This window comes from Papaver somniferum, unplaced genomic scaffold, assembly GCF_003573695.1.
Source record: "Papaver somniferum cultivar HN1 unplaced genomic scaffold, ASM357369v1 unplaced-scaffold_139, whole genome shotgun sequence".
Lineage (NCBI taxonomy): Eukaryota > Viridiplantae > Streptophyta > Magnoliopsida > Ranunculales > Papaveraceae > Papaver > Papaver somniferum.
The window spans coordinates 67,155-139,243 of NW_020623156.1; the positions used below are offsets into that span (position 1 = coordinate 67,155).

Sequence of the window (72,089 nt, forward strand, 5' to 3'; positions counted from 1 at the left end):
CGGAGAAATGTACCGTAGGCACCCCATAAATGCACCGGAAGCGTCCCAGAAATGTCCCGGAGGAACCCAGAAAAATTACTATTTTCACCCCAATTGATATTCGCACCCCAGCACTCTGGATAAGGGGCACCTTCTTCAACAATTTGAATTTGTGTTTTTGGCGGGAAATGAAGTTTTCAACTGGCATAATTTTGATTGTCAAAATGAATGGGTTAGAGTGCGATTCAATCGCTGAAAATTGGCAGAAAGATGTGATTTGGCTTAAGGAACAAAGTTTGGGTAGTGGTTTCGATCAAATTTGGCTGGAATACGTGTTTTGATTCTCGAGTTCAAAACAGGGCAAACATGGACTGCAGGATGATAATCACGCGTCATGGAGAGTTATGGACGTGTTCTGATGATGTGGAATGGCTCGAGCATCACTTTGGGTCGTGAAGAATCGATTTGGAGCGTGGAGGGAGGAAGTTTACGCAAGAAATTCCAAGTTTGGTAAGAAAATATTCGGAAAATATTGTTATTCACTGCCCGCATAATGAAGAATTATATTGGAGTTATTGGCGAGATTTGGAGCTGTTGTTGGGTATAAATAGGCTCTTTGGGTCTACTAGAGAGGGGGTGGAGAGTTGGGAGGAGAAGAGAGGAAGCTGCAGAGGAAGAATCACGAATTCTCTCTGCTGCTGCTGCTGTTCCTGATGAAGATGAAGAACATGAAGAACGGACTTGCAAGAACCGTCGTTTATTGACAAGTCGTAGTTACAACACTGGGGCGATGGAGGAAGCCTTATTTCACACTTGGGTAATTATATTTAATTCCTTTCGTGACTTTTGCATTAATTTTAATTGAAATTATGATTTAAATTAATTAGTTGTGATTTGATTTGCTGGGTCATGCTTAGCTTAGATGATTTGATGTCCCATGCTTAACATTTACACCTAATATTTTGAGAATCTATCTTGGCAATAAATTAGAGTCGATATATTTAATATATTTTTCGAGCTATTGTTGATAAAAGAATTATTATTTGAACCTTAAGAAATGAATTTGGCGGAATCCTAGTCCCAGCACCTCTCTACCAATTTGTCAATATTTTTGTATATAATTTTTATAAATCTAAAAATCCTTCACCTTCACAAGTCTTAGAGTTCGAACCATCCTTACCACTACTACTACAACCCCCATTAAATCAAAAATTATTTTGGCACCGCCGACGCGGATTTGTGCTTAGGTAGAATTTTTAGGTTTTTATTATTTTTTTTACTATTATTTGTTCCTTTTTACGTTTCTTTTTGTGTCTTTGATTTACAGGTTCGAAGTGGAATACTAAGGACTTGGGAACAAAAAGCTTAAAGCTAAAAGAGAAGAAAAAAAAAAAGACATAATTTTTTTTTAGGATTTGTAAATAGGCTTTATTTTTCATAATTTTTGTAATTTTTGGACTTTTTATTTGGACTTTATTCTGGACAATTGGACTTTATTCTTTTTTTAACCCTACGGAAGGGTATTATTAAAAAAAAAAAAAATTATATAAACTGTGTGCAGGGAAGGACGACGATTACTATATCGTCTCGGCCGCTCGGGTTCGTACATGACATAGGAGTCGTGGCCCGAGTCGACTTCAACGGTTCATCCCCCGTCTGGTACGGGAGGTAAGTCCATCGAAACACTCGCGAATCTCCTGTCAGCGGGTTTACTGTATTCCTTAAGGTGATTCATTGATTGAGGACTAATTTGGACTGTTTTTAAATTCCTAGTAAAGGGCAAGGCCTGGCCAATACAAGATAAGGGTTCGGATTTCATCACCGCTCCCTTCTTGCCCGCCTTAGGAAAACGAAACCTAACGCGAACCCAAGCTTTTAAATTTGGAATAGAACGAGACCGATAGGGTAACGAGCTTAATAGGAAACTCGTTCGAAAAATATTGATTGCTCTTTAAGCACACTTCAAAGTTCATGATGGTTTCTGTGAGTTGAATGCGTGACTGCGCCGCCTTCTAATGCGGTGAGGCCTTGGGTATCAAAGCTCTACTAAGGTTTCCTCGCCTCGATTCAACTTACATTAGCTCGGATTGATTCCATAGGGGTGTGCTCAAATTGTAACGAATTCCTTTTCGAAGGAATAAAAGCTGGTATAGAAAACAATCTAAGTGAAACCATCATGCTTTTTGTTTGCTAGAAATCTTTAGGTTTGTTTTGGTAGAGTCGAGTCGGACTTGTTTTTGGTTGTGCAGAATTCCCTTGCAATTAAGAATGTCGAACTGGTATGATAGAAGCCAATACAATGAGTATCGACCTGAATTTGAATATGGACATCATCAGTTTTATGACCATAGTGGGAATAGTAGTTGGGAACGCCAACCTTTTCAAGGTTATGGTTCATACCATAGTGAGCCCAATTACTATCCACACACGAATTGGTCTTACGAGCAAGAAAATCAGGAATATTATAGTACTAGTCATGTGTTTTTGGAAAATTACTTAAAAACTAGTCCTGATTATGACATTTCTAAACCTGTTCAATCTCTAGAAGAAACCTACCAACAAGTTCGAAGGGAGTATGAACGTGCAGTTAGTTCAAGAGAATAGAGTACACAACGGTCTAAGATATTCAATGAGACTTGTGAACGTATAAGTGTTACGCTTAGTGAAATTCAGGCACGTCTAGAGGCAGAAAATGAACAATTGGCTAATGCTGCTCGAAATAATCTAAATTTCCAAAATAGGGTTTCTAATTCTACCCTTGATATCAATAGTGAATATTTGCCTAATTTAGAGGACGAGGTTAGAATTGGTAACGTTACTTGATTTGATAAGGTTTGATCATTTTCATGTTATTATAGTGATGATTATGATGAGGATAGTATTGATGAAGAACATGAAATATGTAGGCATAGTGATCAGGAATTTGTTACTCCGATTGAGCTTTATAATGATAGTGTTGTTTCTAATACAAATCCAAATAATTTTAATAATTATTCACCTATTCAAAAGGATGTGGATGTGACTAGAGATACCACCGTTTTAGATGATGTAGTTCATGATCCTTTAGCCTTCAGTATGTTGGATAATCCATTATTTGATGTGCCTATCAGTGAATCAGAGAAGGTAACTATGATTAAAACCTTAGTTTATGAGCCTTTCTCTGGTAATCCTTTATATGATTGTGATGATGGTTTAGAGGAAAGATTTTACCCTGAGAATACTGTTTTAGAATCTAGCGATCTAGTAACACTAGTCTTAGAAGATGATAAACTCGTAGAAATGAGTGAGGATGAACCCAACTTAGAAGAATCTATTGACCATTTCCAGGAATCTGATGACCTAGAAATTAGGGAAGTTGTGACTAGTCAGTCTAGAGACACGTAGGACAGCTGAGATGAATAACTTAGTTTATGACGAAAGAAAACTTTCTATAGATGAATCCCTCAAGATGATATCTGAGACGAACGAAAGAATTGCTCGGAAAAATCTTAATTTCCAATACAGTGTTTCCAATAATACCCTTGAAAATGAGGATAGTTATTTGCATAATAAAGATGACGAGGATAAAATTGGTAACACTACTTTAGATAAGGTTCAACCATTTTCATGTTATTATAATGATGATTATGATGAGGATAATGTTGAAGAAGAATCAGACACATATAGGCATCGTGGTCAGGAATTTGTTGCTCCAATTGAGATTTACAATGATAATATTATTTATAGTTCAAATCCAAATAATTTTAATAAATATTCACCTATTTAAAAGGACGAGGATTTGACTAGAGATGCCCCCATTTTAGACGATGTAGTATTTCCTTTTGATTATGAAGCTAATAATGGTTTAGAGAAACGAGTTTCTTCTAAGAATATTGTTTTAGAGTCTAGCGATTTAGAAACATTAGTCTTAGACAAAGAAAATGAACTCGTAGAGATGAGTGAGGATGAACCTTACTTAGAAGAATCAATTGACCATTTTCAGTAATCTGATGACCTTGAAATTAGGGAAGTTGTGACCAGTCTTTCTAGAGACACGGAAAACTATAAGTTTGGGGGTGATTATCATTCTCCGTGTGCTTTAACTCTTAGAAAGTACCCTCCTGTAGGACTTGACATTTGTGCCTCAACCATCTTACAAGATTATCTTCATACACGTTTTCCCGAACCTAATGATGTCCAGAAAAGAAGCTCAGTTGTTAGAAACTCATCCTCTGGTTGATGTGGTTAACCCAGGATATGATACCAAGATTGACTTTGTTTTCCCACCAAAAACTTTTCAACCAATTGTGGGAACTTTCGATTTTAAGATGTGTCGGTTATTAAGTTTTGAGACTAAACCTAGTCACTTTAGGATATTAGGGTCGACACATTTTCTTAAGGAAGACCACCTCTTTCACTGTGGTCAACTATGTAAGTCATATCTGATTGAATTAGAGGATCCGTAATTATTTAGGTTATTACTTCGTGATTCTAAGTTCGTATTTGAGTTTTTACAGACTCTAAGACCTAGTGATTCGGATCCCATCTATGAAGAAATGCAGCCAATGAAAATATTCTATTTAGACCCTTTCATAGAACCTGAACCGCAATTAGCGATAGTTTTCAGGAAACTAGGTAAGGGCATGCTTTTCTTGTCCATTTTCTTGGTTCACTGCAGTTTCCTATGGTCAGCTCTATTTGGTTTTGAAGACCCACAGTTATTTCGACTGTTACTTTATGGTTCGAGTTGACCAATCCTTTTCTAAGTCTGGCTGAAGACTTTAAACTTAGCACTTCTTGGGAGGTAACCCAATCTCATGCAACACGGTAATATCCTTCCTTAACTCTTTTGCTTCAAATAGTAACCGTTTCTCCTTGTTCATGCTTTTAATTTCATCTTTAGACATTGAGGACAATGTTAGATTTAAGTTTGGGGGTATGGGAGAAACTTTTTAGTTGCAATTAGTAAACTCCAGAGCCTAGAAATTTATGCCTATTAAGGTTTGCACTAACCAATCTAAGTGGATGGGAACATCTTGGTTATAGGAGTTGAGGAACCAATCTGATTAGATGGAAACATCGAAAGAGTCTATTCATAAAAGCACAGAGCTCAGGTGTTAGAAATAACATGATAGTTGCACCATATCTCGTTGAGTCCTTTTCATTTTTTTTTTCATTTTAAACTATGTTTCTCTAAGTGATTAGGTGGGGCACACGATTCAAGTTGTTACCACTGCTAGGGTGAATTAGAGTGACTGAGTTACTAAAAAAAAAAAAAAGACCGGACCAGTTAGACCAATCGGAATATGTATTAACACTTGGATAGCAATATGCGTGTGTTCTCCATGTTTCCGTCGCCTAAGCAAGCGTGGAATGCAGGATCCATGGGAACTATCGTGTAATCTGCTGACAAGAAGCATGCGCTTGGATCAAAAAGATCTATTCATGCCGTTAAGTTAAAAAAAAAAAATTGGTTATTGTTCTGTGTAGTCAACTGCTGGTTCCCTTGTATTTGCCAGTTTTTTGATCTAGATTTAAGTTATTGACCACTGGTTCCCTTGTATATGCCAGTTGTGTTGATATTAGTCAGACCGGTATCGCAGTCCATTAGGATAGGTTCATTCTGGCAGTGGCCTTCAGACAGATATGTGAAACATCGATCATTTGGTTAACATCAAAACCATCTACATTTTTCTATTTCCATCTCCTTTTTTTCTATCCATATGATTAGTTTGACTCCGAATATGATGTCCATAGTGCAACTATCTGAGTAGAGCTCTATCACTTTATATGAATTTTAGTATGCTTGAGTGTAAACTCGTGTACAACAATTGGAATTTCGCATCAGGGTACTTCCTCCTGTAGTCAGTGATTGTAATCCAACCAAGGAGATTCTTTAGTGCCTTCCAAGGTTCTGCGTAGATAGCTAGGGTCTGGAGTAAAGGTTTTGTGGGTACACCTCTGGTAAACCCTCCGGAGACAACACTCCGCCACTAGGGCCACCTAGGGGTTCAAATGATTTTCCTTTCTAGAATAAATTTGCTCGAGGACTAGCAAATAATAAGTTTGGGGGTATTTGATAGACGCATTTATGTGTCTATTTTGTTCTCAATGTTCTGTATTGTTAGACTCGATTAAGTATTTATTGTGTTATTTTGTGTTCTTGTAGGAAATTTTAGAGAAATAAGCCCTTGCGGCGAAATGGGCTCAAAAAGCAGTGTTTTACACCCCGGAGAAATGTACCGTAGGCACCCCAGAAATACACCGGAAGCGTCCCAGAAATGTCCCGGAGGAACCCAGAAAAATTACTATTTCCACCCCAATTGATATTCGCACCCCAGCACTCTGGATAAGGGGCACCTTCTTCAACAATTTGAATTTGTGTTTTTGGCGGGAAATGAAGTTTTCAACTGGCAGAATTTTGATTGTCAAAATGAATGGGTTAGAGTGCGATTCAATCGCTGAAAATTGGCAGAAAGTTTTGATTTGGCTTAAGGAACAAAGTTTGGGTGGTGGTTTCGATCAAATTTGGCTGGAATACGTGTTTTGATTCTCGAGTTCAAAACAGGGCAAACATGGACTGGAGGATGATAATCACGCATCATGGAGAGTTATGGACGTGTTCTGATGATGTGGAATGGCTCGAGCATCACTTTGGGTCATGAAGAATCGATTTGGAGCGTGGAGGGAGGAAGTTTACGCAAGAAATTCCAAGTTTGGTAAGAAAATATTCGGAAAATATTGTTATTCACTGCCCGCATAATGAAGAATTATATTGGAGTTATTGGCGATATTTGGAGCTGTTGTTGGGTATAAATAGGCTCTTTGGGTCTACTAGAGAGGGGGTGGAGAGTTGGGAGGAGAAGAGAGGAAGCTGCAGAGGAAGAATCACGAATTCTCTCTGCTGCTGCTGCTGTTCCTGATGAAGATGAAGAACATGAAGAACGGACTTGCAAGAACCGTCGTTTATTGACAAGTCATAGTTACAACGCGCGACAACGACACTTCAGCTTTTTATCGTTCCTTTTGTAACGGTTGAACAACGCCTTTGCAACAGTTATTTCTGTTGCGATTTTTCTATTCAATTGTTTTACTCCCTTTAATCAACTTTTGAGCTTTATACATGTATTTTGAGATTATGATTAATATGAGGAGCTAAACCCCAACACTGGGGCGATGGAGGAAGCCTTATTTCACACTTGGGTAATTATATTTAATTCTTTTCATGACTTTTGCATTAATTTTAATTGAAATTATGATTTAAATTAATTAGTTGTGATTTGATTTGATGGGTCATGCTTAGCTTAGATGATTTGACGTCCCATGCTTAACATTTACACCTAATATTTTGAGAATCTATCTTGGCAATAAATTAGAGTCGATATATTTAATATATTTTTCAAGCTATTATTGATAAAAGAATTATTATTTGAACCTTAAGAAATGAATTTGGCGGAATCCTAGTCCCAGCACCTCTCTACCAATTTGTCAATATTTTTGTATATAATTTTTATAAATCTAAAAATCCTTCACCTTCACAAGTCTTAGAGTTCGAACCATCCTTACCACTACTACTACAACCCCCATTAAATCAAAAATCAATAAACTCCTTGATGAATGCATTTAGCCTCAGCTTTATTATTGCATCTAAACAAGTTGATATGTACTTTTCTTTGGTCTTGAAGTGTCTTCGTGGAAATTTCATTAGGATCCCGTTTTCGTACCTTTGCCAATTTTATTGACAAAAAGGGGGAGAATTAATGTGTAGTTCACACTACAAATACATATGATTTAGTGCTTTACGGGTCATTATGTAAGGGGGAGTGGTTTTCATGTTGATACGAAAGTATTGATTAAGGGGAAGTGATACATAACACCATAGTATTGTTGTCGAAGTTGTGATATGAGAATTTTGATGATGTGTGATAATACTATGACACTATATAACAATGATCAAGAGCTTTTTTTTCTCATTGTTATGGCTACGGAACTTGAACAACTATGATGCTGAATTGAACATCTATGGAATCATGGGAGTACTTGGAAAAGACGAAGTTTTCAAGTAATGTTGAAGCACTAAGGAGATCAAGCATGTGGACGAGAAGCTACAAAGTTTTATTTATTTTGTAATCCATATATATTGATAGTTTTGTCACTAAAATTGACAAAGGGGGAGATTGTTAGAGCATTGCTCGGTCGAACTCGCATGCGTTTCTATCTCAAGCATGTTTGTCAATATTAGTGATCAAAACTATATGTCTTGATTTCTAGTATACTTATGACTAAGTCTCGGTCTATGATAGTTAGGAATAGTTGAGCTCCAGACTCCATGGAGATTATCTTTCAAAGACGAAGAACTACTCAAGGAACCAGTGGAACTTCATCCGACCAAAAGGTATGTGGAGACTTGAACTTATCTTGTCACTAAAAAGTCTATCTACTATATCTTCTACTCTTGAGACAAAAGTCGTATAAGTATGATAATTTTCATACATACGCATTCGTTATTTCGAGCCGAGTTTACTCGCCTATCTTTTTCTCGAAATACGTGTTGGTAAGATTTTGCTTTAACCATCTTCATCTTTACCCGTGACGAAAGTCATGATGATGTTTCAATCTTGAAAATAGCTTTGATGACGATAGTCGATTCTTTATGTCTGATGACTGTTATAACATTATAGAAGAATGTTTCAACGATTGAAATGTAGAGTTGAGAATATGTAACCACCTATGGATGTAAGCATATAGTGTGTTCGCACATTAGTGTATAAATCCATGTGCCGGAAACCAAGTGCGTGCATATGTGTGCATGCGGTATTGGTGAAGGAGACAGGTTGGGAACGCGTTCCCGTACGCGTACTGGCGGAAATTCACGTACATGAAATTCTGTTGAGTTTGAGGTTTACGAACTCAAAAACCAGTCACCCTGTACGCGTACCCGTACGCGTACTGGCGGAACTTTTTCACCCGAAAAAGTCTGCTGAGTTTGGAAACTAAAACCAACTCAAAATCCGGTAGCTAAAGTACGCATAACCGTACACGTACCCAAGCTAGTTATTTCTCAAATCGATAGTTTATGGACTTAAAACAATAAATTATAAGGAATGCAATCTTTGCAAACCGTGGGTATATTGTTCATGAATTGATTCAAATGAATCAAACCGATTTTGTTTCATTTATGTCTATGTATAAAGACCTAAGCAATGAACAACTATTGAACTAGTTCTTATGAGTCATTTGAACTAGTTATGAGAAAGATGAATACGGTTAATATGAAAGCACTCGTATGGCTAACCATTGGTCAACCATTTGTGAATCAACCAATGTACACGTTTAGGTACGGTTACTCAAACCTAAATGAATACATTTCATTTGTGTGTGACAAGCTAAGTTTCGATCTAACGGTTGAAAGATATTAGCTTGGATAAATCAGGGTTTCATCTAATGGTGATAATTGAATGCTTTGTTACCAAGGTAACTTAGATTGCAAACCCTGATTTGAAAACTACATAAGGAGACATCTAGCAACTGTTCAAAACTAATCCCCACACCTCCTGTATGATACTAGTTGGTTTGCTTGATCGATTCTCCTTTAATCGTAGGTTTCTTCTCGAGACCCTGTCGATTAACGACTAAATGACTTCATTGGGATTGTGAAGCCAGACGAAACTACTTCTCTTATAGTTGAGCAATCTGATCTTGCCATTTTCTATCGTACGAGTTCAATTGAATAATTGACTTGAGATTATATCTCCGATAGGGCAAGATAAAAATAAATCACAAACATCTTCGTCTCATTGTTTGTGATTCCACAATATCTAGTTTCGCTACCATACGATTTAGATTATTGTGAGGTGACTGATAATACTAGGATGTTCTTCGAGAATATAATTCCGGTTTATCAATTGGTTCTTGTTCACCTTGATTTTTATAAAAAGGCAGAACAAAACTTTTAGGTTTATCTGTGGGAGACACATTTATCTATCCTTGTATACTTTTCTGTGTGATACAGATTGTTTACTGAACTCTTCGACTTTGGGTCGTAGCAACTCTTGGTTGTGGGTGAGATCAGCTAAGGGAATCAAGTGCGTAGTATCCTATTGGGATCAGAGACATAAGGAGCGCAACTGTACCTTGAATCAGTGTGAGATTGATTAGGGTTCAATTACAGTCCAGGCCGAAGTTACTTTGTAGTAGGCTAGTGTCTGTAGCGGCTTAATGCAGTGTGGTGTTCAATCTGGACTAGGTCCCGAGGTTTTTCTGCATTTGCGGTTTCCTCGTGAACAGAATTTCTGGTGTCTGTGTTATTTCTATTCCGCAGTATATTTTGTTATATAATTGAAATACCACAGGTTGTGCGTTGTATCGATCAATAGTGAAATCCAACCTTTGTTTGTTGATTGGATATTGATTGATCCTTGGTTATTGGTTTTTGGTACCATCCAAGTTTATCTCTCTTATATTTAATCGAGACTCGCATATTACTTGAGTAAGATTTAAATCAAGAGATAGAGATATTAACTCCTTGATATACTTTTTATTAAGATTGATTCTGACTGTCTAGTTGATTCTATTAAAAGTATATATTAGAGTTAGTCCATACAGATTGCTAATCGAAATATTGGGTGAGGTTGTTAAACCCCCGCATTGTCAGGTGGAAGACCTAACAGTGGAGGTTATCAAGGAATAAAACAAGTTGATAAAGCAAAGCTTCAGTGTTACAATTGTGGAGATTTTGGAAACTTTACTGTTGATTGTTCGAAACCTAGAAAGACAACTTTTAACAACTACAAGGCAAACTTTAGAGCAAATGTAGCAGAAACTCAAGAGGAAGAAGAAGAAGAAAAGAAAGCTGAAAATATGTTGTTGGCTTTCCATACACCAGAAGAACAACCTCAATATAAGTGTTATTTAGATACAGGGTGCAGTAATCATACGCGTGGAAGAAAAGAGTTGTTTGACAGTCTTGAAGAATCAGTAAGATGAATAGTGAAGTTTGGAAATATTCTACAATTCCAGTTACGGGAAAAGGTAGAATAGGAATAGTTCTGAAGAATGGTACTAAAACATATATATGTGTTTTATGTACCAGGTTTACATTAAAATTTATTAAGCATGGGTCAATTATCAGAAAGGGGTTATTCTATGAACATTTTTAATGGTATTTGTTCAATTCATGATTGTTTTAAAAGACTTATTACAAGAGTACATATGACCAAGAATATATTGTTTCCTTTGAATATTCAGTATCAAAAGGAAAGGTGTTATAGCAGCTGTGTTCATAATGATTCTTGGTTATGGCACTAGACAATGGGACATGTGAACTTTAACAGTTTGCAAACTTTAGAAAAGAAGGAGATGATGTTAGGTTTACCCTTTTTTGAGCTTCCAGAATCAAGATGTGAGAATTGTATTTTTGGAAAGCAGCACAGAGATCCATTTCCAGTCAACAAAGCCATAAGAGTTGATCAATAATTGGAGATTATACATAGTGATTTGCATGGTCCTATTGAAGTAACTTCACATGGAGGTAATAATTATTTTATAACTTTCCTTGATGATTACAGTAAAAAGGCATGGGTTTATTTGCTTAGACAAAAGAGTGATGCTTTTCAAGCTTTTAGAAGTTTCAAAGCTTATGCTGAGAAACAGATTGGTAAGAGCATCAAGATTTTGAGGATTGATTGAAGAGAAGAGTATACTGTGATTGATAGTTTCATGGCAAAACATGGTATTCAACATCAGTTAACAGCTAGATATACACCACAACAAAATGGTGTTGCTGAGAGAAATAATAGAACAATAATGGAGATGGAAAGAACTATAAGAAGAACAAAAGATTTACCAAAGAATTTCTGGGGTTATGCAGTAGATACAATAGTATACTTATCGAACAGATGTCCTACAAATAGTTTGAATAATATGACACCAGAAGAATCTTGGAGAGGTGTAAGACCAAGTGTAAGACATCTGAGAATTTTTGGGTTTATTGCATATGCAGATGTACCTAAAGAACTAAGAAAGAAGTTGGATGATAAGAGTGAGAAGTGTATTCTTGTTGGTTATAGTTCAGTAACCAAAGGATATAAGTTATACAATCCAAAAGCAAGAAAATTGTTTACAAGTAGAGATGTGATATTTGATGAAGAATCATAATGGAATTGGAATACTGGGTCGATAAAAAATATTGATCCAAATTCTGGGTCAACAAGAAATGTTGATCCACATACTGGATCAACAAGAAATGTTGATCCATCTACTGCTGTCAGAACAGTTCCAATAATAGATGAAGAAGAAGTGCAAACTCAAGACAATGTTGAAGAACATCATGAAGAAGCAAGAACAAAAGTAATACCATAAAAAGAAACTACAAGACCAAGAAGAAAATATATCATACCTGCTAGGTTGAATGATTATGTTTTATCAAAAGATAATGAAGATACCGATAATGATGTAGTGAACTTTTCATTATTTGGAGATTGTGATCTTGTAGCTTATGAAGAAGCTTTTAAATAACAAGGTTGGATTCAAGCTTTGAATGAACAATTGAAGTCTATTGAGAAGAATAATACATGAGATCTTACAGAACTTCCACCAGGAAAGAAACCCATTGGTGTTAAGTGGGTTTACAAAACAAAATACAAGTCAAATTGTGAAGTAGATAGATTGAAAGCAAGGTTAGTTGCTAAGGGATATAAATAAAAGCAATGAGTAGATTACTCAGAAGTATTTGCACCGGTTGCAAGACTTGATACAATAAGAATGATAATTGCTTTAGCTGCACAAAAGCATTGGAAAATTTTTCAGATGGATGTGAAGTCAGCATTCTTGAATGGTGTGTTAGAAGAAGAGGTTTATGTTGAGAAACCAACAGGTTACATTATGGAGGGGAAGGAGAAGGAAGTATACAAGCTAAATAAAGCTTTGTATGATTTGAAACAAGCACCACGTGATTGGTATACAAGAATATATTCTTATTTCATTAAGTAAGGGTTCAAAAGATGTCCACATGAACATACTTTATATTTGAAAGCTGATACTTATGGAAATCATATTATAGTATGTTTGTACGTGGATGATATTATTTTTACTGGAAATAGTTCTGAGATGATCAAGGAATTCAGGGAGGATATGGTGAAGGAGTTTGAGATGATATATTTTGGTTTAAATGTCATATTTTCTTGGTATTGAAGTACAACAAACTGAAAGAAGAATTTTTATTAATCACAGAGGTATGCAGAAGAAATATTAAAACGTTTCAAGCAGGATAATTGTAATCCAATTTTAACACCAGTAGAAAACAGACTGAAGTTAACATAGGATGGAACAGGAGAGCTAGTGAATTCAACATACTTTAAATGTCTTGTTGGATGTCTCAGATATCTGACTGCTACAAGACCTGACATTATGTATGCAGTTGGATTGGTTAGTAGATTTATGGAATCACCTAGAAAATCACATTTGCAAGCTGCAAAACGTATTCTGAGATATGTTAAAGGAACAACTAGTTTAGGAATCTTTTATACTATTTCAGAAGATCCAAAGTTGGTTGGTTTTGCTGTAGTGATTGGGCTGGAGATACAGAAGGAAGAAAGAGTACATCAGGTTATGGTTTTCAATTGGGAACTGGTTTTTTCTCTTGGTCATCTAAGAAGCAACAAGTTGTTGCATTATCTACAACAGAAGCTGAATAAATAACTGCTAGCAACTGTGCTACACAAGCTGTGTAGTTGAGAATGATGTTGAAGTCATTGTTTCACGAACAGAAGACACCTACAACAATAGTTTGTGATAATAAGTGTACAATTTCACTAACTAAGAATCATGTGCTTCATGGAAGGAGTAAGCACATTGATATTAAGTTTCATTACATCAGAGAACTTGTCAGTAACAAGGAGATAGCTGTGGAGTTTTGTGAAAGTGAAGAGCAAGTGGCTGATATTTTCACCAAGTCTTTGAAGTCTAGCAATTTCATTTACTTGCGTGGAAAGCTATCACTACACCAAATTTTGGGATTAGAAACAGAATCCGTTACGAATCGGGGTTGTAACGACCGATGCCTGTTTCACACAATTTTTTCGCAACGGCAATGGAGCCTTTAAGAATTTTGGGTGTAATGGCATTAGTAACAGCTGCAAGCCGTTACGAATTGACACGTGGTAACAGCTCAGGGCGGTTAAGAATTTCTTTTGTAACAACGTGGTCGTAACATCTTCAAGCTGTTACTACGTGGAAAATTAGTAACAAAGCAGGAGTCGTTACTACGTGGAAATTTGAAACAGCTTCCAACCGTTACGAAGTTTTCAGTAACAACAAAAAAATTACTGCCAGTCAACATTGACCGGCAGTTCATTGCCTGCCGGAAATACAAGCCGGAATTCCAAATAACCTGCCTACACTTCCATTCCTCCCCTCCAAATTCAACAATAGTTTCTCAGTCGATTCATATTAACATTCAATCAATTCACATCAAAAAAGAAAACAAATTTTTCAAGTACCAAATGGAATACGTAGACCAAGTTCAGTTCATTTTGACTAAAAACATTATAAGTTCAGCTCAAATACTACAAAGAAACTTACTCAAAACTTGCAGATACTTCCCAAACACTAATTTCCAAGCATTCTTCATCAAGTTCTCCATAATCCCTGGCTTTAAGTTCATAATTCCAAACCCATACTACATGAAACAAACCAAAAATATCTATAAGTACGGCTAGGGCAAACATCATGGTAAGAAGTAAACAGTGTGTGATGAGATTGGTGTAGTCTCTGAGAGATGAAGAAAATTCACTTAGAGAATAAAAACATTACCTGCTTGTGGTAACTGATTTGGCTCCATGAATATGTCTGTAGTGGAAATCGCTGAGGTTGCAATTGTAACTGGAGCTTCTGTTGCTGTGGTATTAGATTCTGTTGTTATTGCTGCAGTGCAAGAATTTGCTGTTGCTCCTTGTTCAGGCACATAACACAACGTACTATTCAAAAACGTCCTAGCAACCGAGGCATATGCAATTTCCTTTATTGAGAATCTTTGCCCAAATCGTCTTCACCCAATCCTTTAGTCAGAAAGTCGATGCAGAGGTCGCCATTCGATATTGTTGTCATAACACCATACTGGAGTCAAAAGTTCACGTGAACATAATTATTAGAGTAACATGTAAGAAAACAGACAAATGAGATATGGGAAAAAGAAAATGATGTGCTGAACACTTAACAGAGTTCAGGGAAACTTCTAATCCAAATGTCTGCACGAACCAGACCTTTGATGCACCAAAACCCTCAGAGGTGCCCAGGTAAGGAGTGCCTATCATGGCCGACCAAGCATGTACAGGTCTACAAGATGCAAATAGTTTTTAGAAAATCAGGTGCCAGGCAAAAGAAAGAGAAAACAAAACTGTTCCTAGACACTAAAGAGACTATACCTAATTTCAATTCAGATTAGAATACAACAAAAGATATGCGTAGCGCTTCCACAAGGAAGAAAACTACTGCGGAGAACTACAAAATTAAACAAGTCGATATAGTAGAACAGGCAGCTCAAAGAATTAAGTCTGCCATCTCAGATTTCACTGCAACAACCTGGCTTAGAAGCCTGAACTAACTGACATTAGAAGGGCAAGCAGACATACAAATAATCTCATAAGGTTAAGGACAAAAGACACAAGGACGAGAATACCTTGGGAACCTTGTCCACGCTTTTTCTAACCAACGCTTCATAGAGACAACTTTTCTTTTGGTAACTTCGACATGGGTTTCATTTCTAGCCTACCCCAACTTGTTTAAGTCTAACGGCTTGGTTGTTGTTGTTGCTTCATAGAGCAGATTTTAAAACTGGAAGTCCACCGTGTGTGCACTGAATTGATGTGTTGTCAAGGACGCTACAAGGGATAGCAAGGAAACCCTCCATTTCTCAGTTCCTTGTCAAGGACGCTAAACTGTAGAGTAATCAATCAAAAGACTCAACGAATATAATAAAAAAAAGAAAGTGAAATATAGGATGGGGTAACACCTAAAAGGTTAGAACTTATTGGGACAGCTACTCAAATGGAAATCTCCATCCAGTAAGTTACTCAAATCAAAATCCCATTAGCAGCATCTAGAACTGTGAATTTCACAGATACCTACTCTTAAATTTTTAGAAGACCAATTTCTTGGTAAAGAAGACAGAAAAATAAACGTTCTCTATTGTTTGCTGGTTCACAAATATACATAACTGCTGTAATGGCTTCTAGATGTATTCTGTTTTTGTATGACTTTAGTATGCCAGATTATATACCAATCACATTTGCAAATCATGATTGCCGAAGCATAACTCTCAAGCAGAAGATATTAACAGAATAGAGTAAATCACAAGCAGACACTTACAGAGGGAAAAAATTATCAGCCCATTAACGAAGCCAATCTGTAGGTATCCATAAGTAAGGTTCTTCAAATGAAGGAACAAGAGGTTAGAAAATTATATCTCACTTCTTGTGTTTGTTCTGTAGTTCCCACTGTCGCTATCTTCTTTTTCTGCTTGGAATTTTGGCAAGTAGTGACATACAATTGATTTAATACCTTTATCTCTACAGCTCAAAGAGATGAAGTGGGAGAGACTTATTGTCGTGTTGAGGCACTGGCTCACTACTTCTTACTATATCTCTAAAGGCTTTTTTGTTGCTTCCTACGGTGATTTGACAATGATGCATCAGCTGATGAAAAGGTCTTTGCATGACAATCAGTATTAGAAGCTGAAGATGGTAACTCATACTCAATATACAACACCTGCCCAAAAAGAAGTGAAAGAGTTATCAGTAATCCTACATACTTGGGTTTCAATACAGCGATGCAACATCACAAGTTAATTAAGAGCCATTACGGATACCCAGAATAAATATTCAGAGCATCCCACATATATGTTGAAGAAGCCTTTCACAAACTCAAATTATACAAGACAGAAATACGGAGCATACAGGTCAATTTACAGTCACGAATACTTTTTTTTTTTCTTTCTTGTATTCTTGATTTTGTCACTCAAATTAAAGAAAGTTTACCTGAAACCATATTCCTAGAATGAATTAGTTGATCTTGATTCCTTGTTTTGCCTCAATTGAACTTCTGAATCATCACTTTAAACCCCAACCATCAAATTCATCTTCAATCACCAACATCTGTACTCATAACCTGAAAATAATTCCCAATTCCTTCTTCTCTCTAATCAAAGTTCAAAACATCGATTCACTTCTCAAACTACCAAACCCAGTCTTTGATTTCTTCTTACCTGCCACTAAATTGAACCTTAAATCTATTTCCAAACCTTAACTTCTTCTCACAGATTCACCCTATCCTTTACAATCCGAGTTAATACAACTCCACTATCTTCTACTTCTGTTATTCAACCCACCAATTCAATACTAACTCCAGAAACCCTAATTTTATTTCTTACTGATTCGTTGTTCTTCAATCAATAAGATCCCTAACTAAAATCAAATTCACAACCTCAGAAACGCCTTCCTGATCCATTTACTTCTCCAGATTTCTTCTTAATTGATATGAACGATTTCTCAGTTCATGCTTCTGAGAATAAAATAAACAAAGAACAGAGAAGAAGAAGAAGAAAGAACAAGAAAGAAGAAGAAGAATAAGAGAAATGAGATTCTAGGGTTTTAATTTGGAACTGCTGAGTATCTGTTTCTTCTTTCTGGGTAGAGAGATGAAGAGAGGAAGAGGGACGATGAGGCGGAGAGAAAGAGAAATAAAACGAGAAAGAGATAGAGATAGAGATAGAGATAGAGAAATGTGTGAATAAGATCAAAGCTTTTCTGATTCAGATGCATCTCGAGAATAGAATGAAGGGTAGAGATATTAGTTTAGGAATACACGGTGTAGATGAAACACAATAGCACGCATGTGAATGGCACAGCACAAACCGCAAGTGTGACCAAGCGTGCGAGTGGCACGCTTAAAAAACATTCGTAACGGTTAGCATTTGTTACGAATTATTGAAAGATTCGTAACGGCTTTTGTCTGTTACAACTATTTCGTAACGGCCATTTGTGACAGAAAATTCGTAGCGGACAGTAAGCCGTTATGAATTTTAGTTACTAATCTGAAAATTTGGTGTAGTGTCGGAATGATTGGCAAAGAGTATCTTGGTTTAAGGGAGGATGTTGAAGGTTAAACCAAGATAATGTGAAGATTACAGTAAGAATCAACAAGATTGTTGATACAGTTGACAGGGATCAACTATGAGAGTTGACAGAGTTTGAGTGGTTCAACAAGTGTAGTTGACACAGTGCATGGATCAACTAGTTTGGTTGACACGATGGTACGGTATTTAGAAGTAAACTTGGGTTGAAAGTTTTACTGGTTTTAGTGTTTGTTTACGTGAGAATTTTCTAGAATAGCATTTGTTAGACTTTGATTACGTTAGGAAAGTTTATTGCTTGAGAGTCAAGTTTGTTAAACATATAAATAGGCTGTTGAGCCATGACTCGAATTACATTAATTAAGAGAATTGTTTTGAGTAAAGTTTGTGTTAAGTTTTTCATTAAGTCTTTGACATCAGATTTTCTACAACTTCTAATATTTTTGAACTTCTACCATTTCATATCCTGTCACTTTGTATTAGGGGCACAGCCAATAATGTAATAATATTAGAAGAGAAGAATCTACACAGATGCTACCAGAAGTAGCAAAAGAAAAGAAAGCAAAACAAAGCTAAATTCCGTACACAATTAGTTCAGTGTTCTTGACGTTTTGCGGAATTCCGTACACAGCCGAGGTTGATGATGCATTCTTTAATAAAGCAAAGAAGAAAAACAGGTCAGGCTTCTGTTGATCATACTACGCATGCTAATAACTCATCAATTGTAGCTTATAATTTTGATATCTTAACACTGATTCTAGTACTTGTACCATTACAAACACTACCCGTACTCAAATTAGTATCGAAACACTGGTTGTCAGTAATCTCTCATCCCAACTTTGTTTACAAGTACTTTCTCAAAAACCCTAGTCATTCTGTCAGAGGATTATTTTGCAGGCAACGTATTTCTTGGTGTAGGTCTGCAACCCAATACGATTTTATCTTTCTTGATGGAAATATCAGTAGCTCTGTACCTTTTAAAACCCTAACTTTGGGACTAGAGAAATCAGGTATAGAGATTGTTCAATCTTGTAATGGTCTTCTCCTTTGTTGCAATGTCATAGCTGAAGCGAATGATTATGATACTTACTACGTGTTTAATCCATTCACGAAGCAATACAGATTAATACCGCGTTCATTGTTGAAGAAATCTCAGTTCAAGTATGTGTTATGTCTTAGTTTAGCTTTTGATCCATTCAAATCTCCGTATTATGAAATTATAGCTATATGGAGTAACAAAGTATATGGTAGCCGTAAATATATGATTGAAATATATTCTTCAGAAACTCGTAGTTGGAGGTTATGCAAAGATGAATTTACCATTGAAGAATTCTCAATACCAGGAGTTTCTGCTATGTATTGGAACGGTTCGTTAAACTGGAATGCAGGTGACGGGACTGTGATCTATTTTGATATTGATCGAGAATTTATGGGAGTAGTTCCAAGGCCTACAAGAGAAGTAGTGTACTACGTAAGCAATACTGGTGTTTGTGAGTATCAAGGCCATTTGTACTTTATTGCAAAACGTGATAAGGAAGGTCGTTGTTTTGACATATTTGAGATGGATACTGGTCACGCTGGCTGGGCACTCAAATGTTGTAGTGTCAATGTAAAAGCATCAAGAAGACGTGAACTGCTTAATTTGTCTCCTCCTGATCAGATCATATTCATTGCAGAAGAAGGCAAATCATTGAAGCTTGTTTTCCTGGCAAATCATGGTAATGTTATCTCCTATGATACTAAAGAATTGAGCTTCAACAAAATATGTGATATTTTACCACCACCCGTACCTGGGAATTTCTTCCTTTCTTATCCGTACATTCAATCGCTCGCTTGTGTTTAAATTTCACCAAATTAGGGTATAATTTGGTTTGATGGTTCTAGAGGACTGAAAAGATGAACGCATTGGCCGTAAAAGGGAAAGATCAATGTTTTTGTTTGTGTTGTTGTTGTTGTTAGTCAAATAAACATAAGTGAAAATTAAATTTTGGATAATTGGATAATATGTTCCTTCTTTCGGTAGGCCGGATTTGGTGATCTAGTATTAGCTGGCGGAGCTGTTTGTTTCGCAGCAATTTCTGTGGTTTTTTCATCTCGTGACTAGAGGCATATGTTTTCTTACATTGTATTTTTTTTTTCAAGACAGTCTTTGTTTCATGAATTTCAAGTTGTAGTTTTGTTTTTTGTTTTTTGTCTGAAGCATAAGTTATAACTTCTTATGGATTTGCATTTCTGTATGGATTTTCATTGTTATCAATGAAATTTATTTGTGAACAAAAAATATTAGTAAAAAAAAAATAAAAGAAAGAAACTGTTCAAGTCTTGCTGGTGATCTCCATGCATCTCATGATACGTTTTCCAGGCCAGGTGTGTCTTTTGGAATGGCTCATTGCATAGCACCAGCGTTGGAGAGTTTTGTAAGAGGATTAGTAAAAGTAACTCTTTTGTTTATTTTGATATCGAGCAAGGACTCGTAAAAACACATGATTTGCCGCCTAGTCTTCTCGTGCAGGAATCGATCAATATGCCTGGTTCGACCGCTCATCAATACATCGAGTCGCTGGCTTTTGTTCAGCAACTCATTTTCCAATCAAAGCAAGGGATGAAATATGTAAATTTTTTATTCTGACTGCCTTCTCAAATTAACCTTGGACCCTTAAAACTATCAAATTGTGCTCTTTGTAGGTCATGGTCTGGATCATCACCTGAATTGTTTAAACTTGTTAGAGCTCTCTCTGGCTTGGCATCAAAATCTTTTTGTTACAATCAAAATATAAAGCTCACCGTTAATGTCATAGGTAATATCAAGAGATGTCGGAATAATGCACCTGACTTAGTAGACAACTTCTTTCTTCAGTACCAACTTCTTACTTCGTAATATATCAAGAAATCTTTTCAGGACAACCCTTTGGTTCATGAATTTTAAGTTGTAGTTATTTTTTTATTTTATTTTTTTTATCGAGCATAAGTTGTAGATTCTGTATGCATTTTCATTATAATCAATGAAATTTATTTGCTCCCCTCAATGCATCTTATGATACGTTTTCCAGGCTAGGTGTCGCTGGGAATGGCTCATATATTATTGCATCGGCCTTTAATTGAACCAGCGTACGAGAGTTCTCTAAGAGAATTAGCGTAAGTAACTCATTATTTATTTTTTTTATTTCGATATCTAGCAAGAACTAGTAATTAGCAATAATTACCAGATAACAATGATCGGCTTTTAAGGAATATAGGTTATTTTTGCGAGTACGAGGGTCATTTCCATCATGTACCAATTTAAAATCAGTACTCCACATGTTTCGGGATATTGGGAACGGACATTGATTAAAATACCTGGTCTATACATGGTAGTCTGGTAGAATATAAAATACCTGGTCGATATGCAAAGTCTCTATGATATCGGATGATGATGAAAGACTAACCTAAATGGAAATAACCCTAGCATCCCCCAATTAATGCAAACATCCCCCGATCCCCAAAATTAATGCTAACATCTCACCAGCAATGGTTCTATCCCTCCTCCTCCTCAATTATTTATGTTTTTGTTTTCCACAAAAATCTTTATAAATCAGGATTGCGAACAATTTTTTTACTCGGCTCTATACTCTTGATGTTTTGCTGATTTCCTTGTTTTCAGTACACAAATGAGCTTGAAGATGCATTCATCGATGAAGCGAAGTAGCAAAACAGCTTAGACTTCTGTCGATCATACTCCTCATACTCAAAACCCATCAATTATAGCTTACCATTTCGAAGTAGTTACTACTACTAGTATACTACATATTGCTACTAGTATACTACTAGTAGTATACTAGTTACTACTAGTATAGTATATTAGTAAATTAGTATATATATTACTAGTAGTATAGTAAAGTACGTAGTTACCTAATTTACTAGTAACATATTTTTGTTATTACTAGTACAATACATATCAATATGTAGTATCACCGTATTGATACTACTAGTATGTAATAACATAATACTAGTAATATTTATATATGTGTTGATACTAATTAGATCTGGAAGGGTGTTTTAGACATTTAGAAAACATACTTTATAATCTTCAAAAAAATTTTGGACTAGCGAGTAAATAATCTAGTCCAAAAACATCCCCCGATCCCCCAAATTAATGCAAACATCCCCTGGTCCCACAAATTAATGCAAACATCCACCAAAAATGGATATATCCTCCTCATCAAATACTTTTTGCTTTCCATAAAAATATTTATAAATCAGGATTGAGAACAATAATCTTACTGGGCTGTATGTTCTTGATGTTTTACTGGATTTCTTTGTTTCCAGTACACAACTGAGCTTGAAGATGCATTCTTTGATGAAGCTACGAAGAAAAACAGGTCAGAGTCGTCAGACTTCTGCCGATCATACTCCTGGTACTAGTAACCCATCATTTATAGCGTATCACCAGTATGTGAATAGATTATTGCTGTAGCTGTTTTGAGGACAAGTCAAGATTATAACACCAGTATGTGAATAGATTACACTACAAAGTGATGAGCAACTTGTTTAGACTGCCTCGGAGCAAATGGATTATATCGCCACCAAAACTAATACTTAAAACACAGGATATGGTTGAATACCTTCCACACTTTATTTGTGGAGATAGAGGAGATATTTATATTAAGAAGTGCGGTAAATAAGGTTACAGAATTATTCAAAAAACTGTTAATCTAAAACAGATTCTTCCCTGATCTACAGCTAACAATACAATACATAATAGCCTATGGACTAGTTGCCGTTGCAGACTGACGTAGTTGAGAGTCTTGAGGAAGAATCTCAACAGTATGCCTAACACCTCCCCTCAAGTTGTACCGGAGTTGACGTATGTGCAACTTGGTTCGAATATAGTGAAACCTTGGAGAAGATAGTCCTTTATTGAAAATATCCGCAAGATGGTCGTTAGAGCTTATGAACCACACTTGTAGCTTCTCATCAGCAACCCTTTCACGAAAAAAATGGTGGTCAATATCGATGTGTTTCGTTCGAGCATGGAAAATAGGGTTTGCAGTAAGATATGTTTCCCCTAGGTTATCACACCACAAAATAGGATTCGGAGTAGAAATACCAAGTTCCTTTAGCAGTGACTGAATCCATATTACTTCTTAAGTGGCAATAGCAACTCCTTTATATTCAGCTTCAGTAGAAGACTTAGAAACAGTCTTTTGTTTTCTTGCACTCCACGAGATCAAATTGCCACCAAAGTATATGCAATGTCCACTTGTAGACCGGTGATCGTCTAGACTGCCAGCCCAGTCCGCATCCGAATATGCTTGTACATATAAGTCCCTTGACGAGTTGAGATGTAAACCATAATCCACTGTATGCTTCAAATATCGAATTATCCGCTTCACTAGCTCCCAATGCTCCACATACGGCTCATGCATGTATTGACAGACCTTGTTTACTGCAACTGAAATGTCTGGCCACATCAGATGCAAGTATTGTAGTGCACCAACAACACTACGATATAAAGTTGGGTCTGCAAACTTTTCAGAACCAATCTTCTGAATTTTGACATTTATTGCCAACGGTGTTTGCATTGGTTTGACTCCATCCATCTTGGTGCGTCTTAAAAGGCAGTTACATATTTTTGCTGTGTCAAAACAACTTCTGAACCTTGCCTGAGAACTTCTACACCCAAAAACTAAGACAGATCACCCATGTCCTTGATAGCAAAGGCCTTACCAAGATCAGTTACAAGCTTCGAAAGCAAAGCTGGATCGGATCCTGTCACAATAATGTTATCTACATACACTAATACATATATAGTGTAAGAATCAGAAAACAAAACAAAAAGAGAGTTGTCCGCAACTGAATCCTTAAATCCAAGATGTAATAAGTAACCTCTTAGCTTTGAAAACCAAGCTTGAGGAGCTTGTTTTAGCCCATACAGCGATTTGTGCAACTTGCATACCTGGTTGGGATAATTAGGATCGACATATCCAGGCGGCTGCTGCATGTAGACGTCCTCCTCCAATTGTCCATGCAGAAATGCATTTTCTACGTCTAATTGCTTCAGCTGCCACCCATTCATTACAACAAGAGATAACACGAGGCGAATGGTGCAAGGTTTAATGGCGAGACTGAATGTTTCACCGTAATCGATCCCCTCCTGCTGAGTGAAACCCTTTGCCACCAGACGTGCTTTATGACGATCGATACTTCCATCTAGGTTTTGTTTCAGTCGAAAAACCCACTTCGATCCAACAACCTTCATACCAGGCTCGTATTTTACCAGAGAATATATTCCATTTTGAAGCAGAGCATTTATCTGAACATTCATTGCACGTCTCCATTTTGGGTTCTTGTTCGCAGTTGAAAAACAAGTCGGCTCCATGAAGTCAGACTGTGGGAGTTGATGTTTTGTAGCTGTCAAACACAACTTCTGAATAGGTTTCGAGATTCCTGCTTTTCCTCTTGTAACCATGGGGTGATTGGCAACATCACCCTGTGTTGGTTGTTTCACTTCCTGATGTGGCTGTTGAACAGTTGTTGTAGAAGAACTATTGGACTCTGCCGGAGTTGCATCTGGTGACCCTATATTCTGAGATGAATGTTGATTGCTCGAGGTTTTTGGTGTTGGAGAACCAGTTGACAATGCTGGTGATGACACAGTTGCTGAGTTGGTTCGAAGAGGTGATTGTAGATTACCATCTGCCTGTCTTACTGACAAGTTACTGTGTCTAAACGGATGTGAAAATAACACACTAGTGCAAGAGGGTTTAATACCTGGACAAGATGGAGGTTGTTGTTGTTGCTGGAGAGGCATGAATGGGAATGATGCTTCTTCGAAACGAACATGACGAGTGATATAAACCCTATTTGTTTCTCTGTGAAGACACATATACCCCTTGTGTGCACTGCTATACCCTATAAAAGACAGGGAAGAGACCGTGGCTCTAGTTTATGTTTATTGTTTTTCCTAAGGAAAGGATAAGCTAAGAAGCCAAAAACCTTTAGAAAGGAGTAATCAGGTTGTTTGTTAAACAATAATTCAAGTGGATTTTTGGATTCTGACTTGTTTTTAGGAAGCCTGTTGATGAGGTAGCAGGCAGTGCTGAATGCATGATCCCAAAAGGATTGAGGCATGGGTGCATGAAATAAAAGAGCCAAACCAGATTCAGTCACATGGAGAATACGACGTTTAGCAATTCTATTTTAGGGAGATGTATGTGGGCAAGAAAACATATGTTGTATGCCAGAGTTATTAAGGTAAGCCATGAATTTTTTGTATTCAAGAGCATTATTTGATTGGAACACCTTAATTTTATGATCTGTAAGGTTTTGTACTTGTTTACGGAAAAGAATGAATGTATTTAAAGCATCAGATCGTTGAACAAGTGGAAAAATCCATGTGAAATGAGAATAAACATCCATTAAGAGTAAATAGTAACTAAAACCAAGTCTAGACAATTGAGGTGAAACCTAAATATCTGAAACAATCAAGCTTAATGGCTTGTCATAAATAGTTTTGCAAAGAGTAAAAGGGAGTTTTTTGCTTTTACCGACATGACAGGAATGACAAAACTCATAGCTATTATTCAAGACAGAAATTGAATTTTGATGACAAATTTTTGAAACCGTACGCAACATTGGATGACCCAAACGTTGGTGCCAAAGTGGGAGTGTAGAGGAGCCATCTGCTTGCGGCTTTATTGATGGAGCCATCATGTCTATCCCAGCAAAGATGTAGAGACCATTCCTATTCAGCCCTCGCAGCAGCGTTGCCCCCGATTGCTTGTCCTTTACAACAAAGAAAGATGTGTGAAATTCAAAATATACATCATTGTCTTTACAAAATTGAGAAACTGACAGTAAGTTGGTTTTTATTTGCGGAACATGATAAATATTGTTCAAAAGAAAAGATCTTGACTTATAAGTGAATGATGCATTACCAACATTGGAAATGTTGAGTGCATTACCATTACCAACATGTACTTGTTTAGTACCATCATACTCATGAGGGATGGTTAAATTTCTGATGTCTGCAGTGAGGTGATGTGTAGCACCGATGGCTGTCACCCAATTATTATCAGCATGTCCGCCAGCTGGTGCTATGTAAGCTGCAGGCTGACGCTGATTGTTATTGCTCTTCTCATATCGAAACCAACACCTGTCAGCTGTGTCATTCCTTTTCTTACAAATTTGACAAAGGTGATCTCCCTGAAAGCCTCTGTTGTGTTGTTGTTGTTTGATGTTGTTTCTCGGATTAGGGTTGTTGTTCCTCCTGTTGTTCTGATTGTTGTTGTTTTGATATTGATTCCCTTGATTGTTGAAACGCCTCTGATCAGACCTGCTACTTGAAGCTGCAATGTTACTTGTGACGGCTACATTAGCTAGTGGTTGCTGCAACAAGGATAATTGTTGTTCTAACCGCATATCAAAGGTTAGTAAATGAGTATATAAAGTATCTATAGTCAGATTTTCGGCAGTGCTCAATGATGTGACAATGGAATCATAATCTTGGTTTAGACCATTACTAATGGCCTGTTTCTTCTCATCATCTGAAACTATGCATCCAGATGCAGTAAGTTGCTCAAACAAACTCTTAGCTTCTTGCAAAAATTGTTTAAGAGGTTTGTTATCTTTTTGTAGTGAATGGAGTTTCTTTTCAGATTCACCTAATGTGCAAGAGTTTTTAGTGTAAAATGGCTTTCTAGCTTATCCTAGACTTGCTTTGGCGTATCCAATCCACTAACTTCAGCGAGTACCTCAGGTGTAAGAGTGGAGTTTAGCCATCCAACCAACAGTGAATCGCATGCCTCATGTTTTGTAAAATCTGGGTTGATATCATCACTATCAGGTAGGGTTCTAGAAGGTTTTACCTTGGTTCCATCAATGAAACCAGTGAGACCATATCCCTTTAGGATTGGTTTGAACTGCGTCTTCGAGAGAAGATGGTTTGTTTCTGTGTGTTTGAGAGTTACCAGGTGGTGGATCTGGATTTGACGAAGGCTAGTTGTTGTAGCCATTAATGGTGTTTAGGTTTCTGATTTTGTTGGTTGTAGGGTTTTTTTTTGTGGTTTTTTTTTTTTGGGTTTGTGCGGAAGCGTTGGATCGACAAGCTGATACCAACTTAGAACACAAGATATGGGTGAATATCTTCCACACTTTAATTGTGGAGATAGAGGAGATATTTATATTAAGAAGTGTGGTAAATAAGGTTACAAAATTATTCAAAAAACTGTTAATCTAAAACAGATTCTTCCTTGATCTACAGCTAACAATACGACCAACATAATAGCCTATGGACTAGTTACTGTTGCAGACTAACGTAGTTGAGAGTCTTGAGGAAGACTCTCAACAGTATGCCTAACAATACGACCAACATAATAGACTATGGACTAGTTGTTGTTGCAGACTAACGTAGTTGAGAGTCTTCGCATGTCTGGTGTACTAAGCCAACTGTTGTATTTGAATACGAAATTCGAAATTCACACCATATTTAGGGTCTAAATGAGAAACTGCTGGTTTGATGATAGAACCCAGTTTTGTTTTTCCGGTTGTATTTCATGAAATTCAAAATATAACTCAGCACGATATAACCAACCTTCAGGATCAGTACCTTCAAACCGCGGAAAAATCACCTTCCCATCATTCTTAGGTGTATTACGAGCTCCGTTGTATGTTGCTGCTTCTTTCTCCAACAACTTCTTGTTCCGTCAATCGGTGGCTTGATGTAGCCATCGCAGTAACCTGAGCTGTTAATTGTTCCATGAGTTTTTTCTTTTGTGCACGGGTTTTGGTCATACAAGGAGCGAAACCTCTTTGATACCAATGATAAGAACTGAGTTCTTATCACGGCCAGCAGGAAGGATTTCTTTTGCAGACAAGAGAAACAAGGTAATAAACAAGATGTCTATTGAATATTCGATATACCATTACAGGACCTGACAGACTCTATATATAGACTCAAGAGAAAGACTGATTCCTAATATAACTCCTAAACTTACTCCTCAAAGGAATTCTACCTTCCAAGGAATTCTACCTCAAATAAAAGACTGAAATATAAAATACTGAAACATAAAAGTTACTAGACCTTTAATACCGCCAACTTGTAGTGTTGCTGCGACGAAACTAAACCCTGACAGAACTGGGTTCTATCATTTGATGTTTCCATAGGACTATTAGTTTAAAAGGGAAGAACGCAATCCATGATTAAGGCTTTAAAAGGGAAAGATGTTTTTGTAGTCAAAACTAAACATAAAAGAAAATTAATTTTTGGATAATCGGGCAATATGATGCCATATATCCTCTGATCAGTTGCATCGGTTAAAATTTTGTCATTTCCTTGAGCAGGCTGGATTTGGTGATTGGAGGTATAAAGTAATGGAGCATGGCTTGTGTGCCGTGTGAAAATCACTAGCTCTTTGTATAATGAATGATAATGTAATGAGGTTCACCCACAAAATCAGAATTATGTTAGCATCCGCTTAAGATGCCGCCCCGTAAATCTCTTTCTTCCTAAAGACAAATTTAGTGTCACTTACGATTTTAAGAAAATTTCGTACATCTTCTTGGCATGGATGGCCTGTCTCAAATAACAGAAAGTCAGATGTGACGAAAGTTTTTCCTGTAGTAATAATATCTCCGGGATGTGGCTTTCTGACAGAAACCAAATGGCATTCTGCCACAAGACTGCTAATACTAGTGTTCAGGTGATCAGAACTCAAGAATCAAAGATGTGCACGCCTCCTGTTTGCAAAACAAATCCTTTTTTCCTTTGGAAACTACCAACAAGTGAATAGTACAGGTGGCCTATAGAAAAGTACAACCGAAGAATAGAAAGAATCGTGAAAAACCATATTCCCACTGGAGGAAGAAATAATCGATGCAGAAAAGCAAAAAGAGATGGTTCATCGAATCATCTAGGAACCCATTTAGGATATGCAAGAGAAGATATGGTGATGAGACAATTTAGTGATCATCATGCACGTTCAGTCATGACAATAAGTTCAAGCTAGGAACCAGAGATGTGATCACAACAACTTCTTGGAATAATATCCCATGAAGGATTGTTCATTGACCATCCTTAAATAGCTTTGATTGGTCAAGATTTCCTCATTTGAGTTTTTTTTTTCTTCTTTCTTTTGTTTGATAGGAAGGAGATTTTATTGATGCACAAAGTTTTTAGAGGAAGTAAATAACTAGTACACAAATAAAATATATATATAAAAAAAACGAAAAAAATAAACTACAGTATCCTACAAAGAACAGAAAAAGAAAAAAAAACACAAGTTCAAGATCGAAAATGCGCATAAGCTTAAGCGGGTAGTGCCCTAATTCAGCTTCAAGCTTGGATTTACCCAGGATCGTACCAATGCCACTCCCACTTACCAGTAACACTGCAAATCCCATAACCGATAAGCCATGAAGCAAATCCCAAAATGAACAGTAATCATTACTCTTGTAGCTACCTTCACTTGAGCTTTTGACTATATAAAAAGTACAGCAGTAGTAGATACCATGAAAGACAATAATTGACTGCAAAAAGAAACAAGAGAAAACACAAAACACAAACACTGAGGCTGCCGATCCGTCTGAAGACAAACTAACCAATAAGAGCAAAGCATATTGACCATACAGATTGTGTGTTATCTTCAAAAACTGAAACCTATCCACATTCCCACGTCACCTTACTTCTAAACCGCCTTGGCCACGTTTCAGTTTAAAAAACTGCTAATATGAATACCATTAAGAGCATCTCCAACGAGAGGATGTTAGGTTCCCTTTTTTACGGATTTTGCTACTTTTTCCCAAAAACCATCTCCAACGGGAACTTGAAGAGCAGATGTGAAGATTACGTGGCCGACGGTTAGGCTTAAATCCTCTAGCCCATCCTCTGGTTTCATAGGTTTTCCTAGAGGATTTAATCGTTCCATGTCATCAATAATATAAATTCAAATTTGTTTTAAACAGATGTGTTTATGAAATTTTTTCTGTTCTCCAAACAAGCCAAATTCGAGTTTGCAATTCTCTGTAAGTAAATCTCGTATATGGGTTTACACAACGAGAGCACCACATGGAGAAGATGAGTAGTAGAAGAAGAAGGGTTTCTATGCCATATCAATCAAAATCAGTATCTGAAATTGTGTTATAATCTAGGATAGTATAAGCCAATTCAAGATACCCGATGTTCATGCAATGTAAGTTTCTCGATTTCCCTAATATTTGCAATATTTTGTTACTAGATTGTTTTGTTGAATTGGTGAATGATGACTTTCAATTTTTTACCCAATTGTGTGCGATTCTTCCCAAATCAACGATACATTAAGAAAAGGTTTAATTTGGATGGGATTCCTTTATGCTGTATTCTTAATGTTGTAAGGAATTTATCTGTTGTGGCTGCTGATCCATTGTGATTAAGTTTGGAACGGATTCACTAAGTCTTACTTCTAATTGTTTGATAAAATGCTTGATAAACCTTTATACAAACTTGTGGTAGAATGTTTCAATTCATTAATTGACCATGTTAGTAGGTGTTTTACTTGGAAAAATTCCTGGTCCATGCCAATGTAAATCTCAGATTCATAAAACATGACCAATAAAATTCTGTTAGTTTGTTAGATAGAAGGGAGTTAATTTTTAAGAGTTTGAGATACTATATATGCATAAACATTAATCCCTGTTAACTAAATCTTCCAAATCCAATATCTTTTGGTCTTGTTTTGCAGTTCTATTTTCAAACCATGTATTCAGATTCTGATGGGTCATCATCCAAAGATGAAGAATCATCATCATCCAGCGATGAAGAGTCGTCTACCTACCAAAGATTATTGAAAGCACGACGTGAGGATGATATGTTATCATCAGCTAGAGTAATAAAGAGACTGACTGACACATTCACAAGTTATATGCCAGCTATTGTAGCAATGTCGATGTTCAAGAGACCTCATGGGGGATCTGTTCCAGGAAGACGACAAATTCCTCGTGACACAATGCCTCGTCATGAGGTAATTGTTAGAGACTATTTTAGTGGGGGAAACTCAAAATACCCATCGGAGCATTTTTGTCGTCGCTTTAGGATGCATACTCATCTCTTTAACCGCATCTTATGTGGCATTGCAAGGTATGATGATTTCTTTACACCTAAACCAGATGCAACTAATAAGTTTGTTAGCCCTTTACAAAAGATGGGAGCAGCAGTAAGAATGCTTGCATATGGTTGTTGTGCTGATTTTCTTGACGAATATTTTCAAATGGGTGAAAGTACCATCATATTAAGCCTAAAAAAATTCTGTGAGGCTGTTATCAGTGTTTTTGAAGAACAACATTTGAGGAAAACTAATGAAGATGATATTTCACGGTTACTCGAAGAAGGGGAAGAGCGGGGATTTCCGGGTATGTTAGGCAGCCTTGACTGTATGCATTGGCATTGGAAAAATTGCCCGACGGCATGGCATGGAACACACACTAATGGTTTCAAACGAGTCCCCACTCTTATCTTAGAGGCATTCGCATCGAAAAATTTGTGGATTTGGCATGCATTTTTTGGAATGGCTGGTACAAATAATGATATTACAGTATTAGATCGGTCTCCATTATTTGACGATCTTGTAAATGAAGTTGCTCCACCATGTCAATGCACGGTAAATGGCAATATTTATGATATATGATATTACTTGTCAGATGGAATTTATCCTCCTTATGCTACACTAATGCAAACTATTTATGATGGAACCACTCGTAAGGAAAGATTCTTTGCTAAACGTCAAGAAGCCGTGCGAAAAGATGTCGAAAGAGCGTTTGGAGTGTTGCAATCAAGGTGGCACATTATCGAAGGACCAGCGCGTATGTGGCGAGTTAAAGACCTTGGAAACATCATGAAGACTTGCATAATTTTACACAATATGATCATTGAGAATGAGCAGGAACAAGGAATTGACCCAGAACGTTATGAGCCGTACCAAAAGGTTGACAATGTTACGGTGGAGCATGACTCTTCACTACTTGTCGCCAAAATGATTAGTCGTTTAAGACAAATTCGAGATAAGGAGGTTCACAATCAACTAAAACTTGATCTCATTGATCATATGTGGGACTTTTGTGGGGGCGAAGAAGTTTAGTGTACAGTAATTTAACCAGGCTTGTTGTTTCTGTTTTTTTTTTTTTTGCTTTCTTTGATTAAGGGCAGTAGTAAATTTCATTAATAAAAGAATTGCATTTTGCTTTTGTTTTTGTTTTTCTCGTATGCCTAAATTCTTTGTTTGACCTGTGCGTTTATTTAGAAATTGCAGTACTTGTAGAAAAGACGTAGAAATTGCAGCAAATTATCTGGAATCTCTTTGGTGACCTGTGCAAATATCCTGGAGTCTATAATTATCTGTTTTATTTCCCTGTTCATATAAACCTTGATGTGTGTCAGCAGGTATCATGTTTTATTTCCCTCTTCCCAGCACTTGCATTTTTGAGTAAGAAAAAATTCTTTAGAGGAACATGTCAGAAGCAAATAATTATAAATTAGTCCATTACCAGAAGGAAACTATTATGCCAAATTACAACCACAAAGTTTAGCTACTACATTAAAAGACAACAACAACATCTCAAATACTATGCTGAGTGACAACCCAAAAGAAAACAACAACATTTCAGCTGTAATGTTGAATGACAACCTAATAAAAACCAACAATTAACATTAGTAGAACCGAGAAACAACTCAAAGACTATCGTCGCTGCTCTCAGAATCATTCCCCAATGTCCCATCTTCTTTCCACTTCTTCAGTATACGAGCCTGGATTATTTTGTAAGCTTTTCTCAGAACTGGTTGCATTTTATCAAGGTCCTTATTCAGGATGCGTTCTTCTTCAATGCGTTCTGCTATCATCTCTTTCTTCTTTCGAGCTTCTTCCTTTAGCTCGTAAGCCTTTTTTTCAGAGCCAAATCCTCTTTCATAAGTTCAAATTATTTTCTCTCTTTCTCAATCTTCAGCTCCAACTCTTTTTGGCTAAACACATTTTGTTTCTCTATGGTGGACTGGTAGCTGGTCAAAAATCCAATCACTCCCTTATGTTCATGGGCTTTCTTAGCATTCTCCTTACTCAACTTTCTTCCTTCATCTGGGCGAGGAACACCCTCACTTTTGTTGTCCTCACTTCCTTTAGTTGATGTAATTGGTTGCTTTAGAGTGTCGAGATTGATGACATCTACTGGTTTATCTTTATTTGAGGAGCCAGGCTTTGTAAGCTGCTGAGAACACCATTTCGGATTTTTTCTCATAACCTCCCAACAATGCTCAAACCTGAATGTGGTTCCCTCCAACGTTTTGTACATTTTTAAAGCTTGACTTTTCTGTAAAGATTGGAAATGAGTTAGATGAAACACTAACAAAAAACTCCATCATTCATTCTACTCCATGTCGTATACAAATACATTCTACTCCCTGCCGTATACTAATACCAAAAGAAAAGAGAAATCTATATGTTTAACATAAACAACATTCACATTTTAACATGTGGCTACACATATAAAATGTCACTATAAACATCATGACCAGTAATGAGCAATAATTGTGACAACAGTATTAAAAAAGGTTTAAGGAATCAAACCATAAGTTCGATTGAAGTTCCGCTTTTCGGATTTTTGTTGAGTGACTCATAATGTCCATGAAACTTGTTAACTGCAGCTTGTATGATACCCCATCGGCACGATAGAGCATTAGAATTTCGGTCCTCATCATAAGTTCCCATATTTTCTCTCCAAACTTTCAAGATTTGATTCCACATTGTGCCACCTGACTGGTCCCTTCTTATTATTGCATCAAAACTAATGTACAGATATGCCTTCACTAGTGAAGTGTCTTCTTCAGTTGTCCAAATCCGCCGAGGAGGATTGGCTGATTGAGTTGTTGAAGGATTACTTTTTCGTTTCTTTTTGGACTGATTGCCAACGTCCGGTACTTGTGAAGGGGAAACAGGAGTCTGTGTTTGCGGAGGAGGAAAGCTTTGTGGTTGTGTCGAAGAAACAGCAGCACTCATCATACTTTGGAACCCATAGCCAGGTCCTAAATTACCATGAATATTGTGAGGGAAATGGGACGGAAACTGAAATTGGGTTGGATTGATGAATTGATTTTGGTGGGACATATAGGGACTAGGAGCAAACGAAGTAGCAGTAGCACTATAGTCCTCAGCCGCGGCATTTTCAGATTCAAACCTGTTCTGTTCACTTGCAGGATCCATGTCTTAAAATCTTTCAACAATATATCTATAACATACCAAAAGTAAAACTCATCAGAACTCCATACAAACAAAATCACAAGTATATGGTGTGTACTTAAATCAAAACAATCTGATTGATATAGAAAGAACAACGACACAAGGAGACTACATCTGGTAACAAATATACTACAACAACACCAATTAAAAAGAAGAAGAAACTTACCAAAACCTAAACTTGCAGTTCGTGGTGAATGGAGAAGAAGAAAAGAACCACCCTGATTTATAGAGAAGATCACAATCTGGCGGGACTGAATTTTATTTTACCCGCGAAAGAAAATAAAAACTACCCATCCTATCAATGTAAGATAACTGTAACACCACTTCCTCATAAACTTTCGCGGTTGGAGATGGTTTTCTTGAACTTCCTATATATAAGCAAAGTTCGAATACAGATCAGCAAAGGATGTTTATTTTTTCCATCCGTATATATAAGACAAGGATGTGGCGTTGGAGATGCTCTAAGTACTGCCTCTACCATGCACAAGATATTAGAAACCCCCAATTTCCCTTCTCTGCCTTTCCGTTTCCAAATTCTCAGATCTCCTCTTCATTCCATCAATGGCTCGGACTAAACAGACTGCTCGTAAGTCTACCGGTGGTAAAGCTCCCAGGAAGCAACTCGCTGCCAAGGCTGCAAGGAAATCAACACCAACAACTGGAGGAGTTAAGAAGCCACATCGCTATCGTCCAGGAACAGTTGCTCTTCGTGAAATCAGGAAATACTGGAAGAGTACCGAACTTTTGATCAGGAAGTTGCCTTTCCAGAGATTAGTTCGTGAAATTGCTCAAGATTTCAAAACAGATCTTCGATTCCAGAGTCATGCTGTTCTTGCTCTTCAAGAGGCTGCTGAAGCTTATTTAGTAGGATTGTTTGAAGACACTAACTTGTGTGCAATTCATGCTAAGAGAGTCACGATCATGCCTAAAGACATTCAATTAGCAAAGCGCATTCGCGGTGAAAGGGCTTAGGTTCTTTAGTTATGTTTTCTTAGGCTTAATGTTTAGGGTAATGGAGAATTTTTACTTTTTCAAGACAATCTTTGTTTCATGAAGTTGTAATTTCTTTCCTTTTTTCTTTGTTGACCCATGAGTGGTAGTTTCTGTATGGGTTTTCGTTATGTAAGTTGTAGTTTCTTTATGGATTTTCATCAATGAAGTTTATTTGTTAACAAAAAATATAAAAAAAACATAAGAATTAAACTGTTCGAATCTTTCTGGTTATCCCCTCCATGCATCTTTTGATACGTTTTCCAGGCCAGGTGTCTTTTGGAATGGCTCATTGAATAGGACCAGCGTTGGAGAGTTTGGTAAGAGGATTGGTACAAGAAACTCTTTTGCTTAATTCGATATTCGAGCAAGAACTATTAAAAACACATGATTTGCCAGCAAGTACGATATGCTTGGCTCGACACTCATCAATACACCGAGTCACTTGCTTTTGTTTAGCAACTCATTTTGCAATCAAATCAGGTGATGAAATATGTAAATCTTTTATTTCTGATTGCCTTCTCAAATTAACCTTGCGTCATTAATACTATCAAATTATACTCTTTGTAGTGCAATCTCTCACAGTTGTTGGAAAAGAAATTCAGAAGTGGATCTATTCTAGTGCGCATGTGTTGGGCTGTGCGGAAAGAAAGAAATGCAAGAACGTAATAAATGTGAAAATGTTCGATCAAAAGGTGCCAGACTTAATTGCAGTCACCAAGACTTATTTTTTCAGGTGTCAATATATATGTCAGATAATATTTCATCCTCACAGAAACTGATGAGAAACCCCCAGATTGTTTTCCGAATCTTTTCCGGTCTATCTATGATCATGGCTTTCATGTAATACTGATCCACTCCCATGTCCTCCCTTCCGCTTTTAACATCTCAAGGTAATCAACCAAATCTTACTGGTCTTTGACACTACATTGAGGATAAAAATGGTGCGTAACATTGGGCGCTTGATTCTAAAAACAAAATCAAGCTTTACTTCTACTGTTTTTCAAAGGATACCATAGTAGAGGCAAATCAAGCTCCATCTACACTTTGTATTAGAGGCAAAGGCAATAACGTACTTTAAAATAATAAATGGTATCATAGTCTTCTTCTGCCCCTAGGATACTACCCTAAATCGTGATTCTTGTAGCCCCCGATTAATCCAATCAAGATTTTCTGCCTCCATTCTGCATTTAACTCTATCCATTCATCTGCACCGAGCGACATGTTCTTGACGTTTTGCTGGATTCCGTAAACAGCCGAGCTTGGTGATGCATTAAAGCAAATTAGAAAAACAGGTCAGACTTCTGTCGACCATACTATGCATACTAAAAATTCATCAATTAGCGCTTATAATTTCAATATCTTACACTCATTCCAATGCACCATTAGAAACTCTGCCAGTACTCAGAATTAGTATCAAAATACTGGTTGTCAGTAATCTCTCATCCCAACTTTGTGCACAAATATTTCCTCCAAAACCCTTGCCTCTGTCGAAGGATTATTCTGCATGCAAGAGTCTTTTTAGTTGTAGTATTTTTGTGATACCAACTCCTAACTAAACTAGTTTTCCTTATTTAGTTTACTTTATTTAAATCAGTTTCTTTATTGCATACAAACTCTTATTTTGGTATTATTATTGCTTGATCAACAAGCTTAAGTAGATTATAAATATGTAACTTGAGTTGTAATCGATCAATCAATCAATAACAATTCAGTTTATTTAATCTTTCTTTCTCAGAGCTGGTGGCTAACCCCCAATTCAAAGGGTTTATCCGGCTCTTTCTTCTTCTTTGTTAGAATATAATCCTGTGAAGACTATCTTCACAACTTAATTTCTCTTGTGAAGACTATCTTCACAACTTTTCCAGTGTTAAAAGGTATAGAACCCTAACACCTGGTATCAGAGCAGGTTAAAATAAATCTCCAAAAAAATCGACCAAATTTTTTTTAGGGTTCTATCTTTTCTCATAATGTCTTACACAGAAAATTTGAAGAACGTGCATGAAGGTATTGAAGTCTTAGCAGACAAGATGGACAATCTTGTTGAGACTATTACTAACCTTCATGTTCTTGATGAAGAGACTCAAAAGAAGAAGATGGCAGATAAGTTGCTGCTACGTGAACAAGAACGTACTGCTCTCGCCACACAGCTTGCCACATCCATGGAAACCTCTTTCCGCAACGTATTTAGAAAATTTTTACCTCTGCTACAACATCGTCCTGGTGATGCAAATCCCCCTCCACCACCTCCACCACAAAATCATGGTCAACCACAACAGCTGCGCCCTAATATGAAATTTCCAACCTTTGCTGGTGAAGACCCTGATGGCTGGATTTTCAATGCAGACCAATACTTTAGTGTTTACAATACATCTGATGCTCTTAAAATTATTGTTGCCTCTGCTCATCTTAAAGGCGAGGCCAACCAATGGTTTCGATGGGGAAGAACCAAAACTGCAGTCAATTCGTGGGAACAGTTTTGTACCTTAGTCCGTGAAAGATTTGCTCCGGAGAAATCTGTTGATGCTCGATTGTCTATTAGCACCATTAATCATAAGGGTACAGTACGTGAACATATATATCTGAATTTGAGCATCTTTTAAACTTTGTTGACTTCCCTGAGGATTATCTAATCAGTTGCTTCATTCGTTCTTTAAAACCTCATATTGGTACTACAATTAAGTTGTTGGCACGCGCAAACATTACCCGAGCCTTTTATTAAACCACTGCATCAAGAAGAATCCTATACAACTGTTATTGAGGCTGTCATACGACAACCTTATCGTCCTCCTCCATTTCAGCCTGCTGCTGCGGTACAACCAACTCCATACAATAAGTCATACATTCCACCAGGAGCTAGACATTTGTCACCAGCTGAAAAAAAGAAAGAAAAGAACAAGGCATTTGCTTTCACTGTGATCTACTCTTCACGCTTACTCATGTTTGTGTGAATCCTATATTAACTATCTTGGACACTGCTGAAGAGATTAATGAAGGTTCTACATCTCCATATGAGGCTCTACCTCTTTCCTCTACTGAAGATACGCATATTGCTTTTAAGGTTATGGACTCAGTTGACACTGAGCCTAAAATTTCTTGCAATTCATTGATGGGTTCTACCTTTCCTAGAACTATGCGCATTACTGGTTCTACTAAGACTCAATCTATTATAGTTTTGCTTGATTCAGGCTCCACCCATAATTTTTTGCATCCGTCTGTGGCTAAAAGATGTGGTTATGCGATTCTCTCTACAAAATCTCCGTTAAGTGTTACGGTTGGTGATGGTGGGAAGTTGGATACTATAAGTTATTGTGTAGATGTTCCTATACAGCTTCAGCAATATGAGTTCACCACTGGTTTCCATTTGATTGATATTAGTGGCTGTGACGCAGTTTTGGGTGTCCAATGGTTAAGAACATTGAGTCCAATTAAGTGGGATTTTTCTAACTTAACCATGTAGTTTCACATTAATAACGCCGTTGTTTCATTAATGGGTAACAACCAATCATCGGTCATGCTTTTAGAAGCACAATCAATGCAGCGTTTATTACGTAGTGAAAACCATGGGATTTTTTTTCAATTATCTGCATTAAATGCTTCCATGCATACTTCTTCAGTTATTCCTACAGCAGTGCAACAATTACTCGCTGAGTTTGCTGATGTATTTCATTTACCAACCACTCTTCCACCTGAACGAGCCCATGATCACCGTATTCCGTTATTGCCAGATTCTTCTCCTGTTAATGTGCGTCCATATAAATATCCTCATTTTCAGAAGGATGAGATAGAGAATATAATTGTTGAGCTCCTACAAGCTGGGTTTACGTTCGGGGTATTATCAGATTCTACTTTATCAACCTGATATTCCAAAAACTGCTTTCAGGACACATGATGGTCATTTCGAATTTTTGGTTATGCCTTTTGGTTTATCGAATGCACCTGCAACTTTTCAGAGTCCAATGAATCATATCTCCAGGCCTCATTTACGGAGGTTTGTACTTGTCTTCTTTGATGACATTTTAGTCTATAACAAGAATATGACTGATCACTTGGAACATTTATCTATTGTGTTTAATATTTTACGCGCTAATAAGCTATTTGTCAAAGATACCAAGTGCACCTTTGCACAACCATCTGTTGGATATTTGGGCCATATAATCTCTTCTGCAGGAGTTTCAGTTGAGAATGATAAGATTGAATCTATATTGTCTTGGACACTTCCATCTACTGTTAAAGAGTTACGTGGCTTTCTTGGGTTAGCCGGTTACTATCGTAAATTTGTGAAGAATTTTGGAGTCATAAGTGCACCTCGAACTCAATTACTCAAGAAAGATTCTTTTCATTGGACAGAACAAGCTACTACTGCATTTAAATTGTTACAACAAGATTTTATTACAACTCCAACTCTTGCGCTTCCATATTTTACAAAAGAATTTGCATTGGAAAGCGATGCTTCTGGCAACGGTATTGGGGTTGTTTTAATGCAAGAACAACAACCCATTGCGTTCTTTAGTAAACCTCTTTTAGGAAAGAACTTAAACCTCTCTATTTATGACAAAGAGATGTTAGTTGTTGTTTCTGCAGTCCAAAAATGACGTTCATACTTGCTTGGAAGACACTTTAAGATATACATGGATCATCATAGTCTTAAGTTTTTTTTTTTATCAGAAATTATCTTCCATGGAACAACAGAAATGGTTGTCCAAGTTGTTAGGTTATGATTATGAGATTATCTTTCGTCGTGGAAAGGAGAACATTGCAGAAGATGCTTTATCAAGATGCACTCACTCATATTTTCATAGATCTACACCTATTTTTTCTGGGGTTGATGACATTAGTCAAGAATGTCATAATGATATAAATTTGGGAGCCTTAATTCAACGTTTACAACAAGATGCAAGTTTTAAGAAACATTTCTCTTATGCTGATGGTCTATTACGTTACAAAAATCGTATAATTGTGCCTTCAACTTATACATGGTGCGTCAAGCTTCTTGAAGAGTTTCATTCTCAACCTATTGGTGGTCATTCTGGGTATTTGAGGACTTATAAGAGACTCCAAAAAAACTTTTACTGGAAGGGAATGAATAAATCCATAAAAGATTTTATTTCCAAGTGTGATACTTGTTAGCGGAATAAGTCAGAATCAATATCTCCACCAGGTCTTTTGAATCCCCTTCCTATTCCTACTGATATATGGTTAGATATTTCAATGGATTTTGTGGATGGATTTCCAACTTCCAACCAAAAAAATTCGATTCTGGTGGTAGTGGATAGGCTATCTAAGTATGTACAATTTATACCTCTTACACATCCATATACTGCAAGTTCAGTGGCTGAGATTTTTGTGCGAGAGATTGTACGTCTTCATGGTATGCCCAAGAGAATTGTTAGTGATTGAGATCCAATATTTATCAGTAATTTTTGGGAAGCATTCTTTGCTTTACAAAATACCAAGTTGTGTCGCAATTCTGCATATCACCCACAATCTGATGGGCAAATTGAGGTCACAAATCGGACTTTGGAATGTTACCTACGATGTTTTGATGGAAATAAGCCGAGTGATTGGTCAAAATGGCTCCCATGGGAAGAGTGGTGGTATAATACCAGTTTTAATACTGCTATTCAGATGACCCCAGTTTTGAAGACAAGAGATTACACTCTCAAACTTTTACAATCACATCTAAAAGTTGCTCAAGAGAGAATAAAGAAATAAGCTGATACAAATCGTACTGAGCGCAGCTTTGCTGTTGATGATTTCTATTTTCTGCGTCTACAACCTTATAGACAAAGCAGTGTCTCTACTCAAGCATATTCTAAACTTTCTCCCAAATTTTATGGTCCCTTTAGAGTTCTAGAAAAGATTGGATCTGTAGCTTATAAGTTGGACTTACCTGTTACAAGTCGCATTCATCCAATATTTCATGTGTCACAATTGAAGTTGAAACTGGGTTCCGACAATGTTGTTGATACTAACATACCAGTTATAGTTGATTACGCTTATTGGGAACCTGAGATCATTTTAGAACGCGGAATGTTCAAGAAAGGAAATCATGCAGGAACCAAATGGTTGGTTAAGTGGAAGGATCATCCAGTTGAGGAATCTATCTGGGAAGATGCTGTTGCGTTTTCCAGAATTTGATGCTTGAGGACAAGCATATTTTTCCAGCAGGGAAGGATGTTGTGATACCAACTCCTAACTAAACTAGTTTTCCTTATTTAGTTTACTTTATTTAGGTCAGTTTCCTTATTGTATGCAAACTCTTATTTTGGCATTATTATTGTTTGATCAACAAGCCTAAGTAGATTATAAATATGTAACTTGAGTTCTAATCGATCGATCAATCAATAAGAGTTTAGTTTATTTAATCTTTCCTTCTCAGAGTTGGTGGCTAATCCCCAATTCAAAGAGTATATCCGTCTCTTTCTTCTTCTTTGTTAGAATATAATCCTGTGAACACTATCTTCACAACTTAATTTCTCTTGTGATGAATATCTTCATAACTTTTCCAGTGTTAAAAGATCTAGAACCCCAACAAGTATATCAGTAGCTTCGTACATTTTAAAAGACTTTAGGACCAGAGAGATCGGGTATAGAGATTATTTAATCGTATGTTGACCGTTCACTATCTCTAATTACGTTTTTGAAGAGATATTGTAATAAAGAAGAGATGATCAAGTGCACATCTAGGGCGAATTAGAGAGAGGGAGAGAATGCAGTTTTGATGCTGTTATTATTGTAATTAAGTACGTTTGACGTCCATTGAGCCTGTAAATTTTGATTCTGACAATGAAAAAATATAAGCGAAAGACGACTTGGTAAACTATTAACTAGATGACCGCTATCATGGTGGGGAGGGTCGACCGAAGAAAAAAGGAAACACAACTATAATTGGACTGTAAAAGAAAATTTGTGCCTAAAGACAAAATATCATTTTTCCTGAAACGGAGGTAGTACATCGTTTTATTAATTGCAATGGAAAATTAGTTGATCCATAAATTAAAAAATGACTACATAATGTGTTATGCAACCTTTGTGGTGATTTGCATAATGGTTGTGAAATCAATTTTTTAAAATTGTGCCTAAAATGAAAAACACCTCCGAATTTTTCGTAAAAACTTTAAATTTGATATTGTTGTTTATACTCATTCTGTAGATCACTTTAAAATCTTTCTAACGAGATAAAATTTGTAAAATTCTATGGTACAAATTTTTAGATATGTTATATTCTAGTTTACTTGCCAACTATAATCCTGAAAAAATATGATAAATAACGAATTATAATACAATTTGACTATAATACCTATTTTCCCTTCCTCTTTGGTTTATTTACGAAAATGTCTAATGGGACACCAAAATTTGGTAACCAATGATGGGATTCTGGGAGAACCCTATATGTAATAACCGCAATCGCACGGCGTCTACAATGTAGACAACGGCAAGTACGGGTCGTTCCCACAAAGAGGGTGGAAATACTGTAATCAATAATTCTGATCGACTAACCAGAGATGTTGCTTTGGATTTTTCTAAAAGAATAAAAACGAAGAAAATAAATCAAACAAATTAAACGAATCCAAAGGAAAAGTCGGTAACCAGGGTTTATAGTATCCACCACAACTTCTATTCAATTATTGAAATGAAACATAATCCAAGAATTATTTATTGTCCGTTCTATCGACATCACCTATTATACGTATTAGAATCGCAAATATCACTGGGACACCCTAAGCATGGCATATCAAAAGATTAACCCAAAGCATGCACCATCAAATTGCGTTAGCGAGAAAGTTATACGAAACTAATTATATGTTCACAAATAATACCCGGCTATTCTAAGCGTATCCCATCAAAAGATTTAACCCAGCATGAAATATCAAATAAGTAGACGAATATATTTGCAATCATAAAAATTAAGCACATGGGTTATTGTACTGTACAGAACCGGTGAAGCAACAACTAATTTCATCGTTGAATCAATATATAAAATCATGGAATTAATTTATTCAAATCCTCATAGTCTTTACTGAATATTATTCAATTGAAAATAGCCTAATACTCTAAGTGGTTTCAACATAAATCCTAGTTACAAAGATTTAGCTAGACATGACTTTCTCAAAAGCCATAAACATATGAAGAATCACAAGCTAATCCAAAAATAAATCAGAACAATAAACTTCAAACCGTAATCCTCTTAATCGCCGTCGATGCTGCCAAAGCTCTTCTCGCCTCTGGTTTTCGCTTGCAGCCGCAACCTGCCAAACTGAACTCCCCCTGCCTCTCTTTCAATGTCTGATAATAAATATAGGTGCTACTGCGACACCTAAACAAGACCTACCCATCTGCCAAGACCCGGTCCAGTTAATAATCTCAACTCTGCCTTTGCAGTCAGCACCAACTCCTTCCGCTCCTAAATCTCGTCACCAGCTAGGCATGCATACTCAAGTCCCTGTAGGCTGTTAATCACCACTGCCGCCGGTTGCAAAAGCTTATGAACCCTTGAAAACTCCATCTCGCTGCTGCAATTCAATCACCTGCTTCCCACCATCGAGAACCACCAGCACCACTGCCTCTTTGCTCCAACAGCAACTCCATCGAGTAGAATATCGACGCCATCTCTGGTATCGTACACATCCACAACCAACACCATCCCCCAAAGTCCGGTCACATTGCCAGTTCTCACTTCCTCATTCTCCATTACACTACAGAAGTGACTAACCACAACAACAGCACCACGGCACCACCGTTCTGCTTTCTGGCCATCTAAATGTCGTCTTCATTTAGTTTGCAAAGCAAACCATCTAACCCAACAATATTTCTTTTGCGACCTTTGTTGAACTGAACTCGAATCCCATGACCTTCCTCCACAGGAAGGAAACTCAACTAATAATCACATAAAACCATCTGGGCATGTGCATCTCCACATCCGTTTGTTTCATTCATTTCTTAACTCAGCAGAACTACGCCATGGGAGTTCTTAACTCAGCAGAACTACACCATGTCCCATGGCTTTCTTTTGATTTCTGTAGCTACCTAACAACACTTCCCCACTTGGCCTTAACTTACATAATCACACTGAATAGCCGGGTCCACTCTGCAGAACTCAAAAAAGTAATGGCTCTCAAAACCACTTTGAATACATGAGATGAAAAACAGATGTTGTTGACAACCAAGGAAGTCCACAATTGGTTAAGCTGTCTCTTTCTAGTGTCATGCCTCACAAATGCCATTTTTGGGCATTTATTCTTCCGGTAACCGAATTCATTTGTACTTTCTACAAAAGCACTAAAATAATATTGTTAGACAAATAACAAGTCCTAGCTAATATAAATATGGGTATAAAATGTAGCACTGATGTGCTTATCAACATTATTACACTTATACTTTGCTAGTCCTCGAGCAAAACAAATAATTGACCCGCTACACAGCTGGTCATATCATAAGAGAGAGTTAGACCCGCTACACAGCTGGTCATAAAATGAAAATTTAAAATACCACACGCAAGACCCGCCACACAGCTGGTCATGACAAATACCATATACAAGACCCGCTACACAGCTGGTCGTAACCCTAAAAATCATAATAATAATAATTTTTCAAGACCCGCTACACAGCTGATCTTATTTTTTTTCTTTTTTTTCTTTAATTAATATTGTTATTAGACCCACTATACAGCTGATCATCTTTTTTTATTTTTATGTAGACCCGCTAAATAGCTGGTCATAACATGCAAGAATTAAAAAAAAAGACCCGCTACACAGCTGGTCATAACATGCAAGAAAAAAAAAAAGAAAAGACCCGCTACACAGCTGGTCATAACCCTAATAATAATAATAAATATTTTTTATAGACCCGCTACACAGCTGATCATTCATTTTTTTTAAGACCCGCTCCACAGCTGGTCATAATATACTTACAAACCTACAATAGACCCGCTCAACAGCTGGTCATGAATTGCAAGAAAATTCCTGAAAACAAAAGTAACAAGTTAACCACTCCCCCACACTTAAACATTACATTGTCCTCAATGTAATTGAGTCATCCAACGTTGAAGTTAAGATGGTAAATTCAAGCAAACAAATAAAAGATAGAGGAAAAAAAACATATCTTATTATGGGTTGACTCCCATGAAGCGAGATCGTATGGGTTCACTCCCATAAAGCATAATCTTTGTATCCATGTTTGCGCACATAAAGAACCTCAAACAAGGTGAGGTTGCACCAAAATAAGCAGCAAAGCGTATATATAAAGTCTGAAAAGTTGGGGATCAATCCAACAAATCAGGTCAGCTACGAATATGAACCTGCAAGCACTATAAACCTCCAAAAAGAAGTGTAAATTCATTCCCAATAGAAAATAGTCCTTAGTCGAGATAAATAAATCACTCACATGGACAACAAACATATAATGTATATTATTTTTTATTTTGCAAGCATACTATAAATCAGGTTCTAATACGCTGAAATACATTCGCTCGACACATTATCTTCACTAGAAATCAGAGGAGGTAACGAATCGACATTTTCAAAAGGCAAAGAATCATCAAACTCAGCACAATGACCTAAGTATGCATATTGTGGTTCAAGTTTATCAAAATCAGTATCTCTTAAATATGGTGCTAAGTCTGCGGAAATAACTTCCGTTGTTGAGTTACCTTCATTAACTATTGGAGGTCGCAGTGCATTGATAATATCAATAATCATAGGATCATCGAAATCAGAAAAGTGGGATAAACAAACAGATAAAGGCCCAAAATCATCGACACAAGTTATCTGACCAATATCAATATGTTCAACATTCACATCAGCATTTAGAAAATCACTAGATGGATCAGAAAAAGAAGAGCACAATGGAGCAACAATATCATGAATAATCGCCTCATCACTATCTGCAACTAAGTGACTTATAGGAAACTCATTATTTGAATGATTAGAAAATATCTCATTATGCACGTATAATGTCTCTAAGTCATCAAACTCAACAATAGTATCTTCTGTATAAATATGTTCTTCTGAATCATCATTATCTGAGTAAATGGCGTCTCTAACACAACTCTCGTCCTTTTGAATAGACAAATAATCAGTAAAATGATCATGAGTTGGATAAGATACAATAGACTCAGATATTATATCGATATCATAATTCCTAAAATCACTTCTAATGTCAAGTTCATTTTCACCCTCATGGTATTGGGGTTGATACTCATCTGAATAAACACCCATAGCGAAATTATGTGAATTCCAAGTTCCATACCTGAGACGATTATAAGTAAGAACTTCCTTATACCGTGACCCATACATGTATTCACCAAGCGTCATTTGAGATGAAGTCTCCTGAGGATGTGAACTTCTACGCATATATTCTCCAAGTGTCATCTTAGATGACGTCTCCTGAGAAGCACTCAACATCCTCAAAAAGGTACCTGAAATAAAATTCTAACACACAAAACAAGTCAAAAGGAAAAAAGAACTCCTAATATAAATAAAATAAAATAAATAATGTATAAAAATATAAATAAACACTTAAATATTTACAAAATCAAAAATACTAATTCCAATATTCCACAACCGCTCTTCGGCAGCGGCGCCAAAAATTGATGGGATTCTGGGAGAACCCTATATGTAATAACAGCAATCGCACGTCGTCTACAATGTAGACAACGGCAAGTACGAGTCGTTCCCACAAGGAGGGTGGAAATATTGTAATCAATAATTCTGATCGACTAATCCAAAGGAAAAGTCGGTAACCAGGGTTTATAGTATCCACCACAACTTCTATTCAATTATTGAAATGAAACATAATCCATGAATTATTTATTGTCCGTTCTATCGACATCACCTATTATACGTATTAGAATCGCAAATATCACTGAGACACCCTAAGCATGGCACATCAAAAGATTAAACCAAAGCATGCACCATCAAATTGCGTTAGCGAGAAAGTTATACGAAACTAATTATATGTTCACAATTAATACCAGACTATTCTAAGCATATCCCATCAAAAGATTTAACCCAGCATGAAATATCAAATAAGTAGACGAATATATTTGCAATCATAAAAATTAAGCACATGGGTTACTGTATTGTACATAACCGGTGAAGCAACAACTAATTTCATCGTTGAATCAATATATAAAATCATGGAATTAATTTATTCAAATCATCATAGTCTTTACTGAATATTATTCAATTGAAAATAGCCTAATACTCTAAGTGGGTTCAACATAAACCCTAGTTACAAATATTTAGCTAGACATGGCTTTCTCAAAAGCCATAAACATATGAAGAATCACAAGCTAATCCAAAAATAAATCAGAACAATAAACTTCAAACCGTAATCCTCTTAATCGCCGTCGACGCTGCCAAAGCTCTTCTCGCCTCTGGTTTTGGCTTGCAGCTGTAGTTGCAGGAAATCCTACACTACACTCTTCATGTGATTTCATTATTAATCAACTCATTTTAGGTTTATATTCTTAATTTTATTGGTTAATCTTTGGATGTTCTTACAAGAAAAGATAAAGGACTCAAGAATGATCTCTACTCTAAACTTTCTCTCTCATATTTACTTGTTTCTTACGCAAAAAAGATCTCTCTTCTCTTTACCACTCGAATGACTATTTATAAGGAAATACATAGTGGATGACAGCTAATCTGTCCCTTATTTTCAGGTATGGTTTGCGACATTCTCGCAACCGTACGGATGTTAATTTCGCAAACTCTCTAATTTTCGCAGGATTATCATATCTTTCTCGTGATCTTAGCTGACGTCATTTATTTTATCATTTCTGAAATTGTTCTGCGACGCTGTTGTATTGTGTCACTGATAATTTCGCTGAAACATTGTTATTGCGAGATTCTCTTTACCGCAGCTTTTCATATTCTACATTTATCACACGTACTCTCTCTTCCATTTATTTCTTGACACGTCTTCTGTAACCGCTACTTTTCAACCGCTCACGTCTTTTCGTCTTAATGGTGTTTATTTCTTCGAGTAAAAAATCTCCTTTATATACTCTTCTTACCCCCTTTTTCCACTTTTCTTTTTACTTTCTCTTCTATTTTTATTCTCTCATCTCTGCAACTCTGTTATCCTTCTGCAAATTCTGATGCTGTAATTTTTTCTTCTTTCAATACTTTTACTTTACATACATTCCCATACTGTATATTAAAACATGGCTCCAAGTGGTCATAGATATGAGAAGAATTTACAAGATGTCCAAAAAGATCTTGTTGATAAAGGTTTCACACTCTCCACCATTCCTGGTGAGAATGCCAAATCAATTCTTTCTGTCAAGCTTTTCTGTGATCAATATTGTGATGATCAATCAATCATAATTTCGCTAGGTCAGATTCTCGCAGGTCTCCCTATTCCTCTATATAACCCAGATATTCGTTTATTTTATGAAATTCTCGCTCATTCGGGATTTTCGCGAGCCATCTTCCAACTGAGTGGGGATTGCATCCGTCTGATGCTAGAGTTCGCTAATCGTGGTGCTGGTAGAGGATCTTTGTACTCCAAAGAACTTAGGGATCCTAAATTCGCAAACCTAGAGATAGTTGCTGAGAAATATACAGTGGCGAATTTCTTTGAGAACTATGAACTTACCTCCATGAAGAAAGAGAATACTCGCTGGGGTATTCGCTTAAAAAGGAAAGATAACATTGTTGAAGCCAAAATTCTTATGCAAGATATTGATTGGCATTCTGGTAAAAACACAACTCCTTGCCAATCCAAAGATGATAAATGGTGTGTTTTTCCTTTAATGCTAAAAGGACCCTACATTGCTGGGTCGAATATTCTTCCTGCGAATCTCGCTGCTTATCAACCTTGGGTTTTCTCTTGGCCTGAGAAGGAGAAAGAGGTATGTTTTTCCCCTTTAACTCATTTTACATTTCTTTATTGATTTTTTCTATTCTGTTCGTTAAATCTTGCGACATTCCGCAGATACAAAAACTGAAAGATAGTTGTAACAGGACTGGGAAATCTAGTACTCTGTTAGCTCTTCGCTCATACACAGATGAGGTAAGAAATTTTCTCTTATGATTTTAAATAGTACTGTTACTTCCATGCTTCCATTTCTTATTTCTATCTGTGTGTGAAGATTATTGCTGAAGTAGAAGAATCTGCTGATGTTGCGAAGATTGGTGATAACGGGAAAGATGCTCTTCGCAAGGAAAAATCAACTGGTCCTCCTCCAAAGAAAAGGAAAGTTCGTTCTTCTTCCCCTTCAAATAAAATTCCTCCTCACGAAAATTCTGAATGTGATAAGGGTGATGAGGACAACGATGATATTGCTGCAAGTGAAGATTCTCCACCTAAATCTTCTATGGCTAAGTTATTTAGCCTCTTTTCTGATTCTCTACAAGGAATGGGAGATAGCCAATTCGCAGATGCCTGCAAAGCTCTCGCTACCCTTTGCGATGTTCCTTTACTGGATGGTGATAGCTCTCTTCGTGGAGTTTTTAGATCAGTGACTTCCGATTTTTTGCATTCTCTCAATAGTCTGGTATATTTTTATCCTTTTACTTCTTCATTGTTATAATATTTATATTAATATTTTCTTTCTAAATTAATATTTTTTATATTTTTCGCAGGCTGGAAAAGCTTCTTTTGCTGTTGCCTTAGATCTAGAGAGAATACGTGAAAATCTTGAAAAGAAGAATCTTCAATTTCGCAAAAAGAATGAAGAATTGGAAGCTGAAGTTAAAGGTATTCGCGAGAAAAATAGACAATTAGAAATTGATTCTTCCTCGTATAAGAACAAAATTTCTAGTCTTCAGCAAGCTGATAATCAGCTTTACGGTATGTTACTTTTCTCTTTTCTCTTTATTCATTCATCCCGTTGTTTTATCTTATTTAAACAATCCTTTTTGTAGACATCTATGGTCTTTCTGATGAAGCTACCCTTCTTCGTCCATTTCCTAATGCCTTGGATAATAATAATTTCTTCTCAAATGATAGAATTTCTTCTTTTTCTCTAAATGATCTTAGATCTAAATTTCGCCTCTTAGAAATTGATCATAGATCTAGTTTAGGCTTAGCCAATCGATTTAAGCGTCTCCTTCTTGATTCTAAAGAGAAAACCAATGAGTTAAGAACCAAACTTAGTGGTCTCATAGATGATAAGGATCGCATCTCTGATCAAGGTGCCAAGGCTCTGGCGAGGTTCCAAGAGGCTCTTCTTGAAGTTCAACTTGAATGAGATGAAGCTAACCGCAAGAATGTCGAACTCTACAAAAGGGAAAATCAAATTCGTTCTCGTCTTCTTATAAGTGGTGAGGATGAATTTGTTTGGGCTGCGAAAATCTTAGATGATGCTAGAAAAGACTTAGGTGTAAACGTTAGTCTTCAAGTTGAGCATACAGCCTTGATTAGAGATATGATTTCTGACAGAGAAGGTTACTAACTGCTCTTCTTTATTAATTTTTTGTTTCTTATGAATTCTCATCAAGTTAATAATTGATTGTCTTTTGCTCGCAGATTCTGAAAATAGATATTGTGAAAAGATTAAAGAACTCGAAGCTAAAAATGAGGAACTTGCAAAGAATCTTTCTTCTCGCAATGACAAGTATTCTAGATTAAAAAATCAAATCAAGATCACTGTTGCGAATTTTAAGAATGATGCTATGCATTTTCGCAATAAGACTATCCAAATGGTTTGTGATGATCATAATATCCCACATTCTGATTATCCTTGTCTTTTGGAAGAAATCCCACAGAATACTCCCAGTTTGATTATCTCTGATAGCGAAGCTGACGATGAAGAATCTGATAGTGCTCGAAGTTCTGATGGTGATGAAGATTCTGACACAGACGAAGAAGGGAATAAGTCTAATGAAGATAATGAAGGATCAACCAAGAAGTAGTCTTTATTTCTTTATTTGATTCTTTGTAATACTTGTACATTTATTTCTTCTTTCTGTATATTTGTGTTTCTTTCATTTTGACCTGCATTAAAACAATTCTTCCTTGCAATACAGTTAATCAATATAATCATTAATTCTTGAATCTTTGAGTAAATCTATCACATGGAAGCAAATAACATTTTCTAATTTCATACATTCCCATACTTGCCTCTGTTATTTGAATCCAAATGAGAGATTTCATAAAAAAAAATTTATTGTATAACTTCGAAATCTTGTGCGAAGTAAATTTTGTTTCTTTTCAAAATCTCATTCCTGTGTGGTCTTATTTTGCCTTCCTAATTAAAGGTATTATTATGCCACCTCTTGTCATTGCGACAAAATGGCAGGACGTCTTTGCACATTCATGCAAAAACCCATTGATCCTGCCTTAACTTTCTCTTTTGTATTATGGCCTCTTCAGGAATGTTGCGACAATATGTCAGGCCTAAATATTCTTGCGAAAATAAAGCCCCATGACATTGCCGTCTTGCGACGAAATTGCAGGACGTCTTCGCACTTTCATGCGAAAACCCATTGATCTCGTCTTATCTTTTTCTTTTGTATTATTGCCTCTTCAGGATTGTTGCACAAATATGACAAGCCTTAATACCCTTGCGAATAAAAAGCCTCATGACATTTGCGTCTTAAGACACTTATCATCTCCCTAATGGAGGGTGCCGCCCTTATCTCCCCCCTGGTTGCCCCTTCAAGGAGGCGTACTTCTACCATACAAGGTTAGCTCCTCCCATCCAGTCTTAACAACAACCAGTTGTTTTCGCAGCCTCTTATCCCTTTTACCTATATGGCTTATGGTTACAAGACTGCACCGTAAGTGGGGTTTTCTTCAGGCCGAGTACAGTATAATCCAAGACTTGTCAAGAATGGCAAGGTACGCTTCAAACGTCCCTGGAACTCTTGACTCAACCGTGTACCTCTGGCGCCTTGATCAGATCTGCACTCCTTGGGAGAGTCCTTATTACCTTAGTCGCCCAACCCAAGTCATATGCTTAAGCTGAGAATCCAAGGTGCCTCTTCCGGATGGGCTTTATTGACCCCAAATCTCCATGACTCAGGTTCTGGGGGTGGTGTAGCCTTTCCGTGAGCCATGCAACAGGTACCTCCTTATATGACGTACTTTAGGTATTACATTTGCCTCTTGCAAAATTTTATTCGCGAACTAGGGTGTACGTCATAAAGGTTCGCCTCTTTCTCTTTTGTCATTCTTCTCTGATTATTTTCTGTAAAATTCATTATCTCTGCGAGAGTCTCGCAAATCATTATATTGTATTTGAATTTCGCAATCTCAATTTTGTTGTTCAATCAAATGTATTTTTGAGAATTTTACTTATTGCGAGAGTATCGCAACAACTTAATCATTCATACATTTCTTGTTTTTATTACCTTTGCCATCCTCTGCTTCTTTATTATTTTCTTCTACTGCTTCCTTGGTAGTGGTAAATTCATCATTTTTATTCTGAGCTAACATTAATTTCGCAACATCTCTTCTCCTTTCCTTTAGATTGTGTCCACCATCAACCTCTCACTTCTTTGTACATTTTTGATTTTGTGTCACCAGTTTTCCTTCTTGTTTGCTCTTCCTTCGCAAGATTATATCTCAGTTTCGTAACATCTCTTTCCTTCGACCCAATCTCCCTTTATGATTCCTACACCATTGGGGTGAGGGAATTTGATGCACTGGTGGAAAATTGAAGCTACACCTAGAATCCCATGTAGCCAAGGTCGACCAATTAACGCATTGTAAGGTAATTCTACATCAACGAAACAGAATGAGATTTCAGAAGATATTCCCTTCAATGGAATTCGCATAGTAACCTCCCCTTTAGTCTTGTTAGCAGTACCATTAAAACCATATATATTATATGTTGATGTTATAAGATCATCATCTCTTCCACCCATAGTTTTATAAGTATGATAAAATAAGATGTTCACAGAGCTTCCAGTATCGTCTAGAATTCTATTGATTGCCCATGAATCTTCAGCTTCATCATCCTCATCTTCTTTTGGTTTTGGATTAATTTCTAATTTTATTACCAATGGATTGTCATGCACCTCTTCTCCTTCGGGAATTTCTTCTGCAGTAAAAGAAATGATTTGTTTCTGCCATTCCTCCAGTGGCGAGATTTTCACAATATTCATAATTTCTCTTCCGTCATTATCTCTTGCGAACACTCTACTCAAAACATTAGCATGAAAATCTTCAATTGTCTTATATGAATGTACGATAGAGTGACAAAATAGATTTTTTGCTTTTGCACCAACTTCTATGAAGAATGTTTCTTTCTTTTTCATCGTATTCACTTTGTGATGTTCTGGTGGTGGTGGTAATGGTTGAGATTGCGGATTCCCTACCAGAAAGTCGTTTAGTTTTCCTTGATCTATCATTCTCAAAATAATTCTTTTTACATTTCTGCAATCATTTGTGGTATGTCCATGAAAATGATGATAAGAGCAAAATTCATGACTTCTGTCGTTTGGAGGTGGTTCCGTTCCCATGTTCCACGGTGTTGGTATATTTTCCATCAAGATTATAGCTTCCAATATCTTCTCCACCCTTGCATTTAGAGGTGGCATCTTGATTTCTTCCCATATTACCTTGTGATTTCCTTGTCCTTTATTATAGTTTTGTCTTTGACCTCCATAAGTTTCTTGCGGTTGATCGAGCCTTTGAATCTTGTTACTTCCTCCACGATTTTAGAAATTTCTTTCTCTTTCATACTCTTCTTGATCTCGGCTCCCCATAGCTTCCAATTTCTGCTGATTGTTACTTGTCACTTTCTCTTGTTGTACTTGCGAAGTATTCGCCACTGTGTTTATTAGCTTGGGTAATAAGCTTGCATTCGTTGTTTGTGAGCTGGTGTTCGCAACTGGATATGATTCCATTTCATTTTTCCTTTCCTCTAGAGCAATGTATTCTTATTGAAGTTCTCGCAATTCAGTCATTGTAATGGTATTCTTGACTCTGAATACCATTACAATGAGATATCTCTAATCTACACGGCCAGCCATTTCGCTACACATAGTTCTCCATATTTTAGTCAAGTGTTTCAAACTTTCGCCGATCCTTTGTTTTAATCCAGACACATCTTCTATACCAGGTCGTGAGGAATTATTACTTATATATGCTCCAAAGAATGTAGTCCAAACACATCTTCGCTCTCAATCTTTCACGTTCGCAGATTAAACGTGCTTGTTCAGCATAATGTCTTTCAATTTCTTCTTCAATTGTCTGTTGATTTCTTTGAGTTTCTATTACATGTAAAATTCTTCTTCCTTCCTCTTAATTTCCTTCGCCATCTTGGTTATTTTGTCCCTGATTTTTCCCGTTCTCTTGATTTCCTCCAATTTGCCCCTCATCAAAAGTTTCATTTTGTGGAACGTAACGATCATAAATTCTTTCTCTATTTTCGCGATATTGTTCATTAGGATTTGATATTTCTTCTTGAATGTTGTTTCCAGCATTGATTGTGGGTGAATTTCGCCTCATTTCTCTTCTAGTCGATCTTGAATATGATTTTGTAACACTTCTCGATCTTCTATTCTGTAGTCTTATATTCTCCATCCTTAATTCGTGATTTTTCCTTGTTATATTTGCACGCTCTTCTGCTTCAGCTCTTCTTTCTTCATGTATTCTTCGTCTCAATGTTTCTAACGCCCCAATTTCCTCACCTCCATGAATTATTCCTTCATCTGCTTCTTGATTTCTCTATACTTGTCTATTATTTCTGTTTTGTTGATCTTCTTCTATTTCTTCTGCTGAATTTGATCGCCAAGTGTGTATGCTCACCCTGTCATAATCTGTATTCCTCTCTTGGACTAGTGTTTGTTGAATTGGCGGTTGAATTTGATTTTCTCTATTATTTATCATTCTAGTAGATTCTCCCATTTCACTTCTTTCTCTTCCAGCAATTCTTTTGCTTTTTCTAATAGTAGTCGGTTGTTCGGATGTATTTCTTCTTCTAGCCATTTCTTCAATGTTAACAGTATTGCAAGAAATTATGAAAAATTCTTAATCAATCACTTTAAATTTTCACAAATCTCAATATCAGTCTTTAGCTTTTTCTAGAATAATCTTCAACTCCTCCCTGTTTCTAGCGCCATTATGTAGTTGCAGAAAATCCTACACTACACTCTTCATGTGATTTCATTATTAATCAACTCATTTTAGGTTTATATTCTTAATTTTATTGATTAATCTTTGGATGTTCTTACAAGAAAAGATAAAGGACTCAAGAATGATCTCTACTCTAAACTTTCTCTCTCCTATTTACTTGTTTCTTACCCAAAAAAGATCTCTCTTCTCTTTACCACTCGAATGACTATTTATAAGGAAATACATAGTGGATGACAACTAATCTGTCCCTTATTTTCGGGTATGGTTTGCGACATTCTCGTAACCTTACAGATGTTAATTTCGCAAACTCTCTAATTTTCGCAGGATTATCATGTCTTTCTCGTGATCTTAGCTGACGTCATTTATTTTATTATTTCTGAAATTGTTCTGCGACGCTGTTGTATTGTGTCACTGATAATTTCGCTGAAACATTGTCATTGCGAGATTCTGATCCTACAGCAGCCGCAACCTGCCAAACTGAACTCCCCCCTGCCTCTCTTTCAATGTCTTATAATAAATATAGGTGCTACTGCGACACCTAAACAAGACCTACCCATCTGCCAAGGCCCGGTCCAGTTAATAATCTCAACTCTGCCTTTGCAGTTAGCACCAACTCCTTCCGCTCCTAAATCTCGTCACCAGCTAGGCATGCATACTCAAGTCCATGTAGGCTGTTAATCACCACTGCCGCCGGTTGAAAAGCTTATGAACCCTTGAAAACTTCATCTCCCTGCTGCAATTCAATCACCTGCTTCCCACCATCGAGAACCACCAGCACCACTGCCTCTTTTCTCCAACAGCAACTCCATCGAGTAGAATATCGACGCCGTCTCCGGTCTCGTACACATCCACAACCAACACCATCCCCCAAAGTCCGGTCACATTGCCAGTTCTCACTTCCTCTCATTCTCCATTAGACTACAGAAGTGACTAACCACAACAACAGCACCACGGCACCACCGTTCTGCTTTCTGGCCATCTAAATGTCGTCTCAGTTAGTTTGCAAAGCAAACCATCTAACCCAACAATATTTCTTTTGCGACCTTTGTTGAACTGAACTCGAATCCCATGACCTTCCTCCACAGGAAGGAAACTCAACTAATAATCACATAAAACCATCTGGCATGTGCATCTCACTTCCGTTTGTTTCATTCATTTCTTAGCTCAGCAGAACTACGCCATGGGAGTTCTTAACTCAGCAGAACTACACCATGTCCCATGGCTTTCTTTTGATTTCTGTAGCTACCTAACAGCACTTCCCCACTTGACCTTAACTTACATAATCACACTGAACAACCGGGTCCACTCTGCAGCACTCAAAAAAGCAATGGTTCTCAAAACCACTTTGAATACATGAGATGAAAAACAGATGTTGTTGACAACCAAGGAAGTCCACAATTGGTTAAGCTGTCTCTTTCTAGTGTCATGCCTCACAAATGCCATTTTTGGCCATTTATTCTTCGGGTAACCGAATTCATTTGGACTTTCTACAAAAGTACTAAAATAATATTGTTAGAAAAATAACGAGTCCTAACTAATATAAATATGGGTATAAAATGTAGCACTGATGTGTTTATCAATCAACACGGCAACACCAAACAAATCTAATCTTTTTGTGTTAAATTGGAAAAAAAAGTCACCGTATATAGAGTCCTCCCTCGCTTCGCTTGGTCGGCTTAATAATATTGTGAACCAGATGAGGCAATCTTAATAGGCTCATAATGCAAACTCTGTTGAGCAACCTTGTAATGCACAACAATCACAAAAAACCCCAAAATAGCTCTCAATATAGACATCCAGAAAGCTTATGATAGCCTTGACTGGGGATTCATCAAAAAAGCCTTTACAAAACAGGGTTTTCCATCAATATTAATTTGTAGAATATATCGTGTTAGGTATCAAGTCAGTCACCTATTCAGTCAACATCAACGGTATATCGCATGGATTCATCACACCTACCAGAGGCATCAGACAATGTGATCCCATATCTTCCTACATTTCGTTATACGTGCAGAAATCCTATAAACAAATCTTGGCAATCTTGAAACAAAAAATATGTTTTAAGGCCTCCAAATCTCACAAAGGGCACCACCAATTCTACACCTAATCTATGCGGATGAATAACTCATCACATACAAAGCTACCCGAGAAAGTAGCAATCACCTTCAGAGAATTTTTCAATCCTACAGCTCTTTAGCTGGGAAAATTATCAATACAGAAAAATCAACAATCATTAACCACCCGAGACCACAACAACATCATATAAACCCTCTATCAATTCTGCGGCATGCCAACCACATCCATCCCACCTATATATTTAGGAGTTTAATTCAAACACGGGATAACTTCACAACATATCTTCGAACCACTACTTCAAAGATTGGCACGCAAATCCCAAAGATGGATCATAAATTGCCTTACCACTGCACGCATGCTAGTTCTCATTAAAACCTCACTGAAACCAACTTAAAATCACCTTATGCAAACCCAGCTTTTTCCCCGCCCATGTGCACAAACAAATTTATCGGATCACTAGGTATTTTTTCTAGTGTCATGATTCATCTGTTAGAAAGCTTCACCCACCAGGATGGACCAAGCTCCACAAGCCGATAAAGGAAGGAGGGCTAGGCATCATAAAGAGTAGCCATCACAATAAAGGGTTTTTCATGAAAAGAATGTGGAACATACAAGAACATCCGCATTCCATTTCCTCAAGCCTCTACAACGAGAAATATCTCCAACAACAACCAATACTTCAAGGTACAATCACAATACCTACGACCGCCAGCCTGTAATGGAAACAAATGGCATCTCTTATACCGTCTATCAAAAGTCTTATATTTCACCAAATAGGAAATGGTTTAAACACACGTATACAAGCTAATTGGATGCCCCACTTCGAAAACCTTGATCATGTACAATGTTCTCATATCCAATCTCTAGCAGAGTTAATTGACCCCTTCTCTCATAATTGGAGACATGATCAGCTAAACAACCTCCCTCACAATGCCATCCGACATATTATAAATATCCATCTTCCCCTTAAAAACATCCCAAAAAAAATAATTTGGCCCCACTCTAAATCAGGTAAATACACCAAATCATCAGGGTACAATTGTCTAGTCCAACAGGAGAAGAACCTCACACAACCAAACCCCCTCCTAACCACCAAATTCTTATGGACCTTACCGTGTCCTCCAAAAATTCAATTTTTTTTATGGAAATCTATCAATGAAGGTTTACCAACCTTATCTATGCTCCATCACATCAATCTCTCCAATTCCAACCTATGCCCACGATGCAACTCCGAGCCAGAAAAAGTTACTTACATGCTGATTCATTGTCTGGTAGCTACGTCCCTCTGGACCACCCTTTCTAACCGCATATCAACAAACCAACACCAAGGTAACCACCAACCAATTACCCTAAACAATCAAACAACAATATCACAAATACTTCAAACGCGAGGCAATACCTCGTCCATCACATCTTGTTGTTTCCTTATATGGTCACTATGGACGACCATAAATGAACTCATGTTCAAAAAAACGCAATCCACTCATGAAGACATCGTGGCAAGATCTCTAGCACAACAACAATAATTTGAATGGACAAAAAAGATTTCCCCTCAGTTCTCCCAGGGGAGCCTCCTCAAAGAATGACAACATATATAACCAAAACATCTATAACCATTCAAGTAGGTTGGAGCATCCCATCACCAGATAGGTTTAAAGTAAATACTGATGGAGCATCTAGGGGTCACCTAGGTATGGAGGGATCAGGATTCATCTGCAGGGACTCGACCGCGCAAACGGTAATGTCACTTGCACAACCTCTAGGAATAACAACGAATCTAACAACGGAAACATGGGCCACAATGATAGCAACCAGAATAGCAATTGAAAGGAATTTGACTAAAGTTCTATTTAAGACGGACTCTGAGAATCTCATGCATTTCATTAAAACTCCGAAGGAAGCTCCATGGTATATTTCTGAAATGATTGAGGAAATCATACATATAATGCGTCAAATACCATGTTGCGATATTCGACACAATTATAGGGAAGGAAACCAAGTAGCAAACGGTCTAGTAAACTTTGCAGCAGACGACAGTCAAGGGGCAAACTTCTCAACCTCAATCTGGGACCATACAAATCCGGCCTTTCTTAATCAAATCCTTTTAAGAGATTCTATGGGAATTACATTCCCCCGTGTGATAACATTTTAGTTAGGTTTTATTTTTAATACATGCATTCTTCAAGAAAAGGAAAAATAAAAACTCTCTTTACAAGGTTAGCATATGTACACAAAAGAGCAAGTAATAGTATATTTACAACGCTTCACGTTTTCTCCAAAGTAAAGCTACAATTACTTCATACTACCCAACCATATATTTATTCGCTTTCTCCTGCCTTGCCTTTAACTATCCCAAGCTCACCCATAGTAAGAGGGAAATTACAGTGAGTACAACATAATGGAAACACCACGAAAATTTAAGAGAATTCACAAGAACTAACTGCGCTTGCAATCCACTATATAACTAACAACACTATCAACATTAACGACAACAAGCGGCATAATATGCGTAAGAATGATTTGTGTAAATACGATATGGTATATATAACACTGCACTTTTCGTGCTATTTATACTATAGCACTACCCGCCTTACTTTTTTTTTTTGAAAGAACGAGGAGCATGAAAGTCCCAAACTTCATTGAAAATAAAACATAGTAATATAATATTCAATTACATCTATGAATCGAAATACATGATTATTGTACTACATGCCCTACTAAAGGCGGTATAAAATACATAAAAATATTGACCTTCTACTCAGCTTCGTAACGAGGCGTGGGGAATCAGACATACTCCTTACAGGTCAAATACAACGCATATTATATAATCAAACAATATATGCAGCACAAACATCATAAATAGTTCATACATTATACACCAGTCACATTTACAAAGGTACAACTCAACTTCCTAACCCATCTTCCAATTTCATTGAAACCCTAGTTATTATCTTCTTCTTTCTTTCTCTTTTCATGACTTCGTTCCAAATTTTCAACATCTCAAAGCTAGTTAGTGTAAGTGCATGCTACTGCATACAATTGGCAGATCCAACTAACTAGGATGAAGACGATAACCTTCTTGTTCTTGCAGATCTGAGTTTTGTTAAAATGTCAAAAATAGATTTTTAATTAAATAATCCACGTGGTTGACTACAACATAGAAGCGTGTAAAGCTAATTCTTGACGACCCATGGCCATAGTCGATTTTCGGGTCCATAAGCAATTAACTTAAGGGAACTTTGTTGTTTAGTTCACTAAACCCGACCCGGGTTAATGGCTAGTCCAGCAGGAAAACATATTTACTCGCTAGTCCAAAAAAGTTTTGAAAATAGTAAACTTACTCTACTAACCCTAACATATAATACTACGTATGTTACTACATATATTACTACATACTACATTTGTTACTAGTATAGTACTAGTATGTAGTATACTAGTTACTACTACTATACTACTACATACTAATATGTTACTACATACTAGTAGTATATGTTACTACATATGTTATTAGTAACATTAACATATGTTACTACATATAAATATTGTTATGTTATGTATTGACACTACATATCAATATGTAGTATCAATATTTATGTACTACATATAAATAAATACTGTTATGTTATGTATTGACACTACATATCAATATGTTATGTACTACATATAAATAAATGTTATGTATTGATGCTACATATTAATATGTAGTGTTAATATGTATTGTAATACATATCAATACTGTTAAGTTATGTATTGATACTACATATTAATATTATTATGTTATACTAGTATACTAGTATACTACATATTAATATTAGTACTACATATTACTACTAGTAAACTAGTTACTAGCTACTACTACTAGTATACTACATATTGCTACTAGTATACTACTACTAGTATACTAGTTACTAGTTATTACTAATATAGTATACTAGTAAACTAATACATATATTACTACTAGTATAGTAAAGTACGTAGTTACCTAATTTACTAGTAACATATTTTTGTTACTACTAGTACAGTACATATTAATATGTAACATCACCGTATTGATACTACTAGTATGTAATAACATAATACTAGTAATATTTACATATGTGTTGATACTAATTAGATCTGGAAGGGTGTTTTAGGCATTTAGAAAACATACTTTATAATCTTCACAAAGTTTTTGGACTAGCGAGTAAATAATCTAGTCCAAAATCATCCCCCGATCCCCCAAATTAATGCAAACATCCCCTGATCCCACAAATTAATGCAAACATCCACCAAAAATGGATATATCCTCCTCATCAAATACATTTTGCATTCCACAAAAATATTTATAAATCAGGATTGAGAACAATAATCTTACTGGGCTGTATGTTCTTGATGTTTTACTGGATTTGTTTGTTTCCAGTACACAACTGAGCTTGAAGATGCATTCTTTGATGAAGCTACGAAGTAAAACAGGTCAGAGTCGTCAGACTTCTGTCGATCATGGTATTAGTAACCCATCATTTATAGCGTATCATTTCGATATGTTAACCCAAAATTTCCTCCGAAACCCTAGCCTTTCTGTCAAAGGATTATTCTTCAGGAAAAGTCTTTCTTGTCGTAGTTCTGCAACCGAATACGATTGTATCTTTCCTGATGGAAGTATCAGTAGCTCTGTACCTTTTAAAACCCTACCTTTGGGACCAGAGGAATCAGGTATGGAGATTGTTCAATCTTGTAATGGTCTTCTCCTTTGTTGCAATTTCCTAGTTGACGAAAATGATTATTATACTTATTACGTGTTTAATCCATTCACAAAGCAATAACGATTTATATTCATTCAAATCTCGGTTCAAGTATGTGTTATGTTTTAGTTTAGCTTTTGATCCATTCAAATATCCGTATTACGAAGTTATATCTGTATGGAGTAACAAAGTATACTGTATCCGTTCATATATGATTGAAATATATTCTTCAGAAACTGGTAGTTGGAGGATATGCAAAGATGAATATACCATTGAAAAATTCTCAATACCAGGAGTTTCTGCTATGTATTGGAACGGTTCGTTAAACTGGAATGCAGGTGACGGGACTGTGATCTATTTTGATATTGATCGAGAATTTATGGGAGTACTTCCAAGGCCTACAAGAGAAGTAGTGTACTACGTAAGCAATACTGGTGTTTGTGAGTATCAAGGCCATTTGTACTTTACTGCAAAACGTGATAAGGAAGGTCGTTGTTTTGACATATTTGAGATGGATACTGGTCACGCTGGCTGGGCACTCAAATGTTGTAGTGTCAATGTAAAAGCATCAAGAAGACGTGAACTGCTTAATTTGTCTCCTCCTGATCAGATCATATTCATTGCAGAAGAAGGCAAATCATTGAAGCTTGTTTTCCTGGCAAATGATGGTAATGTTATCTCCTATGATACTAAAGAATTGAGCTTCAACAAAATATGTGATATTTTACCACCACCTTCCTTTCTTATCCGTACATTGAATCGCTCGCTTGTGTTTAAATTTTACCAAATTAGGGTATAATTTGGTTTGATGGTTCTAGAGGACTGAAAAGATGAACGCATTGGCCTTAAAAGGGAAAGATCAATGTTTTTGTTTGTGTTGTTGTTGTTGTTAGTCAAATAAACATAAATGAAAATTAAATTTTGGATAATTGGATAATATGTTCCTTCTTTCGGTAGGCCGGATTTGGTGATCTAGTATTAGCTGGCGGAGCTGTTTGTTTTGCAGCAATTTCTGTGGTTTTTTCATCTCGTGACTAGAGGCATATGTTTTCTTACATTGTATTTTTTTTTTCAAGACAGTCTTTGTTTCATGAATTTCAAGTTGTAGTTTTGTTTTTTGTTTTTTGTCTGAAGCATAAGTTATAGCTTCTTATGGATTTGCATTTCTGTATGGATTTTCATGGTTATCAATGAAATTTATTTGTGAACAAAAAATATTAGTAAAAAAAAAGAAAAGAAAGAAACTGTTCAAGTCTTGCTGGTGATCTCCATGCATCTCATGATACGTTTTCCAGGCCAGGTGTGTCTTTTGGAATGGCTCATTGCATAGCACCAGCGTTGGAGAGTTTTGTAGGAGGATTAGTACAAGTAACTCTTTTGTTTATTTTGATATCGAGCAAGGACTCGTAAAAACACATGATTTGCCGCCAAGTCTTCTCGTGCAGGAATCGATCAATATGCCTGGTTCGACCGCTCATCAATACATCGAGTCGCTGGCTTTTGTTCAGCAACTCATTTTCCAATCAAAGCAAGGGATGAAATATGTAAAAAATTTATTCTGACTGCCTTCTCAAATTAACCTTGGACCCTTAGAGCAACTGCAATGGACGAGTAAACCCAAATTTTTAGTCGAGTGGGCTGGCGTAGTGGGACGGACCATCGATCAAAATTTGATCAAAGAGTAAAATCCAGACCAAATTTGGTCTGCGATCAAGACCAAATCCAAATATAGTCGGGCGTTGATATAATCTCCGCTACACATCGGGCGTTGATATAATCTCCGCCATTCACGGGGCGGTTGATATAATGTCCGCTACACAAGGGGCGTTGATATAATGTACGCCTGAAACGGGGCGTTGCTTAAATGTACGCCCGATGGGGCGTTCATAAACTTAACGCGCGAAATGGGGCGTTCATATACTTAACGCCCCACTCCATTTTCAACTTCACAATTTATGAAACTTGCATGGGGCGGGCTTTATACCTCCGCCCCATTTTTTTTTTTTTTTTGTTTCTGAAGTGTATACTATACCAATGCCCCACTCGGGCGTTATCTTTACCAACGCCTGATCCCAGGCGTAATGTTTATCAACGCGCGACCAAATATACTCTTTTCCAACTACGCCACATGACGGACTAAACCCAAATTTGATCTTTTTTTTTAGTCTTTGGTTATACTCGCACCACTGTGGACGCTCTTAAAACTATCAAATTGTACTCTTTGTAGGTCATGGTCTGGATCATCACCTGACTTCTTTAAATTTAGAATATCCGTCACACGTGCTAAGGTAACCAACCAAGTCCTCTTCTTCTTAACATCTATATGAATAAACAATATGATGTACTCTATACAGGGTGTTAGTTCCTCAAGGATATAGACAAATACCCACCATTAATGAAAACCAGCAAGTTGAGCAACTCACTTGAATACCTCACACTCACTTATCTTGGTTTAATATTTTATGCCGAACTCTACTTTCATAGCGAAGAAAAATATAAGTTTGATGGAGGATATATACTGACCCTTTTGAGGATTGTGTAGCAACAATGAGGCTTTACAATAGAATGCGTAATCTAAGTCATAAAAACACACACATCTAAAAACTTGTTAGAGCTCTCTCTGGCTTGGCATCAAAATCTTTTTGGTACAATCAAAATATAAAACTCACCGTTAATGTCATAGGTAATATCAAGAGATGTCGGAATAATGCACCTGACTTAGTAGACAACTTCTTTCTTCAGTACCAACTTCTTACTTCGTAATATATCAAGAAATCTTTTCAGGACAACCCTTTGGTTCATGAATTTTAAGTCGTAGTTATTTTTTTATTTTATTTCTTTTATCGAGCATAAGTTGTAGTTTCTGTATGCATTTTCATTATAATCAATGAAATTTATTTGCTCCCTCAATGCATCTTATGATACGTTTTCCAGGCTAGGTGTCGCTGGGAATGGCTCATATATTATTGCATCGGCCTTTAATTGAACCAGCGTACGAGAGTTCTCTAAGAGAATTAGCGTAAGTAACTCATTATTTATTTTTTTTATTTCGATATCTAGCAAGAACTAGTAATTAGCAATAATTACCAGATAACGATGATCGGCTTTTAAGGAATATAGGTTATTTTTGCGAGTACGAAGGTCATTTCCATCATGTACCAATTTAAAATCAGTACTCCACATGTTTCGGGATATTGGGAACGGACATTGATTAAAATACCTGGTCTATACATGGTAGTCTGGTAGAATATAAAATACCTGGTCGATATGGAAAGTCTCTATGATATCGGATGATGATGAAAGACTAACCTAAATGGAAATAACCCTAGCATCCCCCAATTAATGCAAACATCCCCCCGATCCCCAAAATTAATGCTAACATCTCACCAGCAATGGTTCTATCCCTCCTTCTCAATTATTTATGTTTTTGTTTTCCACAAAAATCTTTATAAATCAGGATTGCGAACAATTTTTTTACTCGGCTCTATACTCTTGATGTTTTGCTGGATTTCCTTGTTTTCAGTACACAAATGAGCTTGAAGATGCATTCATCGATGAAGCGAAGTAGCAAAACAGCTCAGACTTCTGTCGATCATACTCCTCATACTCGAAACCCATCAATTATAGCTTACCATTTCGAAGTGTTAACACTAATTCTAATTCTTTTACCATTGAAAACCCTACTCGTACTGAAATCAGTATCAAAACACTGGTTGTCAGTAATCTCTCATCCCCAGTTTGTTCACAAATATTTCCTCCGGAACCCTAGCCTTTCTGTCAAAGGATTATTCTGCAGGCAAAGTGTTTCTTATAGTATTTCTGAAACCGAATACGATTATATAACCGATGAGGGGAAAAAAACCGATATAACCGATGAGGAAAAAAAAACCGAATACGATTATATCTCTCTTGATGGAAATATCAGTAGCTCTATACCTTTTAAAACCCTAACTTTGTATCAAGAGGAATCAGGTATAGAGATTGTTCAATCTTGTAATGGTCTTCTCCTTTGTTGCAATTTCGTAGTGGACGAGAATGATTATTATACCTACTACGTGTTTAATCCTTGCACTAAGCAATACAGATTAATACCGAGTTCGTTGTTGAAGAAACCTCGGTTCGAGTATGTGTTATGTCTTAGTTTAGCTTTTGATCCATTCAAATCTCCGTATTACGAAATTATAGCTATATGGAGCGACAAAGTATATGGTCCCCGTGCATATATGATTGAAATATATTCTTCAGAAACTGGTAGTTGGAGGTTATTGAATGACGAATATACCTTTGAAGGATTATCAATACCGGGTGTTTCTGCCATGTACTGGAATGGTACATTAAACTGGAATGCAGGTGACGGGACTGTGATCTATTATGATATTGATCGAGAATTTATGGGAGTAGTTCCAAGGCCTACAGGAGAAGTAGTGTACTACGTAAGCAATACTGGTGTCAGGGAGTATCAAGGCCATTTGTACCTTATTGCATATCGTGATAAGGAAGGTCGTTGTTTTGACATATTTGAGATGGATACTGGTCACACTGGCTGGGCACTCAAATGTAAAGTCCAACCAAAAGCATCAAGAGCACGTGCAGCGCTTAATTTGGCTCCTCCTAATCATATCTTATTCATTGCAGAAGAAGGAAAATCATTGAAGCTTGTTTTCCTGGCAAAAAATGGTAATGTTATCTCCTATAATACTAAAGAATTGAGCTTAAAAAAAAAATGTGGCATTTCACCACCCAATCTTGAGAATTTCTTCCTTTCTTATCCGTACATTGAATCGCTCGCTTGTGTTTAAATTTCACCAAATTAGGGTGTAAATTGGTTTGATGGTTCTAGTGGACTAATAAGATGAACGCATTTCAGATAACGTCCTTGAAAGGGAAAGATCAATGTTTTTTGTTGTTGTTATTGTTGTTGTTAGTCAGTTAAACATAAATGAAAAATAAATTTTGGATAATCCGACAATATGACTTGCATCTGTTAAAAACTTGTTCCTTCTTTTGGTAGTCCGGATTTGGTGATCTTGTATTTGCTGGCGGAGCAGTTTGTTTGGCAGCAATTTCTGTGCCCCTCTGCCGTGTGAAAATCAAGTGCCCCTGTGCTGTACCAGCTCATTTGAATGTTGGTGGATCTCTTCAATCCTATTGAAAAACTTATTGTAACTTTATTTTTAAGAAAATTTCTAACATCTTCTTTGCTGGCTAGCCTGCCTCAAAGAACAGAAAAGGATATGCGATAAAAATGTTTTCTTATAAGTAATTTACCGAGAGTTATGGTTTGACAGAAGTCAAACGGCACAAGACTGCTAATATTTTTCCTAAGGCGATCTGACCAACTCAAGAATCACAGATGGGTATTGTAGTAACCGGTGGTTTACATAAAAGTAAAACTAGTGAATGGAAAAAATCGTGAAAAAAATGGTATTCTCAAGAAAAAATTAAAGCAGAAAAGCAAAAAGAGATGCTTCATCTAGGAACCCATTTGGGATATGCAAGAGAAAGATATAAAAATGAGTCAGACTAGTGATCAGAGTATGCACGTGCAGTAAATGACAATGAAATAATCCCATGAAGGATTCTTTGATTGCTTTAACCATCTTTCATTGGTCAAAATATGTCTCACTTGCGCTTTTGACTAAAAAAAGAAGCAGTAGGACACAAGAGTTGCAAGTATTTCTTATGTTGAGTATGCTAATGCCAGTGTTACGTTATCGTCAAATTGTAGAGACTAGAGAGAAACAGAGCTTAACATGAGCTCAAAAGCCGCCTAGCTAAAAATTAAAAGGATATCACTAAGTTACAAAAGTAAGGCAGCCTAGCATAGCTAATTGGTATCCTTTGATTTTTCCTTAAAATTAAAAACAAAATAAACCTAATTCAGTTTCTACTACTTCTTCTCGAACCTCAAACCATTTAATTATAGTCCATTCCAAGAATATAGTCCATTAAATCTAAACTAATTGGTCTTTTTGGTAATTAGTATGCTTAATTGCAGGAAATTCTCCAAAAGCCAGAGGAATTTGGACCATCCATTCTTGTGTGGTTGAATCCTCTTTTGACTTCCAATTTAGTTCAGTTGGAGCAAATCTTTTGTCCCAAAAACTGATTTTTCCTTTTTAGATATTTTTTTTTGATACTAAGATGAGAATTTTTATTAATTGTTGGAAATATCTACAGTATTCATGTCAGCTTGTAATACTTCCATAATAAAATTTGGTGGATGCTGGAACTAACTCCTACTTAAATGAAAATAGCGGGCATTCTTCGCCAGCTTATCTGCTGGTTTATTATTCTGTCTATTAATGGACTTGCAAGCCCATAGTGGATACTTGCTAAAGAGACTAAAGATATCGGAAATCCTATTATGTAATTCCCATCTGACTTGTTGATAGTTTCCTTTGGATGTTGCAACCACATTCTAAGCGTCCAATTCAAAACACACTTGTTGTATGTTGAGCTCCTCTGCCCATAACATAGCCTGTATCAGTCCTTCTATCTCTGCGTGGTATGCATCTAAGTGTCCACATTCATGGATGCAATGTCCCTGTTCGAATGCACCTGTAGAATTACGGAGGATTAGTCATATGCCTGCATGATTAATCGATGAAACAGTTTTAAAGGAAGCATCACAACATATGGAATAAGCATGAGAAATAAGAGGTATACAATTGGTTTGTGTATCACTAGCAGGCCTATTGATACACGTATTTTGTTGTGCTTTCTTCATCGATGACCCTGTCATGTTATTTAGATGCTGAATGTTACGAATTACTTCTACAGGATAAGGTTTTTTCCCATCAAAAAATCTTCTGCATCTTTCCTTCCATATTTCCCAACTCGCATTTGCCATTTTCACAATCCAGTTTTCATCTAGTTTTGTAAACTCATTTGTAAACCAACTTGTGATCCACCTGTCTATACTCATATCAGCAGTTTCCATACTCCTTCTAGCACCAGGAATTGAGGTCCAAACAGCTCTAGAAAATGGACAATCCCATGTTATATGTTTAGTTGTCTCTTCTACTTGATGACACATACTGCAATGATTTCTACCAAACTGTGTTACTCTCCCCATGTGTTTACTTAAGGGAACTGCATCATTCATGCATCTCCATAAGAAGGTTTTGATTCTTGGCAGGGTATCTAGGTTCCATAGCTTTCTCCATAATGCTGCCATGTCTGCATCATAGATCTCAGCTGCATTGGTCTTGATATCCACAAGCTTGTTGTAGGAAGATTTAACTGTGAACTTACCATTTTTTGTTAAAGTCCATATTAGTCTGTCTGGTGAGTTGGCAGGTATTCTCATGCTTAAGATCTTGTTGACATCATCAGGGGAGAAAAGTTGTTGAATTACTGTGACCCTCCAAGTTTTGGTATCTGTATCTATGAGATCACTGACAATACTGCAGTTTACTGCCACTTTAAAGTCAGCAATGAAGATTGGCGGTTCTTGTTTTCCCATAATCCAGTTATCCCTCCAAGTAATTATCTGCTTTCCATCGCCTACAATCCAGAATCTATATTTTTGAACAAACTTTACTTTTCCCTGTATACTTTGCCAAGCATATGTTGAATTCTTTTTCTTTGTTGAGTGCAGTACTGAGGTATCTGGAAAATTCCTTTCTTTCAAAGCTTTAGCCCACAACTGATGAGTATTATGGCAAAGTTTTCAGATAGACTTAGCCAGCAAAGCCTTGTTAAAACATTCTAAATCTCTAAAGCCCATACCACCAACATCTTTGTGACTGTTAACTTTGTCCCAAGATATGAAGTATACCCCTTTACATCCTGTTTTTTCCACCAGAATCTTATTTGCACCTTGTCCCTTAATTGTTGCTTTTGGTATTTTAAAGACTCCCATTTGGTGAGATGGCATTTAAGACGTACTTTACCATGACTGATCTTCCAGACTGTGTCAGAAACTTGCCATTCCATCTAAGTAGCCTAGATTTCATTCCTTCGACCAGAGAAGAAAAAGATATAGTTCTTCTTCTATTAAGAAACAGTGGGATACCCATATATCTCTCATCAAGAGACATCTTTTTCATTTTTAATCTTCTTAATAAAATTCTGCAATATCTTGAGTGGAGATGCTTTGAGAAAAACACTATAGATTTTTGGAGATTAATTTGTTGGCCTGGTATGGAGATAAAGTCAGATATTATTTGCAGCAGATTGTTGACATTGTGTAGGTCATCTTTCACAAACAGTAGTCAGTCATCTGCAAATAGGACATGTGAGACTGGAGGTGCGTTTTTTGCTATTTTGATACCCTGGATCTTGTTTTCATTTTCTGCTCTAGCCAAAGCTCTTGTGAAAACTTCCATTGTAAGAAGAAACAGATAGGGTGATAATGGATCACCCTGTCGTATTCCTATAGTTGGTTTGAATGTTGTACAAGGTGATCCATTAAGCATTATTTGAATATCTGTGGTGCTTATGCATTCATGAATCAAGTCGCAAAAGTGATCTGCAAACCCAAAACTCTTCATGATTCTGCGTTAGAATGACCACTCCAAGCGATCAAAGGCTTTAGACATGTCTAGCTTCAATGCTATGTGACCCATCTTTGTCTTTTTTCTTTTCATGCAGTGTATTAATTCATGTGCAATTGTAATGTTGTTTCCTATCTTCCTCCCATGAACATAAGCTGGCTGCATAGGTGAGATTATTTTATCCATCAGTGGGTTTAATCTCAGAGCCACAATTTTTGCAATAATATTATATGTAGTGTTACATAAAGCTATTGACTTGTAGTCTCCAGGTGTTTGCGGCAATTGGACTTTTGGTATCAAACACAACTTAGTCTTGTTCATCTTCCGAAGTAGTCTCCCGCTTTCAAAGAATTTTTCCACCATTTGTATGACATCATCTTTTTTAGAATCTCATTGTGGTTGGAAGAAGTCAGGTGGAAAGCCTTCTGGACCTGGCGTTTTCCATGGATGCATACAATGTAAGGCTTTAAAGATCTCTGCTTCATCTGGAATTTTGGTAAGAGCAACTTTTTCAGCTTCTGTGATGCATCTTGGTAACATGCTAAAAACATCATCATTTGCACTGGATCAGGTTGGTCAAGTGTGATGTGAGAAGTGCTTCAAGATTATCTCTGCCAGTACACCATGTGCCATTTGGTTTGAGAAGTGATTCAATACGATTTCTTGCTCTTCTTTTGTTTGTCTGCTGATTGAAGTACTTAGTGTTTTGATCAACTTCACGAAACATTGTGTCTCTCGATTGTTTCCTGTAAAATTCTTCTTTCATTGCATGTCATTCATTAATTTCATGCTCAACTTGTTTGACTTGTTCAGTGATGTCACTTACAGAATTTGATTGTTGCAAATCAGTTAGTTTATCTTGGAGGCATTTAATATTATCATGAATGTTGCCAAAAGTATTTTTATTCCATTTAGATAGATCTCTTCTAGTTGTGTCTAGTTTTTTTATCTAACCTAAAAGCAGCAGAACCATGCACATTTTTAGACCAAGAGCATTTAATTTGATCTTTACAAGAAGCCTCTCTAAGCCAACACTCAAAGAACTTCCAATTCTTAGACTTAACTGTCTCATTGGGGTGAAAATCTAAGAATATTGGGCAATGATCAGAACCTAGGAAGGGCAAATGTTTAAGGATGACATTTTTTTAAAAAAAAAGAAAGAAGAAATTCTATTAAAGATAATCAGTGAATGATTACATTAAGTTCTTCTCTGACAAGAGATTTTAACCAAAAAGGATAACTAGATAACCATGACTGATCAATCCTATCAATTCTACCCTTTTTAGCAAGACTATTAGTCACTTCATTCGACTCTCTATGCACAAAAGTGCAACTAACTAAAAGACTTCGACAGTCCTGAATGACGTTATTATTCGTTCATCTAATACTTCCTACATCACCATTGATAGCTTTTACTACACTCTGACAGTCACCCTCCAAGTGC

General features: G+C 36.6%; 5 protein-coding genes and 1 long non-coding RNA gene across 6 annotated transcripts in view; 3 read left to right on the forward strand and 3 right to left on the reverse strand.

The window, feature by feature from the left end:
* Positions 1-14,402: 14,402 nt before the first annotated feature.
* LOC113335144 lies at positions 14,403-17,633 on the reverse strand. The gene is made up of 5 exons (XR_003353170.1): positions 16,992-17,633; positions 16,324-16,722; positions 15,635-15,893; positions 14,770-15,291; positions 14,403-14,635 (listed from the first exon to the last, which is right to left on the reverse strand). It is a non-coding gene; the product is annotated as an uncharacterized LOC113335144 (long non-coding RNA).
* A 1,095-nt stretch (positions 17,634-18,728) lies between these two features.
* On the forward strand, positions 18,729-19,928 carry LOC113335204 (F-box protein At5g07610-like). Its single transcript, XM_026581325.1, has one exon. It carries the CDS (start codon positions 18,729-18,731, stop codon positions 19,926-19,928), a length of 1,200 nt encoding a protein of 399 aa, XP_026437110.1.
* A 3,280-nt stretch (positions 19,929-23,208) lies between these two features.
* LOC113335205 (uncharacterized mitochondrial protein AtMg00810-like) lies at positions 23,209-23,664 on the reverse strand. The gene has a single exon (XM_026581326.1). It carries the CDS (start codon positions 23,662-23,664, stop codon positions 23,209-23,211), a length of 456 nt encoding a protein of 151 aa, XP_026437111.1.
* A 7,131-nt stretch (positions 23,665-30,795) lies between these two features.
* LOC113335206 lies at positions 30,796-32,172 on the forward strand. The gene is made up of 2 exons (XM_026581328.1): positions 30,796-31,447; positions 31,736-32,172. Exons 1-2 carry the CDS (start codon positions 30,796-30,798, stop codon positions 32,170-32,172), a joined length of 1,089 nt encoding a protein of 362 aa, XP_026437113.1.
* Positions 32,173-34,881: 2,709 nt separating this feature from the next.
* On the forward strand, positions 34,882-35,292 carry LOC113335143 (histone H3.3-like). Its single transcript, XM_026581274.1, has one exon. The coding sequence runs from the start codon at positions 34,882-34,884 to the stop codon at positions 35,290-35,292; it is 411 nt and encodes a 136-aa protein (XP_026437059.1).
* A 36,730-nt stretch (positions 35,293-72,022) lies between these two features.
* The window catches only part of LOC113335207, a 4,307-nt gene continuing 4,240 nt past the window's right edge, over positions 72,023-72,089 (reverse strand). Inside the window, exon 5 of the mRNA XM_026581329.1 lies at positions 72,023-72,089. This exon is cut by the window's right edge and continues 579 nt beyond it. Within this exon, the coding sequence (XP_026437114.1) occupies positions 72,023-72,089 (67 nt within the window).

Excerpts from the sequence above, each read along its gene's own strand:
- LOC113335205 (XM_026581326.1), bottom strand. The coding sequence starts at position 23,664 with ATGGATGGAGTCAAACCAATGCAAACACCGTTGGCAATAAATGTCAAA.
- LOC113335204 (XM_026581325.1), top strand. The coding sequence starts at position 18,729 with ATGCATTCTTTAATAAAGCAAAGAAGAAAAACAGGTCAGGCTTCTGTT.
- LOC113335143 (XM_026581274.1), top strand. The coding sequence starts at position 34,882 with ATGGCTCGGACTAAACAGACTGCTCGTAAGTCTACCGGTGGTAAAGCT.
- LOC113335206 (XM_026581328.1), top strand. The coding sequence starts at position 30,796 with ATGTATTCAGATTCTGATGGGTCATCATCCAAAGATGAAGAATCATCA. Across the intron at positions 31,448-31,735 it reads GGAAGAGCGGGGATTTCCGG|ATGGAATTTATCCTCCTTAT; the intron begins GTATGTTAGGCA and ends ATTACTTGTCAG.